This window comes from Eutrigla gurnardus (genome assembly GCF_963514095.1).
Source record: "Eutrigla gurnardus genome assembly, chromosome: 3".
NCBI classification, from domain to species: Eukaryota; Metazoa; Chordata; class Actinopteri; order Perciformes; family Triglidae; genus Eutrigla; species Eutrigla gurnardus.
The window spans coordinates 30,824,591-30,891,228 of NC_139917.1; the positions used below are offsets into that span (position 1 = coordinate 30,824,591).

A 66,638-nucleotide genomic window follows, 5' to 3' on the forward strand; every position below is an offset into this window, starting at 1 on the left:
TAGCCGCCAGAAAGCGTGTTGAGATGCCCTGAACGTCTGAGTGACGGCGCTTTGATGCAGACGACAATATTCATCTAAACGAGCCGATTAAGTCTCGTAAGTCTTCAAAGGAGACGAAAGTTACGTAATTCCACTTTCGCCCTTTCAGTCAGCGTGTTGAACAAGAGCGTGGACGAGAGATCACTTCCCTGATCGGACCATAACGACAAAATAAGTAGATTGATATCAGGAGGAGGGTTTTTAGAGACCTGTGGGTTGGTTTTTTAAAATATTTTGTAAAAACTGCTGCAATGGCTGAACTGAATTACAGACGTACGTACATATTTTCTTAATTCGAGGACCATTATGAGCTCAGCTCCCGCCGCTGCTCCCCTCGGCGGCGTTTGGCTTTGTCCGAAAACGCCATGACGGATTTGAGGGTCTTTAGAGGAAAAACAAAGCACTCGAGGTTTCTTCAAGGGCTCCGTGGACTCCAAAGCAGAGCTCACCTGATGGATCCCTGAGAGGTGTTTTCATCCCCCCTTTCTAACAGCGTAGACCCCCGCCCCCCCGGCGTGGTGGATTCTAGTGTCTTGTGCTCAACGGGCAACCGGTGACAACGGAGCCCTTAATCATCTCATGACAAAAGCCAAAAAGGCATCATCCTATTAAGCAGTGTGCTCCGCCGCTAATATGAGCTACTGCCCGGGAACCTTTCACAGGGCGGCGCCACCACCACGCTATTAAAGTGCTTCTGAACCAGCCAGCGGGAACCCGGGCCCATTCACCTTTCATCTGGGGAGGCCTGTTGTCTGGCGGGCCGGCTCAAGATGTTAGTGATCTCATTACAGCGGTTGTGAGGAAAAAACAGCCTCTGAATTTGAGCATCTTCTCTTTTCTCTTCCTTCCTTTTCAATTTCCACAACCCGGGCGATCCTTCTCCCCCCAGCGTCAAAGGCTTTCGCCCTTGCGTGGCCATAAATTGATTATTACTTCAGGTTCGCTCCCATTTTTTTTTTTCCTGAAAAGTTTTACTCATCCGCACCCCCTGCAGCACACTCTTTCTTATCTTTTCTTTTGGGGGGGGGGAGGGGTGTTCGGATGAATGGGGCGGCCAGGTTGAAAAGCGAAGAGGCCCTCCCGGCGTCACAAAAAAAAAAAAAACGTTCAGATTTCTCATTTAGTTGTCTTTATGCCGTGAGCGCCATGTGGTCCTTGAAGGTGTTGAAAACATGGGAAGCACCGGAGGGATCAGAGCAACCTCATTAGCATTCGCTCAGGATTGTGTTAGCGGCTGTATGAACGAGGCCGAAGTCCTCCGTCGAGGCTCCGAGAGACCGGCCGCCCTCCGCCCGCTGCGTCCCTCCGCCTCTTTGTGCCTTTTGTGTTCTTTCAAGATTTTTTTTTTTGTCGTGTCGGCGCTGCTTTTCCTTAGCGGGACGTTGCCGGTGGGATCATGGGAAAAGACAATATATGGTGGCTGTCCGGGAGTTTGACAGCAGCCGGAAGAAGTTTGAGTCAAAACAAAAGCGACAATGGAACTCAATGTTGTTATTTGTATGTTCTTAAAAAATTTTAAATATCTCCAATTTAGCCACGTAGACACGCTAAAATGCAAAGAACATCGCAATCGAGAAACGGATGAAATAAAGTAAAAATGAAAAGAAAGTCTAGGATCAGGTCTGGATCTCAGATTTGCAGCTTCAATGTGGTTTTTAATGTTGGAAAAAATGACCAGGTGTGTCTTGGCGTCAAACTCAGGTGTAACTAGTTCACATGGGTTAGTTACAGATCGACGTGGAGGCATCTATGCTAACCAGCTAAACTTTCAGACACCTCAATCCTCGTTCTGTCATTTCTGCATTTTATTTCACCAACTTGGTGTTTATTTTTTCTCCAGTTTAATAACACAAAGTTATAGCTAACCTATAGCTAACATGTGTTTACAGTGCATCAAGCAATGAAATCAGCTTCCAAAATAAAAGCTTCACCGCTAAGTGGCGTGCCCAAATAAATATCACTCGCCTGCACATGCTATACATCGAAGGCTTTTACTGTGAAAGGTAAAAGTGGAAGTGGACACCGTCTTTGTCATGGTGGAAGGTAGAAAGGTTTTTTTGGTCTTGGTTCTGACTGCTGAACCCCCATGTTGTTACTGTTGTTATTATTATTGTTAGAAATATATGCGCAACACAAGCTCAGAAAATTCAACTTTTCTGTGTGAAAGTATTCATGGAAAATAAACGAAATATTCATGTCGCCCTGGTCTGTCAAGGCCTTTATTATGAAATGTTACAGTTCTTTGGACTGAAAACATCTAATATTTATATAATTTAGCTGTTTTTTCCAAGAAATTATCAAACTACAATAAGGCGTTTCCTGCATATGAATGTTACATTATTTTAAACCAGAGCTTTTATTCTTGTGAATCCTCCAGGAGAGGCGGTGCCCGGTCGGCGCTGAAGGCCGGTGTTCACCTTGGACCCGCCCAGAAAAACCACCACCGTCAAGGTCACCTCCACGGAGAGCTGCTGCCATCGCTCAACAGACGGACAACGCAGGGATCTTTTTATTCTGTTATATTACCAACAAACGTGACAAAGCTCCTCCCGGCTCGCTTCGACGGTGAAATGTGTGATGATGGAGGCCGTTGGCTCGCTTCTATGCTGGACGATGTGTTGAAATAGCTGGGGTTGTGTGTGTGTGTGTGTGTGTGTGTGTGTGTGTGTGTGTGTGTGTCGGGGTGGATGCAGGTTGATGAAGGCGGTTTAAAAATGCTGAGTCGGCATAGTTCGATCCTATGGCGACACTTTGACTCGCTGTTTCATTTATGTTGATTTATGTTTTAACATTTATGTTTATATTTCTTTTCCTAAAAATGAATTACCAAAAAAGAAGAAATCAGTTTCTTTCACACCTCCACTGACAGATTGTGTTTATATTTCATTTTAAAAAAAAGAAACTGAATAACGTTAAAATAAAACATCTTATTTGTCATATTTTTCTAGATTTATCTTTTTTGTTGTTCCTAAGATATTTAAATAAGTTGGGAGTGTTTAAGTTTAAAGTACCATCAAACTGGAATAATTTCACTGAGATCATCTTCTTTACAAACCTTCAAGATGTATTTGCTTGTTTTTCAAAAATCACTGCACTGCTTTTGAATGCTTCATTTTTATTTTTATTTTTTAAGGTTTTATTGAGTGCATGTCATTTTGCATGTTGTTTTTAAGGACCCACTCGAAAACGAGACGCTGCCTCTCAAGGGGTTATCCTCCAATAAAGAAATTTGAATTTGACGCTGCATGTAGCTTGATGCTAATTTCCCTCAGACAGAAATGCAAACACTAAAAATTATGAAATCCAGTAGAGAATTGACGGAAAATGAATGTATTGATTGATTTTTAAAGATTGATTTTGAGATAAAGCCAAAACATTTGATGACTGCGGATGTTTTGTTTCTCTTTTCTGTCTCACGTGATCGTAAACCGAACATCGTGGAACTTCGGATTTGTTTTCGAACATTTTTAATTCAACAAATCTTTAATTGATTGTGAAAACAATCGATCGATTCACATGTCGGTTAAAAAGCTTCTCTGATGCGTTTATTTCCACGTTGGCGTATCGCTTCCGTCAATGAAAGAGACTTAACGGAGACCATCGGCAACTTCTTGCTAACGTGGTTAAAAGCCGGTCCTCGGCGCCAAGATTAAGGTCAGGCATCGGAGGGGGAGCACCGGCCGAGGACACGAGGCTGAGCAAATCCAAAAACACTTCAAAATTTAGTCATTAGCGCGGCGCTACATTCTTTCATTACCGGGTTTATCGGAGCAACCAGCCATACGGCGCAGGTTCATGCACCCTTGAGCACAAAGACTCAAGTTGTTCTACATTTACGGAATCATTTAACTTCTTTAATTATTCTTTAAATTACAATTGCAAATAAAGGCAGCCGGCCCGCGCTGCTGGTTATGCATGGCCTGCAAAAAAAAAAAAAGAGCAACATTTTTAATGATTACTTTTTTCACATCGCAGCAAACTAATCTCCCACGGACAAGAAATGAATGAAAAAAAAGAGGGGGGAAGATTTTCTCCGCTCATTCTACTTTAATGGGAGGGAGCATCAGTCATCGGGCAACGCGGCTGTTCTGGACCAGATGTTGCAGAACTAACCAACAATTGGGCTGAAAATAGAAAAAGGAGCCGGGGCGGGGAGGTTGGAATAAATTAATTGCTAATTTCTCAGTCTTTGATGGAATTAGGCTCACTTCTTTTCCCCCTATGTGCTGTGTGAATGTCCATGTGTTAAACGTTTTTTCTTCTCTTGCCCCCCCCTCTTTGCTTTGCTTTCCCGACGGTTAAGGGCCACCCAGAGGAGAGTGAGTGATGCAAAACCGACGGAGTAATCCCTCTGTTTATCTCGGCTTCGAGGCTCGGCCCCAACCTCTGCCTCCATTATCCTCGAGGATTTAAGGCAAACTTTCATTTATTGGCCCCCGGCCTCCGTTCTCTATCCCCGGCTCCTGAGCTCAGGATGCCCCCTCCCCGAGCCTCTGTCCTCAGTGTGGAGCGGGATTTGCATAGAGCAACAATGCATGTTGCCGGGGCAGTGGCCAGTCGGCGGTGGGACGGGGCAGTTTGCTCAGGCAGCACATGGCTATAGAAGAATGTGGCCTTCGGGGGAGGCGGGGGGGGGGAGGGGGGTAGCACCTGCGTGGTGCATCGGGGCCGGGGCCCAGACCTCGCCACGCCGCCGAAAAACAGCAGATGCACCGCAATCTGGACACCGACTCCCCCCCTCCACTTCCCCCATCCCTCCTTCACACAAATGAGCAAACGGAGAAGGAAATGTTTGGCCAAAATAAAAAAGAAGAAATTCACAAATGGGCTTTTTTTTGAGCAGCGTGGAGGCCCCCGAGATCCGGGTCCACCTGCTGAACTGGTTTACCGGCTGCACTTAGAGGCTCTGAAAAAAGACGCCTCCTGCCTGATGCAGACTAATATTCTCACAACAAAAAGGTTTCCAGGAGCCGATGTGTTTCAAATAGCACTGAGAATGTTAATCAACCAGAAAAACAATCAATAACTCTGATAATCGATTCATAATTCAAGTGAATATTTTTAAAAATCGCCGGGGAAATCTGCTTTCCCCCCCCTTCTGTAAATATAATATCTTTAAACAAAATAAGTCATCCATATTACAGATAATACATAATCATCATCTAATAATCTAATATCTTTCTGTGAAAGCCATGCTTGCTCTGATTCAACCACAATAATACGCACACAGCAGAAATAATAATAATAACTATTGTGACAGTAAATGAGACACGGGGTTCACTGGGATGGATTATCTGATTTCAAAGCCCTTAAAATGTGATTTTCATAGTAAAAACAAATTAATATCTAATATGGTTGATGGTCATTTAAACTGAGGTTGTTGGGCTCATTGTTTTCCCCTTTTTGACAATTCAGATTTTCCTCCAGTAAAAGAACCCGAGGAGGAAAATGAGAAGAAGCCGAAACAATAAATAAATCAAAGTGTTGTGGAAAATAGAAAAATACGTTCAATTCTGAATTGATTTGTGAACAAATGCATTCAACTACACAACAGGATTTTAATTATTTAACACAGACACTGTGTTGAATAAATAAAATAACCACACACACACACACACACACAGTCCTGCTGCCACAAACACTAGAGCAACAAATGTTCCGCCGCTGAAAATAGTCCCCAACGTAAGCTCTACTTCCTCCTGTTTGTTTGATAGTATCTTGAACTGACTCCCAGTTTCAGACACGAAACCCGCATTTAAAAGCAGGTTTAAGATTTTCCTTGTTTTGATAATGCTAAACACTTAGGGCTGGCTCAGGCTTGCCTTGGACCAGCCCTCAGTTAACCTGTTATAGGCCGAGGCTTCCTCTGATCATATTTAATCATATTTCTATTATTGCAATAGTACTCTTTCTGCTTTATTATTATTATTACATTATATTATATCCACGGCTGCAGTTATCATTAGCGCTAATCATTTACTCCACCTTCGCTGCGTTCATTACTCATTTAATCATGAATCCTTTCAGTCATATGGATTGACTATGTTGTAAATATTTGGTTGTTTATTCTATACTATAGACGTGGGGCGATATGAATATTTTGTGTTATTATCCTGCCAAAATAATTGCGATTAACGATAATCATCATCATATGCTTAAAAGTCTTAAAATGCCAGCAAAACTAACTAGAACCACGTTACCTCACACATTGAGCAAACTAATTGATATTGCATTGCAGAAACACATTTTTTTCAGTTTCAAGGGAAAAACTAAATCAAAATGTTATATAGGAACATTGTGTGATCATTCCCAAAGACAATTTTCTTTTCTTTTTTTAAGTCTGACAATTTTTCAGTTTTCGCTAGACAACTTTCTCAAGTCGCTCATGTGACGATATTCCCGATTTTCGGAAATTCACCACAATCAGCTTATTGTGATTATTGCGATCAACGATCAAATCTGTAAACATGACATCTGTTATACTCATCCCTGAGAAAGGAATCACCCTCAGTGTCTCCTGGAGGTTTCATCCTTTTTTCTCCTTTTAAAGGGTTTTTAGGGAAGTTTCCATTCGACACACAAAAAACGGAAAACAAGGCAAATTTGTGATTTTGGGCGATTTAACTAAAATCCAATAACCACCAGATTTCAAGCTCATTTCGCCGCATTTTGACAACTGTGTCATTGTTTGTGTGGGAGCGTGCACGTGGACCATATGTCACCCCAGGTCCTCGTGCATGAGGCCCGATGACCCCCCTCCCCCCAACATCCACGACAACAGGCCTTATCTCCGAGAGAAGAGGGGGAATAAATAAAGAGACAATCTGTGGTTTGAAGGGGTTTCTTCACATAAATGACCCTCTTCTCCCTCAAAGTAGACAGCAACACTCAATATCTGTAGCCTAGCCTTATTCAGATATTTGTTAAAAAAAATCATCTCTTTTCCAGTCACTTGATGGGAAATGACCAGCAGCATCTCTTCACCCGAGGCTGGAAACCTAAACCCACCGATTACAAACTGGGATTCTGTCAGATATGTAGGAGGGAAGTAAGTACGAAATACATCACAAAAACATCACATCACCTCGCCGCCATCACAATGATGACATCACACAACCTCACACCATCAGGAAGTGATGACATCAGATTGTCGTCAGCAAAGAGGAGTTTATTTTTAGTATTAGTTTAGTACAAATACTTTGTTACCGTACTCACAGAATTTTCGGGTATCTGTACATTTTACTTTTCCTTCACTACATGATTACTTTCCACTCCTCACTTTTTCAAAACAGGCTCGTTTCTTTAGTTTTAATGCATTTGAGGGGAATAATTGATTATTTATTTTCTTATAAATATGACGAGAGATTCTTGTAAAAAACAGCCAGTAGAAATGTCCTTCATAGGAAAACTTTTTACTTTATACTACTTTGAGTCCATTTCAGAGCTCGTACTTTTACACATTTACTCGAGTAAAGAGGTTGAATCAGTACTTCTACTTCTACCAGTTTTTTCAACACAAATATGTTGTACTTTTACTTGAGTACAGAACGTCTGAACTATCGGCATGAATCAACAGAGAAATAATTGACTTCCATGAAATCATATTTCTTTTTTGCAACCAGAGGAGTCGCCCCCTGATGGCCAGCAGAGAGAATGCAAGTTTAAGGCGCCTCAGCGCCAGCTTCACTTTTCAGAAAGCAGATAAATACTTGAGTAAACTACCTTAAAGTACTTTAAAATAGTATTTAAATCGGCCACATTCCACCACGGATCATTTCAGAGACAGAATAGTTGAAATTAAGAGACACTGAATTATGAGATTAAAGCTGTTCAGCTGGGAAACATCTCGTCCTGCACTGGTTTCTTCTCTCGGCACACTGAGCCGGCCGTGTTTGAGGAGGCGGCAGCCTTGATAGCACACAGAGCAGATATTGTCCTAATATCTGTTGACAGTCAGCTCCTCTCTGCATAATTGGCTCCACCTCCCCCATTAGCGGCGGCTCTGTTTGGCTCCCCAGGGCATGTGTTAGAACAAATTTGAGGAGTGTCATATTGCACGCATTTCAACGGGGGCCAACGGGGTTAGACTCACATTAGCGTAATGAATCAATCTGCTCGGCTAATGGCTGAACTAACTCCATTAGGACGCACAGGCATCTGAGGCAAAGGATTCCTGCAGGGGGGGGAGATAATACATCTGCATCATTCTGGTGAAAAATTAGAGACGCAATGAAAGGAATTTGACTTGTGATTACGCAAAAAAACCAGCAAAAAAATAGCAATTTCTTGCATTTTTTAATGTTAAATTTACACCAGTCTTTCTTGAAAACTGTGGATTTTTAGGAGTTTATTTATGCAAAGCCAAGCTGTAAATGTGAAGATATTATCCCAATAATATACAACATGCAACCTCACTTAATTATGGTGAAATAAGTTAATCTTTTGGAGACTTCTGAATCCAGACTAGCAAAGCTCAGCATTGCGAGATTAGTTTAAATGGGATATTCATTGCAGAGGAAGATGCCCCGACTTAAAACTTTAAAGAAATGAAAGCGATATGTGAAAACACATTTAACCAACGATATCTTGCGACAAGTAACGACCAAACCCGGGGTTTCGACTAAGACACTAAATGCTCTTCCTGTTTAACTGAAGAGTTTGTTAGATGCATCACAATTCCTGGCATGTGGATGTTGTGCAACCGCGGGGCATTAAAGACAAAAGGAAATCACAACTACTTAAGTAAAGGGCCGGCCACTTTAGCACGTGAATGGAGGCAGATTATTGGGAGGGATTGAGTCGGTGCTAATTAACTGATATGAGCATCTGAATGGAGCCTGAAAACAGGCTGCTGACGAGCAGCTGATAACCACCTGCTGATCCGTCAGGCTGAAAAAACACAACGCTCATGGGTGGGGGAGGGGGGAGGGGGAGAGCATGTTGTTGGTCATCATCGAAAATAAAAAATACTCGCCATATTATTGAAAAATGTGTCCGGGTCGCTATCATGATGGAGAAGAAAAAAATATAGCTTGTTTAAAAAAAGAAAAGCATCGCGGAATTATCAGAATGAACTCACACAATGTTATACCGGTATATATATATATATATATATATATATATATAGCCTATATATATATATATATATATATATATATATATATATATATATATATATATATATATATATTTTACAAAAAAGCTGTGTTCTCTAGTTTCTTGACAAAATGTGAGGTAAAGTAATTCCAATGTGTTTCGCTGCCCGTTTTAAGAGTTTTATGCATATCTGTAGAAAAAACCATCCGGTCAAGCAACTTGTTTACTTCCTCTATGACAACAAGTGAAAGCTACCGCTAGCATGTTAGCCCAACCGCCCCGATCAATAAACACCTATAAGATGACAGTTTGTCCTCATATAAATAAAACAATAAGCATCAACATCATCACCCTAAGGACCTTAACGAAGCGTTGTCACATGTTGGGATGGATTCATTAGGAACATAAATGTGTACATTCATGGGAAGTTAGCTAGCATAGATGCTGGTTGTTAGCATCATAAGAAAGTAGCAAATCTGCAACTTTATAAAGTCGCAAATTTGCCCCTTTTTTCTCTGAATATTGACCCCTCTCTTGGCTTTTTTTCCTTCTGTGGCCTTGAAACGCCGTCGTAATTATCGTGTAATGCAATGATTAAAACCAGGATAATAATGACGTTTACATATCTAATTACAGACAATCAGTTCGTGTGATGCTTAACACTGATCTGGACATGATCCGGCTCCTATCGGAACCTTCAATGAATATATAATATATATAATGCAGAGTATCATTCATTTTAATTTATTTTAATAGACAGAAATGTACGTTTTCGCCATTTCATGGTATTAGTTTAGTGCACATAGTTCTTCTTTTCTTGATTTAGGAAGGAAGGAAGGAAGGAAGGAAGGAAGTCTCCGGTCGCTGATCAATCAGTGCTTACCGTCCTTTACCTCCGATCAGTGTTAATAGGTTGATCAATACAAATCGACTGAGCTGTACATGAGTGGATCAATACGAGAGAGTCTTCTGAAGTTGACCCAGCTGGTAAACTTCCCTTTAACGAAACGTCCGAGACAACCACAAAATACACGTCACAGTGGTAAAGTCGTAAAGACTCCAGCGCTCCTTTTCCCGACTTTTTATTTAGTCGCATGAAGGGAATCGTCTTTGCGTGAAATACTTAAAAAACACATCAGCTGAAATCACGGTACATTAGTGATGAAACGTAGCTGTATTCCATTGGAGGCCGTGTTGGTGACGTACGTTGAAGAGAGACGTCGTACGCTGAGTGGTTTCACGCTAAACTAAATGACGACAGTTGATGACGTTGTATCAACGTCTTTTAAATTGAAAAACGTATCTGCTAATTCACGGTTACAACTCAAACAGGATCAATGTGTTATTTGTCTCATCGCCGTTGACAACCACACCTATTTTTTTTTTACAAAATAAGGTCCCATGGGAGACTCGGGAAGAGGCGGGACTTAGCTTCTCTTCTGAAGCGTCTCGTGTGGCAGATTAAATTTGTTTTCTGCAGAGACAAAGTTCTCCGTTTGCGATTTAAAGTTCAGTGTTAAAGCTACAGTACGAGTGTCGCCATGGCAACGCCATGTGGCTACACAGCTGAGAATAAACGTGCATGCTTTTAATGCGCTGCATTTATGTGAGGGGCTGCATTAGTGAGAGTTTAGTGGCGTGGCCCTTTAAGAAAGAGAACTTCACATCTACAGGGAATGATGCTGAATGAGTAACGTTTGGATTCACGTAGTCAGAAAATCATCAAAATTAAAGTACAAAAATCCATCCTCTTTTAAGCGGTGGGATTAAAAATCCTGTATTTGAGTATCTGTGACAGCGATCTGGATCAGGGATTCTACTTTTGGGACAATAAATAAAAACAAAGAAACTAAACTCTAACTAAACAACAAACAGGAAGCGGAGAGCTGCTGCGTCTCCTCCGTCCATCACATCAAATATCCAGATCCTTTTATTCTGAAACCCTAAACAGCAGCAGCAGCCACCAATAACAACACCCCCCCCCCCCCCCCCCCCTCGAATCTGCTGACTCCTCCCCTCCCGCCTCCCTGCCCCCTCCATCCCACCAAATCAAAACCAAAGCAATGCTTTTTTTTTTTATCTGCAGATTCTCAGACAATGCCTGGAGGATCCCGTAGCCTAATCTCCCCAATCCCCCGTCCCCTTTATCCCACTGTTCAAGAATGTTTGAAAGGGCGACACCGAAAACTCAAAAAAAGGGAGAGACCAAAGGGGGTGGGGGGGTGGTCACATCTGGGACGGTATATGGAGTAAGGGGGGGGGGGGGGGCGACACAAAAAAAGTGGGAAAAGGAATAAATTGCGTCAACACACATCCCTCTTATCCATTTTAAAACAAGACTATTAAACACGACAATTAAATATACAAAATCAAAAAAAGTGATGTTTATGGATGTGAATAAAAATCTTATAATTAAAAAGAAATGTGATATATACACCAGCTTTACTTTAACCCTTTATTTAACATGAATAAGCAGCACATTACTATTCAGTAAGTGGTTTATAACACATTAGAATTATTGTATCTCCTATAAGACATTTTATATTACAAATGTGATTATACAGCAGCCAGTTATAGAAAACAAATTATATATATATTAAAGTGTGTTATGAACCATCTATTAAGTATTTTATAAATGCTCACTAGGACAACGATTTGTGTTTGCTGAAAGCTGCTTCATCATTTCACAGTCAAACCGAAGAATGTTCCATTCAATCCCTCAAAAACAGGAAATAAAATAATTAAAAAAAAAAAGTCAAGGTTGATAATGCGACAAAGTTGCTGTGTCAGCGTGGCACTTGAACGCCACACGGGCCCACTCAGAGTTGGGGAGGGTATTATGTTTGAGACACTTTATTCCTCCCGTCCCTGTGAAAGATTATACTAGTTATCCCATCAAAGTTGAGTAAAAAAAAAAAAAAACGCCATTCTTGTGTCTTTAAGCTCTCGCATCGGAGGTCAATAAGACTCTGCCTCCGCTCACAAGGCTGTAATCTCGCTGAAGTTACATTAATTAAATGGTAAGCTCCTTTAGCAATACGTTCCCTAAAAAAAAAGAACTTGGCTGATAATATACTTAAAGAGCGGAGGGTTTTTTTCTTTTTTCAGGGCCTGTTTGTTTCAAAGCCAGCAGACGTTTAGCCATGCGGCTCACGTACGCCGGCTTAAAAACCGGCGGCTGGAGCCACAATGAGCGAGGAGGAGCGGCGGCCGCTGGCAGCACGAGTGAAACGCAACTTATCAAAGTAAAACATATTTGTCTCAGTTTGATTTACACATTAAGAGCGTCTGTTCGAGGAAATGTGCAAAAACAACAAAAAATACGGGAGGTTCTGGGAGAAGATGTGGAGCTGCAGAGGAAGATTTTTATATCCAGATTATTTAAAAAGTCGGGATCTGTGAGGAAATCCAGAAGCGGGAAGTATAAAAAACTTTAGTAGAATTTTCAGGTATCTTGTACTTAACTTGAGTATTTATGTTTCTGACGATTTTTTTTACTTTTACTTACAGGCTCGTTACTTTAGATTTAATGCATTTGAGGAGAATTATAGATTTCTTTTTAATTATTAATATGAGGAGAGATTCAATTAGACTAGTAAAACAACAACCAGAAATGTACTTCATAAGGATACTTATGGATACTTTACTCAAGTAAAAGTGTAAAAGAACAGCTCTGAAATCTACTTAAAGTAGAAAGTGTAACGAAGTTGAATCAGTACTTCTACTTTTACCAGAGTCTCTTAGAACACAAGTATGTGTACTTCTACTTTTATCAGAGTTTTTGAGAACACAAGTATGTGTACTTCTACTTTAACCAGAGTTTTTGAGAACACAAGTGTGTGTACTTCTATTTTGACCAGTCTTTTAGGACACAAGTATGTGTACTTCTACTTTTACTAGAGTTTTTGAGAACACAAGTGTACTTCTATTTTGACCAGTCTTTTAGAACACAAGTATTGTACTTTTACCAGAGTCTTTTTACAAGTATGCGTACTTCTACTTGAGTACTTGAGGACGTTTCACTAAAAAGTGTTCAACTGATCTGAGACGAGTCGACTTTCTGTCCCAATAATATCTGGAGGATGTCAGTGTTTTTATACATCGAGGGTTAAATTATATAATAACTCTCCCGCTTGATCACTTTTATTCTTATATTTCTATTATTATTTAATTGTTTAAGTCATTCATCTTTCCTTTATGTTGCAGTGTTTCTTTTTTGTCATTTTTAAGTGGTAAAACTCTTTGAATCACTTTCATTTACTGCAAGTAAAGCAGATCGCTGCCTCACTATGTGAATATGTGAAACACAGTTTTGCATGTTTTTAAAAACCTCGATGAGCCTTTTTAAACCTTTTTTGTAATAAAATCAACAGCTTTATTCTTTCTACTGACTATGACTGGGTTTTTTTTTTACAGTAATTAGCTAAATTTTGTTTGGGGAATTCTCTCACCGTCAATCAGCAAATTTAATAACTAACCGTTACTAATTCATACAAGTAAGAACAATAACCTTTAAATAGTGGAATTAGACAATTAATCCCTCAAACTTACATGAAAATCCTTCTTCTTTGCTTCGTTTCATGCACGTTATAATAATAAAAGCTTTGATTCCACAGTGACACTGCAGGAGGAGAAGTTAGTGGATCCAGACCCCCCTAGACCGCCCCCCCCCCCCTCCCCCGCCGTCCATCAAATATCAACCCTCACAAATCAATTTTACACATGATCGCAACCCCACGCCCTCCCGCCCGCTGGCCCCTCCCCTCCAATTAAGCCCCCTCATTAGCATATATATGATATCAGTGGTAAACATCAGTCGGCCGGTAATTCACCAACGCTCCTGGATAATAGGAGGGTTGAACACCTATTAACCCCCGGGGGCCGGCAGCACTGAGGCAGGCTGGGAAAAAAACTCCCTCAGCCGTTCGAGGCGGGTGGAGACTTGCTGGAGGAAGTGACATGCATGAGGGTTTGAGAGCTGAACCGTGATTGGCTGAGACTCTCAATCGATCGATCACCAAAGATCTCACGTCTTTTCTGGAAGATTTGTGCTTTTGGTTTGCATCCTGATGTTAAACCCTCAGACGTCTCAGGTGGAGCACGTCTGACTGAATAAACTAATTATGGGATGGAATCGGATAAATGACCTCTTCAGGACTTGTATCACAGACCTAATTTTTCATCCACGCTTTGCTTTTAGGCTTCAAATTGATTCTATTATTTATTTATGTTGAAAAAACTTGATATTTTGTAGATAAACCAAACTGGTGTTCACGAGATGAAGGAGGTGAAAGAGCTAAATGAAACGCTGCAGGTCGACCGGTGACCTGCTTTTCATTATTTGTTTTGTTTTTCTCAGCTGATGCAGCTGATGGATGATGCTATCCGGCTGCTAATGAGCGGCGAGGCAGCGAGTTGACCCGTCACCTCGGTAACCTCCCCCCATTGTCCCGCAGTGACGCTGCTCGTTAACTTCCGTTCTCTCTTTGTGTTGTCGGGCTCTTCACGGCGTCGTTACACTCCGGTTGTGAAAGTGAAGAAACACAAACAACAGTAAGAGAGCGGAAGAAAGGATTCCACTCCAGTACGCTGACTTTTCCCTCTCAGAAGTCAAAGTGGACTCAACCAAACACAACAACCCAGTTATCAGGTTTTACATTAGAGTGAGCTGAACAGCCGGTCTCATCATACAGACGCTGAATGGATTATTATTTATTATAGTCTATAAAAGATAGATAGATAGATAGATAGATAGATAGATAGATAGATAGATAGATAGATAGATAGATAGATAGATAGATAGATAGATAGATAGATAGATAGATAGATAGATAGATAGATAATCTAAACACAAATATTACATGAAAAGAAAGTGAAAGTACATCTGTACGCAAACCAGGCGGCAACCTCCAATTCTGGAAAGTGAAGCCAAAACTGAAGTGCCTTAAAGTTGCATTCTCTCTACTGACCACCAGGGGGCGACTCCTCTCTGGTTGTATAGAAGTCTATGAGAAAATGGTCCTACTTCTCTCTGCTGGCCACCAGGGGGCGACTCCTCTCTGGTTGTATAGAAGTCTATGAGAAAATGGTCCTACTTCTCTCTTGATGTATTATCTCAGTAAACATTGTAAACATGAGTTTATGGTCTCAATCTCTAGTTCCAAGTCTTCTTCAATCCAGCATGATGTTCATTTAGTACATTATGGTCCATTTAGAGTCCACCAGACCAGAAAGCAGGGGATGCTTTAGGGGGCGGGGCTTACCTGCTGATTGACAGGTCGCTACAACGCTACCAATGCTAGTTAGCTACTAAGATGACTTTGTACTGTAAATGTGTGATGTCACGATGACTACATCCATACAAATATATTTTATATTAAAATAATTTATAAATTGTGACTTCTACACTATTTATATAGTTCAAGATTGTCTTTGATTTTTTTCAATTGGTTCCGTTTTATGTGATTTTCTTTTTACGCATAATTAATGAGCGTTGTTGGCGGGAGCCACGTTATCATCTCACTGCGCAGCAATTAAAGCGTAATGTTCATGTCAGCTGCATTTCTGTGCTCATGCAGATTTAATTACATATATCAAACCAAAGGGTCGTGACTCGTGAGCGTCTGGTTTCATATTAAGGAGGCTTCATATCTGTGTGGTCACTTCATAGTCCCACCGTTAAAGCACCGCCGGGCCCCGGGGGACTTAAAACATACAGCTTTTGTTTGAGTGGCCTCTGACACTGAAGTGTTTGTGCGATGGTTTTATCTTATGTTGCAACGAGCGACAGCCAGTGAAGGTGCGGTCTATATTATGGTTTTGGATTAAAGATTAAAGCCCAGTAAAGCTCATGAACAGGCCTAATCCTGCTCTTCAGTGCGGCTCAACAGCCGGCGCCCGGAGGCGCTGATCCACGATCAGCTTAGTTCCTAACGTTCAGCATAAAAAAAAAAGAAGCCTGTTGCACCTGAGACTTAACTCCACATGGACGTAAAACATCTGGGAAATGTAATATAACAGAGCGTAACTGTTACAGAGTTAGGGTTTGGTGTCTGGGCTCCCGCCTCATCATCACCATGGTAACATAGAGATGATGGGTGGTGAAGGGTAAATATAAAAAAAAAAAAACTAAAAAAAAACACTGGAGCCTGCAGGTGGATGCTGGAGTGGTCCAGAGACCAGACCAGATGACGTGGAGAAACCAGAGACTGTCTGTGGTCCCCCAGAGGTCTACGATAGAACCTCACATGAGTCCAGAGACCAGAACCAGACTATGTGGAGGAACCAGAGACTGTCTGTGGTCCCCCAGAGGTCTACGATAGAACCTCACATGAGTCCAGAGACCAGAACCAGACTATGTGGAGGAACCAGAGACTGTCTGTGGTCCCCCAGAGGTCTACGATAGAACCTCACATGAGTCCAGAGACCAGAACCAGACTATGTGGAGGAACCAGAGACTGTCTGTGGTCCCCCAGAGGTCTACGATAGAACCTCACATGAGTCCAGAGACCAGAACCAGACTATGTGGAGGAACCAGAGACTGTCTGTGGTCCCCCAGAGGTCTAGATAGTAGCTCACATTAGTCCAGAGACCAGACCAGACTATGTGGAGGAACCAGAGACTGTCTGTGGTCCCCCAGAGGTCTAGATAGTAGCTCACATTAGTCCAGAGACCAGACCAGACTATGTGGAGGAACCAGAGACTGTCTGTGGTCCAAACAACAAGGTCTCTGCTGTATTTATGTCTAGATGACCTTATTTGGAGTGTTGATGGAGCAGCTACAATGTTAGCGTAGCCTAGCACCATCAACCAGACTCCATTCAGAAAACCAGCGTTTTAACACTAGTTATCTTGTGGTCTTACAGACAGACCTAATAAAGCATGACTCAGCACTTTTTACTGATCACCATCTTGATTGAGTTATTTCAGCATCATTGTTAATCGGTTTACTGCTATTACAGTTAAATAATATTTTTTATCAACCTTGTTAACACTTATTTACTGTCATTAACTCCTTATTCAGGGGTCTTGAGACCCTGTGCTTGGATTGGCTCGTGTTGTCGATTCCTCAATTGAGATGTCAACACGGACACCGAATTCCCAGAATCCACTGCTGCCTCTGTGCTCCCGCAGGCGGATCCCTGAAGCAATTTAACTCCAGTCTTTATTCTGCTAAACAATACCAGTGGAGAAAACTAATTAGGTACATTTCACCCATTTCCATGTTAATGTTTTGTTTGTTGCCATTGTTTGAGGAGACAATGGGCAGAGATGCTAATGAGGGAGTCCCGATAACAGTGTTCTAATGGGAGTCCATTCACAGCCGTTAGGCCAGAGGCCGCGATGACTCACCCCCCCTCCCCCTCACCTCCCTCCCCCCCTCAGGGATGGAGGTATTCTCAGGCAGGTTACAACACATGAAGCCTCAGAGAGAGAGAGAGAGAGAGAGAGAGAGAGCTCCGGGTAAACACAGCTCGAGTCTCACAGGGATGAATGACAGAAGATCTGGCTGATCCCAGATCAGATAGGACTTGAATGTGCATCTCTGTTTCCGTGAACTAAATTCACACTTGAGATAATAACAGCACACACACACACACACACACACACACACACACACACGGTTCAGGTCTGGATTTATAGTTCGGCATCACATTTTTGAGACCAGTTTTAGAAAATGCCAAAAGGACAAACGTGAGTAAATATGTTTGGGTAACATCAAAAATTAACTGATTTCTTTGATCCATAATCACTTGCTAACTTTAAGTAGTGGTTGTTATTGTTAGCTTGCCCATGTACAGTCTTTTCAAAATAAACTTCCATCTTCACAGGAAACAACTTGGTTAGGTTTAAACTAACTACAAAAAGTGAAATCACTCCAGAGTGGAAGTTATGTGATAAAATTGGTCGATGTTTGCATTAAAATAGCAACAGAAGTGACGTTACTGAGGTATTGAAGTTACGTGATAAATAAGTCAATGTTTGCGTTAAAATAACTACGTTAGTGACGTTAGTAAAGTACGGAATTTACGCTGTAAATAAATTGTGTGGGTTAAAATAGTTCATATGGAATTTATGCAACAAAGAGGTTTATGTTGATTTCTGCTTTCACGTGTTTCCTCTTCACATCTCATTATAACCCTGGATTGTGAAGGAAGGGATTTATATCCTGTTATACATCCACTGGACCGTCTCTTTCTTTATCTTCCCATTTAAAAGTAGAGCCATTAACATACGTACATACTGTGTACAAACAGCCAGACGCCCACAGGTCTGGGTTTGTATTTACATTTACAAGTGCTGTTTGCTTTTGTTATTTGGATTAAGTTTAAGCGGCAGGTTAGCGGCAGGGTCCCACGGTTAGCGGTGACGCGCTGCAACGTGGACTACGTTACCCAAGCTTCAAGTTCGGCATTTTTCATTTAATTGTTTTTTTTTTACATCTTTTTTAAACCACAAAGGGGTGGAGCTAAGTCCAACAGAACCGCCGAACAAGACATTTTCAAGCAGCCAATTTTTTTTCATTCATGGACTGTGATGCACACTGTGAAAGGGTTAAAGTTAAAGCAACCAGGCCGGACAACGCCATGGTAACGACCCGTCAATCACAAGGTGGCCGCTGCGAGGGCCCACCATCAGCTCTTCTTTTGGGGGTATTTGTTGGGTTTTAAGCCCGTCAGGCATCGAGGTGTCAGCCTTGTTAGAAGAGGCCGAGGCTGCGGAGCTAATAAGGTGCTAATCCTGAGCTGCTGCTGCTGCTAACACACACACACACACACATACACACACACACACACACACACACACACACACACACACACACACACAATGTAGCTTATCGCTGCTCTCCAGACAGCCGCCCCCAGATCAGTCGACGCACCGCGCGATCGATGCATCCGATAAGGAATTAAGACAGAAAATAAACTGTACGCGTTATCGGGGCGCGCGGTACATGGCCTAATTATGATGCGGCGTGTGTGTGAGAGGATGATACGGCGGCGCTGGAGTGGTGCGAGGCTGCAGGAGGGCCGGGACAAAGGGAAGAGTGGGGGGTGTTCGCCTCGAAGCCGAGCGAGGGGACGGTTTGCATCCCGTTTGGAACCCAAATAGCAACAGCAAAATGTGAACTACAATACCCAGAATTCTTGAATTACAGGAAAACCTGCACCCATGCATGATGATGTTTGAGTGGCGTTTTATAACAAAGGGAAACAGAGATGAGAACAAAGAAAGCTGTGTTGTTGGTGCTGGAGAGGTTGGTTTTTTTAGGCTCAGCTTTCTAAGGTCAGATCCAAGTCTCAAGTCATAAAAGACAAGTTCAAATCCACTTTTTAAATTGTTAAAGTCCAAGTGTTAATTACAGTAACCACCAGGGCAAAAGGGCCCCCGAGCATTACCGTTCAGAGAATCTGCTGCAGCTTCCAAACACTTAAACATGATGCGACTTAAACATGATGCAAATACAGAAACGATGCTAAGTCAAAGATACACAAACCCTGAAACAAAACAAAAAACCCGCTGGGTATCCGGTCAACGCCGTGAAAGATGTCCAAGCCTCCGGGGGAACGAAAACAAAGAACCTTGCAAAAATAAGTATGACGTGATCTCTGTTACGACGGCGTGTTAGGGCCACAGAAGGGAAAAAAACGGAGCCGAGAGAGGGGGGCAATATTCCTAGAAAAAAGTCGCCGATTTGCTACTTTATTACGATGCTAACAACCGGCATCTGTGCTAGCTAACTTCCCATGAATGTACGTTTATGTTTCTAATTAATCCATCACGTGTGACAACGCCTCGTTAAGGTCCTTAGGGTGATGATGTTGATGGTTATCGTTGGTTTTATTTATACGAGGCCACATTGTCATCTTATGGGTGTTTATTGTTCGGGTGGTTGGGCTAAGATGCTAGCGGTAACTAGCGGGCTAAGATGCTCACAAATTTGCGACTTTAAAAAGTTGCAAAGATTTCGTGAATTTTCCGGTTTTTATTTGTTGTGTTGCTCAGCACGACTTTCAAACGAACGTTACAGTTTAGGCAACAAAACCACAAAAACAATGAAAACACTTTGGGACACGAAGATCGGTCTCCTGGTTGACAGTCCTGTGTTTGTTTGCCCTATCCACCCACCATAAATGGTCTGACGGTTTTAGCGCTATGGATCCTAACCGACTCTCCGCTTGCCTTGTTTGCATAGTTCAATGTGCGTTTAACGATTTGTGGCCATGGCGCGTGTTTCTTACAACTTACTTTTTACGTTTGACTCTCAACCTGTTGTTTTGTTTTTTGTCCGCAGAACAAATGTAAAGTCTTGTACAGAACCCTGTCGGCATCTCGAAGGGGTTTTCTCCTGCGAACAATATAATTTGTTCATGTGTGTTGTGTCCAGCTACGCACGCCGTGAGGAAAAGGTCAAACTGAGAAATGTCCGAGTCCAGCAGTTATCCCTGCGGTGTAGCGGACAGACAGGACGCTCGGCTCCGCCTGGCCCTTCGATCGTCAGCTGAGGCGAAGGAGCTCCAACCGAACGGAGTCCAGCTCCGGGAGAGAAACCCCTTTGATCTGCCTTCAAACCGTTGCTGGAGGGGGGCACGGAACACGGCCTGATGCCCGACCTCCCCCCAAGGTCCACAGCTCAACTATGTGATGTCGCTCAGGACGGATTCCACAACACACACACACAGAGAAAGGGGGTGGGGGTGGGGGGGTCGACATAACTGTGTCTCTCTCTGGTTTCCTGCTTGGTATTGTGTCCACTTGTGAGCTAACAACTTTAAAAATGCTTGTTTTCTGAATGGACTCTGGTTGATGGGTGCTAGGCTACGCTAACATTGTAGCTGCTCAATCAACACTCCAAATAAGGTCATCTAGACATAAATACAGCAGAGACCTTGTTGTTTGGACCACAGACAGTCTCTGGTTCCTCCACATAGTCTGGTCTGGTCTCTGGACTAATGTGGACTACTATCTAGACCTCTGGGGGACCACAGACAGTCTCTGGTTTCTCCACATAGTCTGGTCTTGTGTCTGGACTAATATGAGGGTCTATCGTAGAGCTTTTTTTGAAGAAAAAAAATTGCCTCATTTGCATCATGATGCAAATATATATATTGGTATATATTGGGCATATCCGCATAAAAATTGTACCTTAACTTTTTATCGTATACGTAAGTAACACAGTCTAACAAACGCACTTATTTCACGTGCAGAAAGATTTATTTCACTCCAAATCATAATATTTTCCTACAACTTGCCGAGTGTTTGAGTTGCACCTGAACCTTTTTTTCTGGGAACCCACTTTTAAGAATAAGTTGAACTTCGCAAGAAAAGCAAATTTTTCGTGAATTATCATTCATGAAATTTCACCGTCATTTCCACATCACTGCAATGAGATAAACTTATTTTAATTTCTTATCAACGGTTAAACAAACGGGATGTACGCTAGCCTTTCTTAGTCGAGTCAATGTTATCAGCTGGCTACAATATAATATATAATTAAAAAAAAAACATTCAGGCTCTCCCATGTGGCTAAAATGTGTACTGCAGATATAAACATCAAATAAAAACTATGGAAGGAATTATGCTAGTTGGATTTGCGGAACCCAAATAAAAGCTTCTTCCTGACCGACAAGACCAGAGAGTTCACAGTTGTTGACACGACATAAGAGGTGGATTTTGCAAAAAATAAATTGTCACTGCAGTGGATTATATGGCAAGAAAGTTCCTATTGACATCTTTATATTTCTCCAGAGTGAAAACTCCAAACCGGCAAGCCTTTTATCCCTTTCAAGTGTTTGACGCTCAACGGGTAGATTTTGGGTGGAGTATCACTTTAAGAAAAGAAATTGCTTGACTGCCTTTGGAGAGAGGATAATAGGGTCCTGGGTGTGTTTGTTTGTGCCCTCGACCCAATCGGCATGTGATGAGCGGAGGAGGTCTGCTGGCCCTAATTGGCCTCTTTAAATGGAAAAATGCCCAGCGAGCATGACGCGTCGATGAGCTGGTCGCTCCCCACCAAAATAAAAAACTTCCTGCCCCCTTTTTTTTTTATCATCACTTTATGGAAACAAACCACTCCAATTAGCAGCGGAGCAGCCATGGAAATAATAATGACCGTAAATTGGATGGTCATTCGGATTTAAGAAGTTGGTCTCGAAGTATGTGATGTGCTTGAAAAGTAATTTACATCCTGTGGAGCGCTGCACTTTGTTGCCATGGTGTTTCTAATAAAATAGTAATAATAATAATGATAAGGAAAATCTTTGTACAATAGGGATGGAAAGACTGACAGATATGAATTTCAGTTAGACTTTACAAAGTAGATGAATCATAGACGTTGTCATGGTGACGTCACCTGTTGGTTTGTACAGTTTTGACGGCATGGCTAGCGACCTGTCAATCAGCAAGTAAGCCCCGCCCCCTAAAGCATCCCCTGCTTTCTGGTCTGGTGGACTCTAAATGGACCATAATGTACTAAATGAACATCATGCTGGATTGAAGAAGACTTGAAACTAGAGATTGAGACCATAAACTCATGTTTACAATGTTTACTGAGATAATACATCAAGAGAGAAGTAGGACCATTTTCTCATAGACTTCTATACAACCAGAGAGGAGTCGCCCCCTGGTGACCAGCAGAGAGAAGTAGGACCATTTTCTCATAGACTTCTATACAGCCAGAGAGGAGTCGCCCCCTGGTGGCCAGCAGAGAGAAGTAGGACAATTTTCTCATAGACTTCTATACAACCAGAGAGGAGTCGCCCCCTGGTGGCCAGCAGAGAGAATGCAGGTTTAAGGCACTTCGACTTTGGCTTCACTTTTCAGAACCGGAGGTTACCAACTGACTTGAGGACAATTTTGAGGTACTTGTATACTTCTACTTCACTACATATATTTTTTAAACTTTAGTTACGCTGCAGATTTAAAAATGAATGCAATAATGAACAAATAAAATGTATGTATGTACATAATTCTTAAATTCTGCATAAAGACTCCTTTTACTTTTAGTAACTTTAAGTATGTTTTGATTACGCTTAAGTAACATTTTTAATGCAGAGTATTTCTACACTGCAGTACAATAATTTTTAATTAAATCAAATATTCCAAGTGTTGCTGAAGTCTGAGAGGCTCCGACCGACAAGCAGCTAAACTGATCTCTTGAAAACAAAGCAGGAAAAAGCAGTCGGAGAATGAACACGTTCCAGTTCTCTAAAGAGAGAGAGTAATAATCCCATTGAAGGCAGCGGAAAAAGCACCTTGTGGTGTTTAAAGCAGAGCGAGGCCTGCAGGTGTCAATCTGTTTTGAAGTCGCTCGTCCAGAAAGACAAAAATGTGGCTCTTTAAAAAGAAGCAGACCGAAGGGGAGTCGCTGACACTTCAAAGGGGCTTCTGAGCCTTCGCCTCCCCTCCGATGGCGAGGTCACGTCAACTCTGACGAGTCACCGCACTGCCATTAGGTTCGGATGGGGGAGGGGGGGGGGTGTTTGGAGGCGGTGGAGGGGCGCCGTGGCTGTCGTCGGGGAAAATCAAACAGAGCCCAATTAAACTGATTCTAACATGCCAGTGATCACGAGGAGGAGGAGGAGGAGGCGGCTCACCTGGACAAGGACGCTCCTCCGCCTCCGTGACTCCTGCGACGCTAATCGCCTCGACCAGAAGGAATCTGTGCCGACCTAATGGAATTCCAATGGAAAAATCATTGTCCGGGGTAACCAGGGCGATGCTGACTTCCTGTGTTGGCCAACAGAAACGTGTCATCCCTGCACCACTCCAGTTTACCACAAATCAAGAGTCAGCAGAAAGTCGTCCCGGAGAAGAACTAGCATGACAAGTGGAAAAAGAAACTACATCATGAGACAGAGCAGAAAAAATAATGTAATTTTCATCATTTTGCTCCAAACAGTCAGTTCCCCCTAATTACCAATTTTCTGGGGGGGCCTTGACATCACACAGGAGTCCATCTCTGGTGTCGGTATAGATTATGGAGCCCACCTACGGGGAGTGGCCCCGCCAAACGGTACAAAACAATTAACGCCACCGCGCCCGGCTATCAAAGGCCTTTGGCGGAGGAAAAACAGCGAGCCACGCTTGGCTGGAGCGGCGGCTCGGCGGCGAGGGAGGGAATGAGTGTAGTCACATCAAAAAGGCGGCGGAGCAGGAGTCTGATTTAGGACAAAAGGCTGCAATTAGCACGGCACGTCAGGAGCACATGGCGGGGCGACTCCCTCACTGCGCCTGTTTGGGGGCAACACAAGACCCAGAGTCCACGTGACGCTGGACGGCGTATTTACTGGTCATCAACTGTCTCAGTGTGCTCCCATTATTAATTACAACCAACACCATGAGAACCATGAATTAATGAATCATTCATAAATAAATACAAAACAATATGACAGAATAACAAGCTGCAGTAACACTAGAATAATAAAGCAGGCCTAAAATATGTCTTCAGTAGAGAGAGAGTATGTTTGATGATTAACCAACAAATTACAAATATGCGATGCACATAAAAAATATGTGATATCAGTTCCTCCAAAGCAGAGGGAGGAAGAAAAGTATTACAGTCTCTCTGACCCACGTGTTGCATTCATAAATGTGGGAACTATTTCACAAGGTTTTAGGAGTTTTCCCTGCTGTGCTGGAATAAGAGTAAAAAAAAATCTGAAAATAGTAAATAAATACTGCAATTAAAATGCAGGGGACACGGAGATACAAACTGGGGACACGGAGATGCAAACTGGGGACAAGGAGATGCAAACTGGGGACACGGAGATGCAAACTGGGGACACGGAGATGCAAACTGGGGACACGGAGATACAAACTGGGGACACGGAGATGTAAACTGGGGACACAGAGATACAAACTGGGGACACAGAGATGTAAACTGGGGACATGGAGATACAAACTGGGGACATGGAGAAGCAAACTGGGGACACGGAGATGTAAACTGGGGACACGGAGATACAAACTGGGGACACGGAGATACAAACTGGGGACACGGAGATGCAAACTGGGGACACGGAGATGCAAACTGGGGACACGGAGATGTAAACTGGGGACACGGAGATACAAACTGGGGACACGGAGATACAAACTGGGGACACGGAGATGCAAACTGGGGACACGGAGATGCAAACTGGGGACACGGAGATACAAACTGGGGACACGGAGATACAAACTGGGGACACGGAGATGTAAACTGGGGACACAGAGATACAAACTGGGGACACAGAGATGTAAACTGGGGACATGGAGATACAAACTGGGGACATGGAGAAGCAAACTGGGGACACGGAGATGCAAACACTAACTAGAATTTTAAAGGAATGTACAATAAATAACCTAATGATATATATATATATTTATATATATATATAAAATAGCATAACTGTCACTATTAATACATTGACAGTCATTTACTGAAGGAACATTTTTGAAGCAGGATGTCACTTGTTCCACTTCCTCCATCACTGAGAGGAACACAGCTGAATCCTGAGCTAACTTTGACTGTGAGAAAGTGAACTAGGGGTGAAAGCGGTTTGCAGATGCACATTAAGCTGCCGGCTGATGCCCCCTGTTGGTCGTCCTCAAAGCAGGTTTTTTTTTTTTAACTGTGGCTGTGATGAGCAGGGAAATCCAGCTTTGCCCAAAAATGGTGCAAAAGAAGCTTTGAGTCCAAAAAAGGGTGAGCCTTTTTTTTTTTTAAATCAACAGTGAGGTGTTAACGATGCTGATACGCCCCCCCCCCCTCTACTTGACAGGAAGTGATGCGTGGTAGTTTTAGCTCCTTCTGCGTGAAAAGAAAAAAAGGGAAAACTGAAGGTTGTGTGACTCCACAGGGGAGAGTGACCGCGGGGCCGAGGGGCCACAATCTCCCCCGCAGGACAATAAAACCATGAAGCATGTTATTTGAAGAATGATGGTAGCAATTGTAGAAATGTAGGGTTTGGACACATCATGAAGGGGTGGGGGGAGGCTGTGGGCACCCAAAGGTGTGAAAATGGGGAAAACATCTCAGTGGCCTTGGGACTAAACGCTGAACGTCCACTGAAGGTCTTTGATCCAGAAACATCCAACATGTTAATCTGAAAATCCAAATCATTTTTGTGTCATTACTAGCAGCCGGCTGATGATGATGATGATGCCAGCATGCGGGGGGGGGGGGGGGGGGGGGGGGGGTTGTGTGTGGGTGGGGGGGTGACCTCATCATCGTAGTGTTTATGGATCACTGGGCCGCTGGCTTTGATTTCTGTTATTGAATTATGGGAAATTCATTCTTTTTATTGAAGGAGTGGCTTCTAAATCCAATAAGACAGTCAGCAGTCCTCGTCGTCCGAGAGCCGTCACCATTCAGAAGCAGCAGCAATGTCATCCTCCGCCAACGCGTCCGTCAGAAACATGGAGGGGGAGGGGTTTCATTGCTAGAAACGAAACCCCCCCAAAATAACCCAAAATGTTTAAAACTTCAGGGATTAGAAACCGATGCGTCACAAGGTTCTAAATCTACTGTGGTCAAGTTATAACTATATCTCAAATATTAAACATTAGTTTTCATTGACGTTCCCCCTTTTTACGTTTTCCTCATCAGATTTGAGCCTGTGGCGAGTAGCCTCGAAGCTGCGTCATTTAAAAAATACAAAGGTTTTCCCATGTGAAGTCCCAACTGGCAAGACAGCATTGTTTAGATGTGTAATATGACCAAATCATTCAGATTAGAGTCTTCTGGTTGAGATTTGGTTTTCTATCACACAAATACGTGAACTGACCGAGAGCCGAGAGAGAGGGGCAATATTCCAAAAAAAGAAGTTGCAAATTTATGAGTTTATAAATATATATATAGCCGATATAAACATGTTGCTTGGTTCCGCTAACGCCATGTTTGCCGTTGCTATGACAACAAGTCAATATACTCAAAGTAAAAATGTAAAAGTACTCTTTAACAATTTCACAATGATGTATGTTATTTGGATGCATTGGATGATAATTATTAATGTGTCCAGTATATAAGGTTGCTGCTCGGATCCGCTGCTTGTGTTTGTTAGATCCACCCGTCGCTCCTCCGCAGTCCAAATATGGTCACTTCCTTTCACTGGTTGCAAAAATTAAAAGATGGCGAAGATGGCCAAAACGACAAAACTTTGAGGCAACCCAACGGGTGACGTCACCATGATGACATCAGCTTCTTGTACAACGTGAGCCACCGAGTGCGTAACCATGGTAACACCTTCGTGGACTATCCTGAACATAACACAGTCGGCCCTCGTTTTCAGGTGATTAAGAATATTATATTCTGATAACAGCTTTCCCCCGACATGCTACACAGTGGAACTCTAATGTCAGTTGACATATTCGTCCACATGTTGGGAATAAATCAGTAGAACCGAAAGGATTCAGAGGCTTTTGGGGTGAAACTAAAATCCCCCCCAGATGAATAAATGCAACTCAACCTGACTCAATGACTCTCGCTCCATGAAACGTAAAACTTGGTCCTGGCGGAGAAAAAGGTTGTTCCGTATCGTAGGGAGCGGACGGACGGAAGGGGAGCGCTCGCTTAATTAAAATGTGATAATAGGCGGTTCAGTTCACGAGGAGGCCAAAGCCTCGTGGGTTTAAAAAAAAAAAAAAAAAAAGTGCAGTGTGCGTTCCTCCTGGACGTCTTCGGGGCCCCCTGGAGCAGCATTGATCTTTGGCTCGCACACAGGAGAGCCCCCCGAACCCTCCTCCCGGGCTTAAGGGCCACACACCTGTGCATGCATCGGGGCCGGATAAGCCCAGATTAAGCTAAAGTTACCAGCTCTCTCCCCGCAATGTCATTCAAAACCTCAACGGCAACCGCGCAGCGGACAAAGCGCCTTTTGGGCCGTCCTAATAAACGCCATTAGCTTTGAGACATCAAACATGGAGGATTATGGGATTTTCTGGCCCTGAAAAAAAAAAAAAAAAAGATGGAGGGACCTGGGGACTCCCTCGCCCTTTCTCTGCAGAGATTACGCTACAATTTGTTTTCCTTTTTACGCCATTTTGTGCGTCCCTCCTCCTTTTGCAGATTCCACCCAGAAGGAAAGTGGTACAGTAATCCCCCGCAGAGCCGAGTACGACACCGCAGAGAGGCGAGATTACACAGGGCTTTGTAAAGTGTTTCTATACACATGTGCATGGCTATTTGGGAGATCTGTAGGGACTTAAAAAACACACACACACACACACACACTTATGAAGTCCAGCTGAAAACTAGAGGTGTTAGGTCGTCTGCATACAGCATGTTTTTCAGAAATATAATTATTTATTTATTGTCATATACGCAATGGAAATTCATCCAACTTTGCCGTTTATGTAGAAAAATGTAGAAAATGAAAAGTTATATAACATTTATATAATAAAGTATATTGTAGTATATACTACAATATACTTTATACAATATACTAAATGTTATATAACTTTTCATTTATATATATATATAGAAAGAGAGATGTAAACAGGTAGAAGTAAAACAGTAAATTAAAGTATATACACACTTAGCTTAGCTTAGCACAAAGACTGGAAGCGGAGGGAAACAGCTAGCCTCTCTCTGTCCAAATGTAATAAAATCTGCCCACCTGCACCTCCGAAGTTTTAACACGTTATATCTCATCTGTTTGATCAGTACGACATTGTATTACGGAGCTGCTTTATAAAGGTGCAGATTTGCTACTTTATTACAATGCTAACAACCGGCATTTATGCTAGCTAACGTCCCATGAACGTACATTTATGTTTCTAATGAATCATCCCAACGTGTGACAACGCCTCGTTAAGGTCCTTAGGGTGATGATGTTGATGCTTATTGTGGTTTTATTTATATGAGGACAAATCTTATCTTATGGGTGTTTATTGATCGGAGTGGTTGGGCTAAGATGCTAGCGGTAGCTTTCACTTGTTGTCATAGCAACGGCAAACATCCTGTGTTAGCGGAATCAAGCAACTTGTTTATATTAGCTATATGTACACGTGAATATATGACAAAAGAAAACAGGCGAGAGAGGGGGGCAAGATTCTTTATTATATACTTTATAAAAGTAGCAAATTTGCGTCTTTTTTTCTCTGAATATTGCCCCCCCTCTCGGCTCTGTTTTTTTTTTCCTTCTTTTTTTGCTACAGTGGCCCTAAAACATCGTAGATGAGACAAAAACCAAAGTGTAGAAAATGTGCCAGATCACCAGGAAGTTAGAAATACATCAGGAGATATAGTATATTTATTATATATATAGCTTTCATGGGACAGTGGATATAGCGTCAGGTGTGGCAGCTGTATAAGGTCACCTGTAGTTTATTCTCCTGTGTATATACTATAATAATGAGGGGGGGGGGAGTCAAGTCGTCCCTAACAGGAGTCAAAGGTTGGGCCGCTGCTAATCCGTGTAACACTAGGAGAATAATCCTCGGGGGGCTGTGCTCCGCCCGGCTATACCGTTTTCAACCCCCCCACCCCCCTTTTTTGTTTTTCTGGTAAGTGATCTTGGAAAAATGTTTCAGCACCGGCCCCCGGTCTGCAGAGAGATGGGGGGGGGGGGGGGGGGGGCAAGACGAGAAACCACAGAGAGCTACGCTAGTTAGCTCGGCTCTGGTGATTTGTAGCAATATCTTATTTTGAAAAAACGGTAAACACACGAGTCCATCGCACCACAAACAGAGTTTTTATAATAAAAAGGACAACTTGGAAAAGATTAATATGTATTAATAAAATACATTTTGGACGTTTTCTTCCTTCAGATTTTTGGATAATAGTTTTTATTTTGAAAGGTAGTAGAGATGCTGATGTCATTTCCTGCTATTGCTAATCAATCTTTTCAGTTATGGGAATAGGTTTTGTAGTGTGCATTCAATTTTGTTTTGGTTAATGATTTCATTTATTTGTTTTTTCATGTCTGAAACACATTTTCATCCATTCATTCAAGTGTTTTTGTCTTTTCTCGTATCAACATGATCCGTTTCTGATCTTTACGAAGTTAAATGATTATTAATTTGTCATCTTATAGAGAAACCTATCATGCATCATCGCAGCCGCTTCTCTCTCGTATAATGTCATATTTACAACCTGTATTTCTGCTGTCGTCGTGAAATTAGCCATTTTTAGTTTAAGAGTGATGCAGGAATGAGTCAGCACTTTTTCCACTTCCAGTTCCCTGGTGTTGTTTCAGTTTGATGCCTAAAATAAGATAAGATTATTATTTTTCTCTCTTTTTTCTCCATATTAATATTGTTGTCTGTATGTTGCGAAAACTATAAAAATAAAGTATAAAAAAATAAAATACTTCAACCCTGAACCTCTCTGGCGGCTTCATTTCCTGAAATACAGATTCTTTAGCTTAATTTTTCCCGCCGGTTTCTAACTTCGTATCTCCTGGAATGATTCTCTAACAGCGGCATCGTCGTCTTTTTTTTAATGTTTTTTTTTTATTTAATCTCCACATTTCCACTTCTGCTTTAAATGTGTACATTCCTCAGCCGACTGGCAGGTATTACACCGGCCGTAATGACAAAATAGGATTCCATTAATCCTGACGGACGCCGAACGCAGCCGACATCACCGGAGCGGCGGCGGAGAGAGAAAAGGCGGCTAATCTAAATCGTCGTAATCCCGGCAGCGTGATGGACACTTAAGCAAATAGATTCTGTGTTTGTACATCTTGTAACGTATTGGATTATGTCGCCCCACAATATAAATCAGATAAGAATATTAACCGGAGATATCATCACCTCCGGACTTTGACAGTTAAACGTTTACCGTCAGAATGTGATTACAAACATTCCTCGTTTACGTTTCCTAAATAGGAGTGTTTTCATTTGTATTTCTGCAAAAGCAACACACACACACACACACACACACACACACACACACACGGCCTTCAGGCGTGAGCGGTGACATCGACACTCAAGCCACGTTCAAGAGGAGGATGCACCCGCGTCTCCCCTCGGCCGACATTGCGAAGGTCTCTTCTGCCTTTAATCCTCTTTGACTTTATTCATGCAAAGGTCATCTCTGATTCTGGGAAATGGAAGAGGCGATGGTTGTGGAGGGTCTCCCAGTGTGTGTGTGTGTGTGTGTTACTCGCCAATGAATCGTGAAGCTATGTGGCTTTAAGAAGAAAAGGGTCACTTCCACATTTTGCCGATCGGTTCATTCACAACAGATTGATCGTTAATCCATTAAAGCGTCACTAACATTCAACACATTCTCCCCCGACTCTTCAAATATGGCCGCTTGGTCAGGCCCCCAATGGCATCGGAGATCAAGATTAAACACGTTGAGACGTCAAGATGAGCTCATTACACGCACGGTGTCCTTTCAAAATAAACTTCCATCTTCACAGGAAGTTAGGTTTCGGCAACAAAACCACTTCAGGAAGAGGAAGTGGTTAACCATAACTTTACTTTCTAGCAAGTCATGAGGTCACGAGGTCAGGCAGGGCCGGCCCGAGGCATAAGCGAACTTAGGGGCTGCCTAACCCAAGGTGCTTGGGTTGGGGCCCCCATGCTGTCCAGATACATATGGGCAGAACTACAACATGGCAAACAGAGTAATGAACAAAATCCTGACAAAACAAAATAGTATTTTTCCCCCTCCTATAGACAGACACACTGTTTACTACTGCAATTTATTGTTTTGTTATGTTTATACATTTTATATTTATAGATTTCTTTTATTTACTTATTTTTTTAGTTCTTCGTGCTACTTTAGTATTACTACTCATTTATTTATCGTATTTATTTTTGTATTTTTGACTTAAATGTCTTTGCTGTATGGATTGTATGACTGCATAGTGAAAGATTAATAAAAATAATAATAGAAAAACAAACGACACTGCTGATCGGTCAACACTTAAAAAGATTTAATAAAATAGATCCCCGACATCCGCTCGCTGATACATCCGCTGAAGTAGGTGAGGTGCTGCCGTGTAAACCCGAGGAAACAGGAAGAGGAAAAAGGTCACTTGTGAGCAGAGACAGTGTGCTAATTAGGAGGAGCCAGTCCACTGCCTCCACACAGAGGCGCCGGAAAAGTCTTCATCTGTCATCAACGCCTCGGCGTTGGGACGCCGGCGGCCCACTGGACCGGAACGCCGCGGAAACCGGAGCGGACCGGGGCGAGAGGCGCCAAATTTATTCATGAGCCTTTTCTCTGGCCTTTTATAATATTTAGCTAATGTGGCGAGTTAATTAGGTAACTTTCTTCCCAGACGAACAAAAAGATATTGTAACTGTGGAGCTTCAGCTAATCACTGACCTCGAGTCTGTTCGAGAGGAGAAACGTAACCCGGGTCCCACTTTCCCAGCAGAAGGACCGCCAGGGAACATAAATATAATAAGAACACGTTTCTCCTTATTTTATACGACAAACTGACTTATTTTAACCCCATAGCACGACATTTTCCTGAACCTCACCAAGTACTTTTGTTGTCTTAGTAACCATAGCAACTAAATTAACGTTATGTTGGAAGGAACCCCCTATGAAAGGGTTACAGGTGACATAAGAAGTAAAAACGCCAGATTATAGCCATTAGTGGACCATCGTGAAGTCACAGTGACCTTTGACCTTTGATCACCAAAATCTAAACATCGGGACAGACCATCGGGCCCCTTACAGACCCGCTTACAGAAGGTTATTTGCTTTATAAATGACAAATATCAGACCTATTATTATTTCTGTAGAATAATTTTTCAGGTGGAATTCTTTATTTTATTATTAACCTTATTACAAACTTTGACAACTAAGTAACTAGTAACTCAAGCAGCTAACAAATCATATATATATTCATATCACGTTCATCTTAATCCCACATTCACACGCTCGTATGTAAAAATGATGTGAAATCGTTGGTGTTTTTGTTGCTGCAGTAATTCCTCACCTTCTCAGTGGTTTGATCCTAACATCTGTCCTCCCACTTAGCTCTGCTGGTGGAAAGTCAACGAGACAACGAAAGGCAGGTGGGGATGATTGAGGCAGCAGGTGGAGGTGGAAGTCAGGTGATTGGAGGTGGAAGGTCGGAGGCCATCCGGTGGGCAGGTGGAGAAGTGCAGGTCTGCCAGGTGAAATGACATGTACACGTCACTCTCCTCACTCTGAATGTTGTGGAAAGCAACAGAAAGTAGCTCATGAATGATTCTTTGTTCTTGTATTTTATACCATGTCTTATTCAATTTCAGCTTATTTTAATTTTCTGTTCTCTTGGCTCTTAAATACGGTGGCGTTTTAGGGCCACTGCAGGAAAAACAACGGAGCTGAGAGAGGAGGGCAATATTCAGAGAAAAAAAGTCACAAAAGTAAACGTGTTGCTCAACTGGATGTTTGCCGTTGCTATGACAACAAGTGAAAGCTACCGCTAGCATCTTAGCCCCACTGCCCCGATCAATAAACACCCATAAGATGACAATTTGTCCTCATATAAATAAAACAATAAGCATCAACATCATCACCCTAAGGACCTTAATGAGGCGTTGTCACACGTTGGGATGATTCATTAGAAACATAAATGTATACATTCATGGGACGTTAGCTAGCATCGATGCCGGTTGTTAGCATCGTAATCGCAAATTTGCAACTTTTTTTTCGTGGAATATTGTCCACCTCTTTCGCCTCCGTTTTTTCCTACAGTGGCCTTAATACGCCGTCAATGCTCAGTGTGAATTATGTTTCTACTGTGTGTGTGTGTCTGTGTGTGTGTGTGTGTGTGTGTGTGTGTGTGTGTGTGTGTGTGTGTGTGAGACAATCAGGGCGAGTTTCGCTCTGATCCCGGTTTCCCCGTCTCACACCGTGAAATCGAACGGTGTCATTTAGTTCCCGACCAAACTTCTCCTTTGATGCATCCGGATCTGGCACTCGGTGTAATTTGCCCTCGCCGGGTTCTTCTCACAAACACACTGCGTTCCCTGTTTGCCTATTTTATTTGTTTTCATTGTGTTGTGTGTGTGTGTGTGTTCTTCTTCTTCTCATCTCTGCAGATTTGATTGTTTTTCGGTTTAATCGCAGCTTACTCCCGGGCCTCGTTTCCTTCCTCGTGTTGTCATTTCATCCTCCTCCTCCTCGTCTCGGAGGGCTTGTTTTCTGTTCGTGCCGTGGCTCTTTTCATGTGTCCCTCGTCGGCAGAAATTGACGCTTAAACACACAGGAGGGAAGAAGAAAACAAACAGACAAACAGCAGCCGGAGAACAGATGCACAGCGGCTGCAGGATTCTCTCTGAACTGTGTGACATCGGGAAAGAAAAGTGATGTCGCAACGATCACACGAGAGCTTTACATGAACCACTTTATACTCTATTTCATACAATATATATACACAGCTTGTCTGTACATGCGATGTATTTGCAAAAACATACTATCAATGCATTTCAATGTCTAAAGGGACGACAAAGAAACGAGTCCTCGCTGCTACAAGCGAGAAGACGTTAACATGCGTTATTCATTTCAACAGAAAACAACAGAAAAAAACGTAGATTCACTCAGACATCGAGCTCTTGCTGTTGGATCAAAACAGGAAGGAAGTCGTAAAAGCCCACCTCTTGATCGATATGATTGGCCGGCTGACATCGTGGTGCGACTCCGCCCTGCAGCTGAAAAGCTACTTTAATACTTTAACTTTTAAAAAGATATAGAGCTATCTCAGTGACCATCTGATACACACCTGCATCCTTTAGCCAGCAGATTAGGTCACTAAAAAAAGCCTAAAAACTTGACCTGCCTGGTTAAGGTCACAATTAGAAGAAACCAGTGTTGACAGCTGGTAGAGACGGGATGTTCACGATGGTCTCCGGGGTCAAAGTCAGACACCCGACCACTCGCCTCACCCTCCTCCTTACGGACTTTTGCATCTTTAAAACAACTTCGGGAAAACCTCAACATAAGTGTGCTTAAGAATATTAAGAATATTTAGTATTTAAACAATTTACAAATGTTGTCATTTTGCTTGTCAGGATATTAGACACTTGTTAATCATTGATAATGATAATGATTTGGTGGAAATATCCATCTCAGTCCAAAGATAAATTCATTATATTTTCTCCCAAAGTTCGAGGTTTGGAGAAAACAACCATTTTTGAGGCTTCTTACCGCGTTTCAGTCACAAAATCAAACCCAGTCCGTTTTATTGTGACCACCGTGCAAACGGAGACACATTTTAGCCGTGATCTAGTTTTTCTTTTCTTTTCCTACTTTTTGTACAACTTGCGACAACATAAAAAGGCAATGCTGTATGAGAGGCAGACATCTCGGAGAGCTAAAGGTTTGACTGAAATTCACCGTCGCTCCTCCATCTTCCATCTGCACATCTCGAGCCGACAATCTTATCAGAGGTTTTGCAGAAGGGGGACTCCGGAGAGAAAAGAGGGCCTGCAGAGGAAGTGAACGTGTGAACCACACTGTGCCGAAACGCCGCCGAGATAACAAACAGTTTCATCGGGCGAGCCGGAAGAAAAACCCTGTTGGAAGCAGGGGGAAGCCAACCTGCTATAATCAAGAGGATGGAGGGGGAGGGAATGGAAGAAAGAGGAAGTCAGAGGTATATAACCGTCTTTACTACAACACCAGACCCATTAGACGGCGGAGGCCTGAGACCAGCCGGGAGGTGAATATGAGGGAATCAGGCGGGTGATGAAAACGATAAAAGAAGAAAAAAGAAAAAGGCATCCCATATCCGACCACTGCAGAGCCACTTGACATTTTCCGATGACATTTGAGCCCGTTTGAATCTGCTTGAAATTGCTGCGTTTCATCCCGACGTAATGCTACACTTTAGAAAAAAGAAGAAGAAAAAACCTCCTTATCTGCAAAAGATTATGCCGGCGTATTATATGTGGGTATTATGCGGCGCTAATAGTGCGTGTAGATACTTCACAAATGATACTAAAAAAATGCCTCGCATCACACACATAAGGAGGATTTGTCCCCCTTCAGTTAAAAGAATACTTCCGAGTATGCAAATGCCCCACAAAAGAATTAGGGCTTAACAGATTTGACTCACTCAAACAATGGCATGCGGCTCTTTTTTTTCCCAGGATGCAACTGTCCGTCAGTTTGCAGGATTAAGGCTCTGGGTTGTGACAATGTGTTGAATGGAAGAAGAAGAAAAAAGAGGGGGGGGGGGGACAAAGAGACACCTCCTTTATTACAGGGATATGACTATAAATGCTCCTCTTATTATGCCTAACGAATGATTAAAGCCTGAGGACGGAGGCTACACACTGCCCCCTGTAGGACGATCCCGCTCACTGCAGCTCCGGCTGGTCATTTGTTTTTGGCACCGTTGTCCGAGTCGCGGCGTCGCTTGAGCTAATGAGGTTATTGTCATGGCAACTGTGATGAAACCAACGACCGCCAAGTTTACACACGGATTTATCGTCACGGATAAATGTTCCGGTTGTTCCGCTAAAAAAGAAATGTTTATATATTTTATGGTATTTTTTAGCTGCACAGTTTATTTAAATATGTGATGCCACGAAATAATAAAACAACAACAACAAAAAAGCCAAGCAAGATAGTGATACATCCAATGAATCCTTTATCAACTTTATCAAAAATATGTACACGTTGGTAACGGAAGTGGCGTTTTGCCGCAGCCATCCAGACGAGTTAGCATGCTTTAAACATCGGATTAAAACTGTTACCTTAACGTCGTTTCTAAACGTCTTTGTTTTCACGTTCGGTTCGTCACCACCGATATTCCAACAGTGACTCGTTTGTCAGAATCTCCACAGGATCGCCGTTTCAGAGGTGTTTTAGGTCAAAGGGTGACCGTGTTAGCTGGTGACTTTAGACCGGATGCGTCCGCGGTTGCTTACTTAAATTATTGTGCTTTGTCAAATAGACAATAAATAAACAATAAATGACGATGCTAACAACAATGCTAGCGTAACTTCGGTCGACGCAATTTTTTTCTAATTAATATACTTGTGACAACACCTTTCATAACATCCCTATAGTTGATTTTATTTATATGTACCAAATTGTACATCTTATGGGTGTTTATTGATCGGGCGGTTGGGCTAAGATGCTAGCGTCAGTTTCCACTTGTTGTCATAGCAACGGGAAAACATCCAGTGTTAGCGGAACCAAGCAATGTTGAATTGACACATTGTATTAAACTTGTTAATAGATTGTTTAAAGATCATTTATTTTATTTATATTATTATTATTATTATTATTATTATTATTATTATGCTGAAGGGAAGTGGAACACTACGTCTTATTTCTTTGTTTCCTGCAGGAAAAACCCTGGAGGGCGCGACGAGGTGGTGAACAGATGTCGTCTTATTGATCCACAGCTGCTCACGGGAGGTGAAAGAGAGGAGGGTGATTGGATGTTGAGGTGGAGACCGGGTGAAGGGTCGATCCCCCCCACCACCACATCGTCCTGAAACATCTGTCCCCAATCTGAAGCCTGGAGACTTTGAGCAAAAAGTCGTCTAATGGTTTTTAATTAAGAAACCATTCAAAAGCATAAGCTAATTGCTAGCATTCACATATCCCAGCCTTGCCTATAAACTCAAATTCACAAAAAAGTTTTAAACTGCATTTTGTCCGACCTTCGCAGCACCTAGCTAACCCTGATCATAACCAGAGCCAGCATGCTATCAATTAGCATTAGCACTAGCAATTAGCATGCGCTAATTAAAAAGGGCCACAGGGTGAATGTCTTTAGCAGCTGTTCTTTACATTCACATGTTTGTTTTGTTTTTTTCATTTCCAGGGTAGAAACACACAGCTGAATACTCCGGGGTTGAGTTACTCTTCGGATGATATTCTCGTTGTGTCAGCTGGTCAGTCAGGCTTCGTATCTTCAGCCAATCAGAACGGCTCCCGTGTGCGGGATCTCTAACCGTCTCCTGTTATCGGGCCCAGCAGCTCCTCCACCGCCCCGCCGCCCAATCACACTTCACACGGCTCTGCTAATAGAAAAATAAATTGACGGGGAGGCAATTCCAACACGGCGAAGCCACGAGAAGAAAAAGAAACCCGGAGCCCGATTCCTCTGATATAATGAAGCCCATAACACTCGGATCGCTTATTAAACACTGAAAGGATTACTGACCAGTTCATCCAGATGGGAGATGCAAGGTCAGCGTTCCTCGGCTGTTTGGCCAGAACAGGCAGAATGTAGACACACACACACACACACACACATGCTGTGACCCTTCTGTAAATAGCCAGGTCATTTTCTCTGAGATTAACACATTAAAATGCTCAATTACATATAATTGAAATAGAACTGAAGAAATTAAATAGAACACCGGCGATGGCTGCAGCATGATTACACACAATTCCTCATAAAAGTACAACAAAATTGATGATCGTGCAATTATTTAACATTCATCCAATGTTAAATTTCATCTCACCTCTTAGACCGTGTCACATGTAGGCCTACAGTTATTGTTTTTAATGTTTTGGCCTTTTCGTCCACACCAGGCGGCAACCTCCGCTTCTGAAAAGTGAAGCCGACGCTGAAGTGCCTTAAACATGCATTATCTCTGCTGGCCACCAGGGGGTGACTGCTCTCTGATTGTACAGATAGATAGATAGATAGATAGATAGATAGATAGATAGATAGATAGATAGATAGATAGATAGATAGATAGATAGATAGACATATCTCATAATAACTAACAGAATTATAAAAAAGACAATCTAAAAACAAACATTAAGTTAAAGAAATTGAAAGTGTTTAGATTAGATTACATTCATTATAGCTAATATATTTTCTAGGGATATGCTATCAAATTATGCAAACCAGGCGGCATCCTCAGATTCTGAAAAGTGAAGCCAACACTGAAGTGCCTTAAAGTTGCATTCTCTCTGCTGGCCAACAGGGGGCGACTCCTCTCTGGTTGTATAGAAGTCTATGAGAAAATGGTCCTACTTCTCTCTGCTGGCCACCAGGGGGCGACTCCTCTCTGGTTGTATAGAAGTCTATGAGAAAATGGTCCTACTTCTCTCTGCTGGCCACCAGGGGGCGACTCCTCTCTGGTTGTATAGAAGTCTATGAGAAAATGGTCCTACTTCTCTCTGCTGGCCACCAGGGGGCGACTCCTCTCTGGTTGTATAGAAGTCTATGTGAAAATGGTCCTACTTCTCTCTGCTGGCCACCAGGGGGCGACTCCTCTCTGGTTGTATAGAAGTCTATGAGAAAATGGTCCTACTTCTCTCTGCTGGCCACCAGGGGGCGACTCCTCTCTGGTTGTATAGAAGTCTATGAGAAAATGGTCCTACTTCTCTCTTGATGTATTATCTCAGTAAACATTGTAAACATGAGTTTATGATCTCAATCTCTAGTTTCAAGTCTTCTTCAATCCAGCATGATGTTCATTTAGTACATTATGGTCCAAATCCCTTTGTTCGGATCCTTTTGAGGATTTTGATAGACATATCTTCACACCTTTTGATCGTTTCAACGCTTAACCTTCAAATGTTGAGACTTCACCGTCTGACTAGTTCCAGGGAATGCTGTGTAAAAACTTAAACCCAGAACCTTCAGGGACTTAACTGTTTTATGGTCCATATATTATCTTGAATTTTTCTGTGTAAATGTCATATGTGCCGTCCTCTTTATTTACATTATTTTTTTAACCAGGTCTACTGGTTAACGCTATGAACTGTGGGTAATTCCCTCAGGCAATGTATGCATCGATGCTGATTTACGGAAAGTGGGCATAAAGGGCTCAAAATGTCCACAAGTGAGCCCTCGTGCACCTGCCGATGTGACAGTGGGACAGACCTGGACCCTCAGGGACAAAGTCTGTGAGTCGGTGAGGGGGGGACGTTGAGATCCGGGTCCATGTAGGACGGCACTTTTTTAATCTGAGGTTGGGATTATGCTCGGCTACGGAATATGTGGCCACCCAGCTGTTCCACCTCCTCGCCTGTGATGTTGGATTACTTGTTCATTTGAACACACTCAGTAAGTGGCTACCCTGGACCGGCCACCCAGGCTTTAGCAGGGCCTCATGAGGGTCTGGCATGAGGACCGGACCTTCAGGCTGCCTGGCCTTCATGTGGCTTTGACGGAGCTACCTTTCTGTCTCTGTGGTGCACAACACACTGCTGATTTACACATCCGGTCTCTGGGTCGGCAGTTTGGAAAAACAGCAGAACAAACCTGTGAAGCCTCACTAGCAGCCCCTAGAGGCCTGAATGTTCATTACACCCCACAAAGATTGCATTGACATGAGGAGGAAAGGCCACAATCTGGTGGTAGTGTTTAGCAACAGTTGCCTCACAGGAAAGAGGGGTTAGAGTCCGGGTCCGGGTGTTCCTACGGTGAGTAATTCTCTGAGCGATAGAAGTCCAGCGGGTGGAAGCACAGAAGAAAACAACAGAAGGTAAAGAAGTTTTAGGCAGAGGAAGAAGCCGGCGGTGATGAAGCAGAGTAAGGTCAGCAGACTCCCCATGTGACGGCACACCGCCCTGGATTAGCTGCTGTAAGCCTATTAAAGCGGTTTGGACTAGTAGGTGGGCCAAAGCACAGACTACACAGTCCACTCCCTGCACACAGGGATGCGGGGGGGTTCGAAGCTCAGCAGGGGTCACACGGGTCCACGACAGGCCCCCCTCGGGTCTCTTGCCGGAGGGTCCTTGAGCCAGAGAGTCGTAATCAGGATGATTCAGGGAACAATAGCTGAATTTAAACCGTAGCTTCATGGATCCAGACAGTGTTTACATGAAAGTTCAGCTTGGTCTCCTAAAAAAAGGAAATGGTGTTCCTACAACAACCAAACTGCATTGGGAATTACATTTGTAGGGAAGAGTATTTTGTTGTGGATTAACTTTGCTCTGGAGTCCTCATAGGGAGGAGGTCTGGGTGGTAATTCCCTTTGAATAACGTAGTTTTGTTTCGTTCATTTGGTCTGGAAATTATTTATTTTTAATAATTCTAAAATGATCCAGGTTCATCTTTTGTTTGGTGAAAACTGTTGGTGCAAAGTCGTTTGATCCACCGATCAGGGTTCCAAATAAGGGCATACATGAACTTTGTGATCCCAGAAAGCCTCATTTGAGAAATTTGCCGCATTTATGAAACCACATGACAAAAGTTGGCTTCATAATTCAAGATCAACTTTACAGCTAAGTGTTAAAGTCATCTTAGTAGCTAACTAGCATTGGTAGCAACATGTCAATCAGCAGGTAAGCGCCGCCCCCTAAAGCATCCCCTGCTTCCTGGTCTGGTGGACTCTAAATGGACCATAATGTACTAAATGAACATCATGCTGGATTGAAGAAGACTTGAAACTAGAGATTGAGACCATAAACTCATGTTTACAATGTTTACTGAGATAATACATCAAGAGAGAAGTAGGACCATTTTCTCATAGACTTCTATATAACCAGAGAGGAGTCGCCCCCTGGTGGCCAGCAGAGAGAAGTAGGACCATTTTCTCATAGACTTCTATACAACCAGAGAGGAGTCGCCCCCTGGTGGCCAGCAGAGAGAAGTAGGACCATTTTCTCATAGACTTCTATACAACCAGAGAGGAGTCGCCCCCTGGTGGCCAGCAGAGAGAAGTAGGACCATTTTCTCATAGACTTCTATACAACCAGAGAGGAGTCGCCCCCTGGTGGCCAGCAGAGAGAATGGCAGTTTAAGGCACTTGAAGATTTAGCTTCACTCCACCTGGTTTTTAAAGAGCCTGACTTTGTGACACATTCAACAGCGGCTCAGCTCATTTTCCAGCAGTGACGCATTATTATTAGCGGTAGGTACAGTAAATATCCCTTTATATTACATCTGTTCAGTAATGTGGCAAAAGAGAAGAAGACGCTTAAAAACACAGCAAGGAAGTGCTGTTTCTTAGTCACTTTAATCCAACAGATTACAAACAGTATCGGACAAAACAGAAAAAAAGAAGGGTATTTTACTGATACTGTGTCAAGTGTTCACATCTTGCCGCCGTCCTGCGGCTCCCTGTAGGCGTCCGGCGGCGGCAGCAGCGGGCTGAAGCGCAGCAGCTGCAGGTCCACCGGCGGGCAGAGCTCCTTCACCTGGGGCCAGGCCTCCCTGAAGCCCCGGGCCGGCGGGGGCGGGGCAGGCAGGTCGGCGTCGGGGGGGCCGGAGTAGCTCTCGTCACAGTGGTGGTGGTGGTGCTGGTTTTTGGGCTCGGTAGGAGAGATGCCGCCGCACCGCACCAGGAACGCCCCCCGGTGGTGGCGGTGGTACAGCAGGCCGGCGGCCGCCATCAGCATCAGGATGAGGGAGCTGAGCAGGAAGAAAAGCACGTAGACGCCTTTAGTCTCGGCAGAGAGGCCGGAGCTGCAACCTGCAGGCAAACAACGGGGAGGTCAGCTCGGGGGGTCGCTTACATAAAACAAACTAAAAGGTTCGGTTTTAACCTGCGGCCTTGAGGTCCACACAGATGGTTCCTCCAGACCCGAGCCGGGACTTGTCCTGGAAGCCCGGCCTGCAGCGGCACGAGTACGACGCAATCTGGTTCACGCAGTCGGCGTTCACGTCACACAGCACCAGCTGAGTCCCGCACTCGTCCACGTCTGAGACAGACAGACAGGCAGACAGACAGACAGACAGACAGGCAGGCAGACAGACAGGCAGGTAGACAGACAGACAGGCAGACAGACAGGCAGACACTCTTTTAATGAGATTGTTTCAGTTTAGATACATTTACAGTTAAAGTCAAATTTGAGGTGTCCGTTAACTTCTTTAGTATTTCCACTTCATTATACTTCATATTGTACTTTTTAACTTCACAATATTCATTTGAGAGCTAAAGTTACTTTACAAAATATTTCTGACCTACTCTGCCTTTAAATAATTGGTTTTGTTGCGTGTCAGAGACACATTTCCACCATGTTTTCCTGCTGCAGACTGGATGTACCTTCAATGTACATAGAGATGACGACTTTCTCGCGGTTCTCTCCGACGACGGAGACGAAGCCGTGCAGGCCGGAGTGTACGACCCTGTAGACCTGCAGACCAGGTCCAATCTGCAGCCAGATGATGTACAGCACTCCTGTACTCAGCCTACACACACACACACACACAGAGACACACACACACACACACACACAGAGACACACACACACACACAGACAGAGAAACACACAGAGACAGACACACACACACAGAGAAACACACAGAGACAGACACACACACACACAGAGACAGACACACACACACACAGAGACAGACACACAGAGACACACACACACAGAGACAGACACACAGAGACAGACACACACACACACACAGAGACACACACACACACACACACACACAGAGACACACACACACACACACACACACACACACACACACACACACACACACGCACACACGCACACACACACAGACAGTTCAGATTATTTTTCAGCAGAGCCTTTCTTTTGAACAGGGAGACACACCTTTTGATCCGTTTGGGCGACATGGTCAGCGGCATCCGCAGAGACTTCAGCTGCTCGGCGATCTACAGAAACACGACAACGTGGTCACCGTACGTTCAGGAGGCAGCAAACCAGAACCAGACCCAGAACCAGACCCAGACCCGCTACGTACCAAATCCTTCACGGACAGCAGCAGCGACCGGGTCACGGCGTCCCAGGGCTCCTTCAAATCCTGTCTGAAGTTCACCTCCACAGTCACTTCAAACAGGTGATCTGTCGGGACACACGGCGCAGTGTCAAAAACTACCAAAATAAAAGCATCAAACTGGACTATAATACAAAAGTAAACCTACACCATGTAAAAAGAGAACAATAATACCTTGAGATGTATATATTATTAATCCAAATACTCACCGCCAGGAAGATGAGAAGCAGAGTGATTTCTACTGTTGGCTACAAGAGAGAAACAACACTTTAACATTTAAAATCACTGTTTCACACAAAAAGGGGGCATCATATTCCAGACTTCTTTTCCCTCCCAGGTCCAGTTCTGCAGAAGGGGGTCTTGGTTTTCCTTTCCAAGCTAGGAGTCGGTAGTGATTCAGATCTAACATCGACATGACTGATAAACACAAATGCACTCACGGTTTCCTCTGTGGTCCGACAGCGGCTCCACCACGTTGGGGTGGGGGTGAGTCTGCTTGGCCTCCTTTGGTTCTGGTGCTTCAGAGGGGGCCGGAAGCTGGTCCGAGGTCCCCCCGACTTCCATCGAGTTCTCACGTTCTGCAGACGTCCCCTCCGCGTCTGGATCGGCTTCCTCCACCGTTGTTTGTATCGTTCCTGGGCTGCTCGTGGTGGGTTTGAGGTCCTGGTTCGGACCTTCATGTTGCTGCTGGGGAGACGCAGGGGGGGCGGTCGAGTCGGACCGGCCCAAAGTGGCCTGAACGGTACCTCTTCCGGATCGAGAGGTCCCCTTTGTGGATGCCGGCGCCGTGGGAGCGACGTTGGACGGGTAGCTGTAGTTCCCCGAGGCCGGACGGTGGTTTTGATCCCCCTGAACGAAGAAAGAGGACGGAATACACAACTCACAAAGTTTCAGGATGAACTTGCACTTTAACCTTCACAGGTGAACTGAATTTGACCTTCTGGAAACCTTTGAATGCACGTGTCCAACTGTACTGTACTTTTTGCGTGACTTGCTGTTCAACAAGAAGCTGAACGGCAAAATTCACAACAGCTGTTTGATCCTTGAATCGACCAATCAATGTGGTTCAATTAGAATTAGTATTTATAGTCTTCATCATGCTGTTCACATGTTGACATCATGAGATCACGACGACACCTAACAAGTGATCAACATCGCCATGCCAGGCTTCAAACAGGATGTTGTCAGAGGGAAGCGGCCAATGAGCTCAGAGCGTCACAGAGTGTCATCAGCAGGTTGCTATGGAGACACAGAGGGTGCAGTCGAATAGTCAAAAAATAAGGTCCTAACTCCTATTCCTAACTCCTATTCCTTGACCTCTGGGGAAAACGTCACAGGGTTAAGGAAAGGCGATAGGAGAACTCAAAAGGATTTAGGAAAAGACGGCCGCGGTGCTCAGAGAATCCGACCGGACTTTCACTAAGCTACGTCATTATAACGCGGCCGCTGATGATTGACAGCTGATGATCGGCACCGGCGATTGACGTGCGTCTGCACTGGAGAAACTACAATAATGGACTACAAAAAGCGCATCGTCCACTTCTCCACATGTTGGTTTTATCAACAGCTGGTTCACTGACCGGCTTCAGTTCCAGCAGCTCCTCCTTCCTGTTTGACCGTTGTTTTATTTACTTTTCATTTGTGGTTTTAGTTTCGTTTTTGTCAAACATTTGTAACATGATTTAAATAAATTAAAAAAAAACATTCAATTATTATCACTGTCCACACACATTTATCATCACTATTCCAATGACTATATGTCTGCATGAAAGTCATTGTTAAATATGTAAATGCACATATCGTTTGTTTTCATTAACGGCCGAGGTGTGCAGCACTTTAAATGTTGCTCTCGCAAAGAATTGTGGGTCGGCGTAATCTCCTTTCCTTTCGCATAGGAAGGTCCGTTGCATCCTATGCTAAAGGAGCTCTGAAAGGAAGCATTGGAGCTCCTTTCCTATGCATTTTGAGAATCCGAACGGCTCTTATCATGGCGGCCACTTGTTTACTTCCGGGTCACTTCTTCAGTTAGGAACCTTCCTAAGCAAAAAAGACTATTCGACCGCACCCAGAGAGACGGGAAGAGTCCCAGAAAGGCAGAGACATGGACGACCTTTGGTGACAAGTTATTGAGGCATTGACATGTTTGTTGTGGTGTACCCTCCGCTGCTGCTGGCTTTTGTTTCAATACGTTGTTTGAGATGAGGAAATCACCATGCTTCTACCTAAATGCTACTTTCTTGATATAATATGACTGTAGCATGAACTCTTTACTTTTCCATAAATTTCACCCGAAAGCCAAATACCATGAACTTTTTGTGAATAGTGTAAATACTCTAACAATGTGCCGATGTCGTCATCGTTTTAAATGTTGCAGCTGATTTTAATTCACATTTAGATTTACCCATAATAATACATCGTCATGCATTGCTGGTTTTAATGATTCTGTAAAGTAACTAGAAATTAATTTTGTCAAATGAATGTGGATGTATAAAGTAGGGGGGATGGAAATGCTCATAAAAGCAGCATTAGCAGTAGAATTTTACTTAAGGCTACTTTAATAAATGTACTCAGTTATATTCAGCACTGACTGTGTCTGTGTGTGTGTATATATATATATATATATATATATATATATATATATATATATATATATATATATATATATATATTTATATTTTTTATATATATATATATATATATATATATATATATATATATATATATATATATATATTTATATTTTATATATATATATATATATATATATATATATATATATATATATATATATATATATATATATATATATAAATAACTAAATAACTATGAATAAATTAATATATAAAAGGGAGCTAAGGGTATTTGTAGAGCTTCAGCACTGCTAGAGTTGAGGGTTTGATTCCCACCTCCGTGGTCTCCTCGGGCTCCAGCTCGGCCGTCCTGGCTGAAGGTCGACCATCGTCATCGAACACGAGACCGGCTTCGTTTGGCGACTCCGTCCGTTCACCATTCACAACAAGTGCATTGTGGTCCACGAGTCCAGAAGCCGGTTCTGACCTCGTGACGGTCTCCGGGAAGCCCTCCTGTGGGTGGTAGACCACCGGCGGTCCAAAGGCCTGGTAGCGGCCGTAGAAGCCCCTGTAGGGGGCGCTGGGCCAGCCCCCCACCAGCAGCACCACGAACAGGGTGTTGGAGGAGGAGGTGTACTTGGCCTCCCGCCAGCACCGCTGCAGGACCTTGTGACCGTGCGTACGCCCCACGGGGTCGTCCACGTGGACCTGGTCCTCTTTCAGGTTGCAGTCGTCGTCGGGGGTCAGGTCCTCCAGGTGGAGGTGGATCCTCTGTGCGGGACCCACCTGGATGGTCCAGTTGCACCACAGAGGCGGGTTGGAGCACAGGTAGTCCGGGGAGAAGAACTCGCCGGCGTCGCCGTGCAGCAGCTGGTGGCAGCTCCGCAGGGCGAAGAAGGCGCCGCCGTCACCCGCCGCCCCGTCTGAGGAAGAACCAGACCAGAGACCAGAGACCAGACCAACACTGGGAGTCAACAGAGTCCTACATCTGGAATCAGTTCAATTAATGCGTCAACATACAGACACGTGTTTGTCCAGTGGCCACTAGAGAGGCTAAGTCCCGCCCCCTTCTGGTGGACCACCATGGAACCTTATTTGGTTCTTATTTTTTAATAATAAGACACTTATACAGGGCCGGCCCAAGCCTTTTGGGGCCCCTAAGTATAATTTGATTTGGGGGTAGATGTGATTTCCTGTATTCTGGTGCTTGTTGGGGACGGTCAGCTGGCCCCTGGTGGCCAGGGGGCCCAAGCAGCCGCTTGGTTCGCAAATGCCTTGGGCCGGCCCTGCATTTATATATTTATAAAATAGTGCATTTAGTTGAAAAAGGGCTGTCAAAAGTACAGATGTCCTGTACTCAAGTAGTAGAGATACTTGTGTAAAAGAAGAAGTACTTATTTTCTCAAGTCAAGGCTCTGAGATGTACTCAAAGTATATAACTAAATCTCTCGTCATATTAATAAGGAAAATTATAATCAATAGGCTAATTCTCCTCAAATGCAAAAATACAAGATACCTAAAACTTCTACTTAAGTATACGGTAACAAAGTATTTGTACTTCTAATAGTGGAGCTCTGTACATCAGATTCATCAGCATTCAATACAAACATTCACTGCTTTTTGGTTGTTTTTTTTACCTTTTCATGAGATTTATTAATAATAAGAAAATTAGAATATCTTCAGATTTACTACATTCTTTAAACGCAAACATTAACAATCAATCATTTTAAAACAAAAGCAAAAAACAAGATTCTTCATGCGTTTTAAATGCGAACTAAGCTTTCTGAGAATAAATAAGGTTTATTTAGAAAGAGAATTATCATGTATTAAAGATTTTCACAAGATAGAAGTAAATACTGAAATTTGAAAAGGGGAGGGACCTTAATTTTAATTGATGCTTTACTAAAAAATGCAGCTTTATTCTGCTTCAGTCTGTTGATTTAAAATGAGTCACAGAGAAGAATGAATTGACTTTTAAAGCGTCTTCTTCTCACCTGGAGGTCTGCTGGCTTCTTCTCTGTTCACCTACAAACACAAGGAAGCACAATTATGTTCCAGCAGAACTTAAAAAAAGCAAAAAAAAGGCCCAAACGAGCTGCGTACCTGTGAGTCACAGCGTCTCCACAATATCCAAAACATCACCAGAAACACGAGCAGCACTCTTTCAGAGCTCAAGCTGTACTTTCGTGGCATTTTTACACCAAAAACTCTGTCCATTCAACTTAAACGAGAGAGAGAGCGAAACAGTGGAGGTCAAAGCGGAGGTCAGGCTGGGTTTCCTGTGTGAGCAGCTGAAAGCCATCAATTAGCTGATTGAGTTTCCTTTTCGCTGGATGCTGGCGTCACGTTTGTCCACCGGGGGTCGCTGTTGTGCTTCACACTTCAGGTCGAGCTTCTTTTTTTAAATAATTTAACCTTTTATTTATCCATAAACAGTGACAATAATCAAACAGCATGGTAAACATACAACATATACACAAAAAAACAAGCAGAAATACCAGGGGATCAGAATATATAGCCAGAAATCAGAAATTCGCTTGTAAATTATTGTTATTATATAGGGTACACATTCAGGGTTTTAATACCTATATTATTGTTTTTATTATTTTTTTATTGTTGTATAATATAGTATTGGTTTATATGTATATGGTTTCTGACACCATGTGTGTTGGTTTTATGATTTTATGTGTATACGTGCATATTTTTACCTTGTGCGGTCAGGGAATTTTATTTATTTTATTACTTTAACTTTCTATTATGTACTTCATCTTTTGATTGTGTTTCTAGTGTGTTATCTATTTATTGTGTTTTATCTTGTTTGTAAAAAGCGTGCTGTATCAATAAAGTGGATTGGTTTAATTTGGTAGAGGAATAAGAAAGAAAAGGAAAGAAAGAAAAAATGTGCATTTCACATCAATGTCCTTTTTATATTTCTGTTTTTCAGGTCGAGTTTAAATAGAGAGTTTCAGACACCGTGCCAAGCGTCCTCTGGTGGAGGAAACCTGTAACTGCATCTCTAAACAACACAAGGGTTTTAGGAAAGAATCCCAATGTCCCCCGAAGGTCTGAGGCCTGAACCCTCAGGGACTTCATTGACGTCACCTAGACCAGACGGACCTGTCAAACTATTTATTAACTTGTTTTAGTAAAACGGCTTCAATAAGCTAAATTAAAATAAGTGGTTGATGATTAAACCAGGTGTGTAGCCTATGATGACATTCCTAGTTTTATGTTTTATTAAGTGTTTTATGTGAAATATTGAATCTTTATGTTAATGTTTCTGTGTAAATGTAATGTTGCACACATGTGGCGTGCTCTTTGTTTACCTTCTTTATTTTTATTTCTCCGGGCTTCCCCTGGTAACCGCGTTTCACGTCGCAACGCTATGAACTGTGGGTAATTCCCTCAGGCAAAGTCAGCATCGATGCTGATACTTACGGAAAGGGGGCATCATAAAGACCTCCTGGACCCTCAGGCACATTAACGGGAACGCTGCATCAAAGACCGTGAGTCCGTGAGGGGGGAAAGTTGGGATTTGGACTCTAAACTGAGCAATTTAATCCACCCTTAGTAAATAAAAAAGCAAATATCAGTAATTTGAGACCAACTCTGAGAGTACCAGACAAGAAGACACAATAGAATGCTTTTCTTTAACACAAGTTTTAATCCACTTCCCGGAACAAAACAAACACAAGTCGCCTTGAAACACTTCAATAAATTATTTTTGATGACTTTAAAAAAAAGGGAACTCTTTTGAGTTTTGCTTGGACTTCAGGATTCAACACAATTGAAAAGCAGCAACTCGACAGTGCAAAAGACCAACGAAGGCAGCGTTCACTGGCAGTCCAGATCCGGACGGACGATCCAGGGCCAGATGGCCAGCATCTCCTGTGGCGTCCGGCTGTGGACCAGCATCAGGCTCCTGTAGACGCAGGGGTTGGACCGGTACTTCTCCTCAATGTCGAAAGTCTTGAAGCCGTTGTGCTTCTCGGGAACCAGGCCCAGTTTCCTCAGACACATCCCCGTGTAGACGTCGTCGATCGGATACAAGAGTACCCGCCGAGACGCGTTCCTGAGCCGCAGCGCCAACGCCCCGGAGTACAGATACCCCCCGCCCCCCGCGTACGGCGGGTACTGGCCCATAAACACGCTCTCGGGGACAAAATACTTGAGTTTCCGGTCTCGGTGTGGACCGGCGTCACTGATGACATCGCCCACGAAGAGATCCTTGGCCTTGACCTCGGACAGGCCTTCCAGGAGGTTGATGATCCCCAAGGTGTTGATGAAGACGTCGTCGTCCCCCTTGAGGACGAACCGGGCGTGGCGGCAGTTCTGGCCGAACCACTCCAGGAAGAGGACCTCCTTCAGGGTGAGGTTGTAGAAGGTGTCCCTGTAGTCCCACTGGAGGATGTCACCATGAAGCTTCGCCTCATGGGCCAGCATCGCCAGCAGGTCCGGGAGGTGGTCCTCCGGCGAGGCATTGCCGAGCAGGAACACCGTGGCCACGGTGCGGTTGGCTAAGACGCCGGCGCGACCCCACGTTTGGCGGATGGCCTGCCGCCGGTCGAAGTGTGGGATCAGCGACTTGACCGCCAGCAGCAGGAAGGGTCCTTCGCCGCAGACGCGGGGCTGGTCGATCAGCATCGGGTAGGCGCGGCACCGCATGTACAAGAGGAAGTCCTGGAAGCGCTGAGGCAGGGTGTTGTAGTCCGGGATCCGCGTGGGGACCCGGTGGTCTGAATGACACGGGTCCAAGGGCCCTGTGTCATTCAGCCAATCGGGCGGCGGCTCGAGGGCAGCGGACGGCGGCGCGGCTTTGAAGATGGGGTTGTGAACCAGGTCCAGGATCTGCTGCTCCCTGTTCCAGAAGGAGTCGCTCCACACCTGCTCGTGCCAAAACCTCTCGGACGGGATTCGAACTTGGTGGGTGCTTCGGTCACGCCCGAGGCTCCACGACACGCCCACCAGCACGCACACGAAGACGTTGAGCGCCATCACCACGCAGAGCGCCCTCGACTTCCTGCGGGCCACGGGCATGTTGCCCCCCCGCTGCATCTACACGAAGGGGACAAACACAAATTAAATGAAAATCAACAAGAAACCAGATCACATGCGGGATCGGGACTCACAACGAAGCCGTGGGACAAAGGAGCATTAGGAAACATGGAGGCGGCTCGGTGGACCCTGAAGGTTTCAGACTGGAGGACTATGCCTGATCCCTGATCCCCCCCCCCCTGCAAACAAGGCTGCATTTTATTTTTTATCTCTAATCCTGCTGAGAGAACGGAGCATGTTTCCCTCCTCCTCCTCTGACAGGAATCACACGTTTCCAATCAGCCGTTCACATGACGGCAGTTTACTGGCAGCAGTCACACTAGTGAGCTTGTTTCTTCAGCACGAGGCCGAGAATACAACGTTACTCAAACACACGTTGAAATCTTTCCAGACCTTTAAGATGATCCGTGGAGATGCATCAATCCGTTCCACTTGAAGAGGAAAACAGCCTATATTTGTGAAAACCTCTCAAATTCAATTTAAACATCTAAAGACCTGAACACGTTAAACCTACAGAAAATAACAAGAATAAAAGGTACAAACAATGAAGCAACTTTGTGTCAACAGATGCAGCATTTTCATCAAAGTCAGTTCATCCAATCATACCTGTCACAGATGTAAAAAACTAAATAAAACCTGCAGCTTGGTGGCCCCCTAGTGGCTGGCGGGCCCTAAGCACCCGCATAGTTCTGGAAGGACCACGTGATGTCACCGCTGGCTCCAGCAGGTAACAGAACTGTGATAAATTAACTGTTTATCTGTTTCCACGAAAGACAGACGTCGGTCACATTTTTAAAAAAATGTTCTTGTTCATGTTTAAAGGTGGAGTAGGTGATTCTATCCAGGAACACTTTCTGTTATATTACTTGTAACATACCCGATACCAATGAATACATTAAATGTTCTGACATAAAAACATAAAAAAAACGTCACCTGTGGCCGTGGCAGGACTGTAAAAACCCCGTCCAATCAGAAACGTCGGGCTGGAGAAAATAATTGGACGGCCTGCCTGTCTGTCAATGTTGGGCGGGGCTTAGAACAGATGTCTGAACAGAAGGGGGCGGGGCTTTGAACAGATATCTGAAGGGGGCGGGGCTTTATTGCTCCCTCAAGTGGGAACTCATAAACTAAAGTAAATAAAATGAACTCCATGTTTACCAGCTGCAACAATACAGTGATGATATATTAAAGCATGAATAATTATAATCCCATAATATAATAAAGCATAATGAGTACTTCTTTAGGTTCATTTTGATTCTAATACTTGGTACTAAGGTACTAAGGTTGTGTATTTCTACACTGTGGTATTACAGATCAGAGTACTTCTTCCACCTGGTAGTCCCATATTCATATAATGCACTTTACAAATCTTTTTTTTTAGGAGCTCACTTACATCAGGACGCCTGGCGTCAACGCCGTCACTCAGATCGGACCCGTGGAGCTGATTGGTCAGTGGGGTCTGGAGGAGTCCCAGACCTCTGCTGGCCTCATGTGGATCGGCTGCAGGGGGGAGAAGGACGTCTGCAAGAAGAGCCAGGTTGCTGTTTCTGGATCCATCTGGAGTTTAAACACAAAAAGGACCAAACAAAGTGCTGGGATTAGGTCTGCATCTTCGGTTGGAGCGGCACCTGAATGACAAAGGGAAAGTTCATTTCAGGGTGAATGTGGTTTACTGCCTTTGCAAAGCCGGACCCTGTGGACCGGCTGATACGGCGTCCTATAAAAAGCTATAAAATCAGGTCAGGTCTTGATCTGCAGAGCTGCTGTTGAAGCTTCACTGCTAACGCGGTACACATAAGGGGACTCGTTGACCCCCCTCAGGTGTTCAGGTCTGCTTCCTGTTCCCAGAGCTTTTTCTGTTTTTATGGTCCTCATGTTGGAATCCACTTCCAGAAAACCTGAGGTTTGGCCTCCAAGTATTAATATTTAAAATCTGCTCTTAAAACTTTTCTGTTCGACGGAGAATTTGAAAGAAAATCTAAGGAATTTACTCCATTTATCTGATTTCATATTTTCTTAACATTTTGATGTATTTTCAGCGTTCTCATCCCTTTTTATTCATTTTTTCAGTCAAATGTTTCGAAATTGGAGTACATTATACAGCACAACATAATATATACATCATTTTCTTTTTCTTTAAAAAATAAAGATACAAAATGAATGAATTAATAATAATAAAATAATAATAATTATATATACCTATACATACATACATACATACATAAACACACACACATTTGAAAAAACATTCTATTGCACTGTCATTGTTATTTGTTTTACCTTTACTGTATTAGTTTATTGTGAATCACTTTGAATTGCCTCAGAGTATGAAAGGTGAACTATAAATAAAGTTGCCTTTTGTTATATGGAAGTTTTTATTGGACTTTAATATCCACATAATACAATTCACAAATGTGGTAATAAAGATAATAAAGTCCAATAAAACCTTCCATATTGTTATTGTATGTTTACTGCCGTTGTAAAGTGAATTTCTACAATATTTTTCCAGAAAGGTTTCAAGTGAGAACGTATTTGACTGAGTTTCAATATAAAAACACACCTTTGAATGATGAATGTTTTGGTTAAAGGTGTGCCCGTTTAATGGAAGTGTAACCATGTTTAGCCATCAAATATGAGTCACTTTAAACTCCTTCTCATTTCCATTGTTTACCACACATTCCCGTGGAAACTTTCCACCTTGATTATCCCCAGTGAACTTGTGCAGAACGAATGTTTGCCGAAAGCTTTTGTTTTGCTGGAGTTTATTCTGGAATGAAAAGGTTTTGCAGCGTCAGCGTAGTTTACCTGTTCACCTAATCGGGTTCACTCAGGTGCGTTGGAACAGGTGACGTCATCGGCCGACAGAAACATTAAAGCGGAGACGGACTGAATCATCCCCCCCCCCCTACTTCCTGTGCCCTTGTCGGGACCACACCCACCTACGAACCTGACCTCCACTTCGATCTCACCGGTGCACCTGGAAAGTTTTGCATCTTGCACAGTTGCGATGCGATTGCGGTGACAAAGTCCTCCACAGACCGGAGATCGGATGCTACAAGATTTTATCTCGGATGAAAAAAAAAAAAAAAACTCACAATAAAAAATATAAAAAAATATTTATTTTATCGTTTATCTGTCTTTAGGAAGACATTATGATTTATTTTTGCTATAATTAAGATTGTTTTCCACTAATAGCAAGATGATAAAATATTTGTATCGTAACAAAATGTAAAGTGTTTCCAGGATGTTTTTTTAAGATCCAGTAAGTTTGCTGCTCTCCGCTGCTTTATGTTCGTCAGATCCACCCGTCGCTCCTCCACAGTCCAAATATGGTCACTTCCTTTCACTGGTTGCAAAAAAAAACCAAGATGGCTGAACTCAAATGCTTCAAATACATAGTCCATGACGACGTGATGATAAAAACACACAGTTTGCTTTAAATGATATTCTGCAGTACTATTCAGCGCATAGACCACAAAGTATCGGTAACCAGTCCACGTTGACAAACTACAACATTTAAATGCTCTCATATGTATTTGTTAGTAATAATTAAAAAAAGATACATAAATTCATATTTAAAAAAAATGTATCTATCCTCCATTTATGCAGGAGAGTTTTACCATCATCTTATAAATACAAAAACGTATGTTTAAGTGCCATTTCAGGGAGAATCTGAATACTTCTGTGTATTAGTAATATTCAGGAGGTGGGAATTACTACGTTACTGTACTGAAGTAGAATTTTCAGGTACCTTTACTTTACTTTAGTATTATTATTCCACAAACTTTTCACTTTTCCTCCCTGCAATTTCAAAACTCGTTACTTTAGACTAAAACGTCCAGTAGAAATGTACTTTATAGGAATACTTTTTAATTTCTACTTTAAGTACATTTCAGAGTACTTTTACACTTGTACTTGAGTAAATAAGTTGAATCAGTACTTCTACCAGTCTTTTAGAACACAATTATGTGTACTTCTACTTTTACCAGTCTTTTTTAACACAGGTATGTGTACTTCTACTTTTACCAGTCTTTTTTAACACAGGTATGTGTACTTCTACTTTTACCAGTCTTTTTGAACACAGGTATGTGTACTTCTACTTTTACCAGTCTTTTTGAACACAGGTATGTGTACTTCTACTTTTACCAGAGTCTTTTGAACACAGGTATGTGTACTTCTACTTTTACCAGTCTTTTTGAACACAGGTATGTGTACTTCTACTTTTACCAGAGTCTTTTGAACACAGGTATGTGTACTTCTACTTTTACCAGTCTTTTTGAACACAGGTATGTGTACTTCTACTTTTACCAGTCTTTTTGAACACAGGTATGTGTACTTCTACTTTTACCAGTCTTTTTGAACACAGGTATGTGTACTTCTACTTTTACCAGTCTTTTTGAACACAGGTATGTGTACTTCTACTCGAGTACACAACGTCTGTACTTCTGACCTCTGGTTACACTTTGAATGAGAGTACTGTGGTACTTGTACTGCAGTACCGGGTCCGTGGACTAACGTGGTTCTTTCACGTCGTGACTCGCGAAGGTCATTTGAAACACGAGTCCCGCTGACGCGTAACTACTTCGTACATCTGCTCCATACTCGTTCCTCCCGTCACGTGTCTCCCAGTTACAGTTTTCACAGGATAAGGAGGAACTAACGATCCATTCTAACAGGACATCTGCTGTCTCCGAGCACAAAAGTCAAACTGCGTCCGGTTTAGTGTTTTTTTTATTTCCCGGATTAGTTTCTCTCCCGTTTAACCCCCCGAACAAACCTTTCAGACCGGATCCTCCTCCTCTTCCTCCTCCTCCTCGCGTCCTCGCTGCGGAATGATACAAACGGGAAGTGCGGAGTGGATCAACAAGAGCACCTGAACGAGAGGCGCGTTCCTGGAGATCCGGACGCGCGCTTTGATGCGCGTGAAACCAGAGTCTGTGGAACCGACGTGAAGGCGGGAAGTCCTCCTGTCCGCCGGGGGGGGGGGGCGCGCGCACTGACTCCTCCCACCAGGTGGCACAGCTCACCTGTTAACACGCCTGGGCTGACCTCAGATCCGGTACTGTAGTACAAGTACTCATCATACCACACTGTGGAAATACTCCCAACACAGTTCAAACTCTTACTGACGAGTAAAAGTACACATACTTGTGTTCAAAAACACTGGTATAAGTAAAAGTAGCATCAACATCATCACCCAGGCCTCGTTAACACGTTGTGATGGATTCATTACAAACAGAAATGCGTACATTCATGGGAGGTTAGCTAGCATAGATGCCGGTTGTTAGCATCGTAATAAAGTAGCAAATCTGTGACTTTAAGAAGCTACTTTATTATAGAGGTCATAGAGGAAGTAAACATGTTTCTTAACAGGGTGTTTGCCGTTGCTATGACAACAAGTGAAAGCTACCACTAGCATAAAACGAAAAAAAAAAAAAAACATTCTTTCGGAATATTGCCCCCATCTCCCGGCTCTGTTTTTTCCCCTACAGTGGCCCTGATAGGCCTCCGTAGTAAATGTGGGTTTAGGTCTCTGTGAGCTGGAATGACCAAAATAAACTGCTATACTCAGCCATCACTGCCTGTAATCATTTAATGTATTCAGGGTTTCATATTTCCTCATAACAGCCGCAGACAGAGAGGAACCGTCCTCCTGTCAGAGGGGACTGTGCACCAGACTCCGTTGAAAGAAACAGGTGTTTTACTTTACAGAGGTTGCTGGTCGTTGCCTCCATCGGTTAGTTTGCTTATGAACTAAACAAACTTAACGTGTCTTAAACGACCAAGTTGTGCATCGAAGTGATCATGCAGCCACGTCGGGTCCGTTCTGGTGAACGCAGGTCTGCAAAGACAGGAAACAGTCGTTTGCAGGAGGAGACGGATGTCGTCTCTCGGTTTTCAGGAGCGATGAACGATTCCGTCGATGCTCTCCTGGATGTCGGACATCTTCTTCAGCACCTGGTTGACTTTAGTCTCATCGAGCTCCAGACACACAAACTCTGAGTCCTGCGAGGAGGGAGAGAGGGAGAGAGAGAGAGAGGGGGAGAGAGAGAGGGGGAGAGAGAGAGGGAGGGAGGGAGAGAGAGAGAGAGGGGGAGAGAGAAAGGGAGGGAGGGAGGGAGGGAGGGAGGGAGAGAGAGAGAGAGAGAGAGAGAGAGAGAGAGAGAGAGAGAGAGAGAGAGAGAGAGAGAGAGAGAGAGAGAGAGAGGATCATCAAGACGATGATTCGGTAAACTTCGGTGTATTGAGAAACTACCGTCAACTAGATCGGAGGAGGGAGACACGAGCGGAGACAACCGTGTGAGGTGAAAGGTCACTGGTGCCCCCGATAGCAAAACACAGGGTTCCTACACCTTTTCAAGTCAAATTCAAGCACTTTTCAAGCATTTCCAGGTGCATTTCCATGCTTTTCCAGCCCCTTCCAGCTGTGGTAAACTCCATATTTGTACCAATCCAATGGTCAGTATTCAGTCTACTTATTATGTCACTTGTTCATCACATTAAATGAGATGTTATTGTCCTACAACCAACATGATGTTTGGAGACAGCTTTTTACAGAAGGACCACAAATGAAAGGAAAACTAATTCCACTAACAGATCCACAGAAATATAATCACCAACTATTTTCATCATCTGTTCATCATCAAAAGGCATTTTTCATAAAGAAATGTCACAAAATGCTGTTTTCAGTCCCTCAGATATGGAGATCTTCTTTCCTCTGTTCTATCATAGATGTCATCACATACAACACACATTTCAACACCTTTTCAAACCCTTGAAAACACCACACTAAATTTCAAGCATCTTCAAGGATTTCCAGAACCTGTACCAACCCTGAAAACAGGAAGTGAGTTACTGTTTGATCTGTTGATTTCGCCCACTTATCAGTTGGAACTGCAGCTACTTTAAAACAAACAAACACAATTTAAATCTGAACGAACAGAACAGGAACGTCATCAAACCTTTGGAGGAAAAAAAAAAAAGATGCTTCTTATAACTGCAGAACTCCCCTGAGAATTCTCACGTTTTTACGTTTTAAAGAAATCCCCACGACGCAAACGGGGAACAGCCAAAAGCCGATTCAGCTCCACCTTTAATGGTTGCTATGGGAACGGTGGTTACACAACAACAACAACAACAACAACTGCAGCCGCAAAGTGAACTCTCCTCTCAGCTCGGTGTTCATTACACTTAAAAATGCATGAAGTCGGCTTCGGACGCGGAGGTATGATCCCTCTGGTGGTTTCCATGGATACGACTATTGGTGCTCCGTTAGAGCCATGAGACATTCGAGCGATGATCGTTGCTAACATTATGAGAGTGTTAGGTGAAGAAGACAGAGCTTTTCTTACTTTGTGTTTAATATTTAATATATTATTAAGGTTATTATTAGTGTTGAAGCTTGGGAAGCAGCCTGGATGGAGCTCCGTATCGCCGTATAATAATGGTCTCATATTGTTTATTGCCTCTGATTGGTCGGACTGTATGAGGTGAAGTCATCAGTATGGATTTATTTTAGATTAATGGAACAACTAATATTTGAAAGGTTTGTGTTTTGAAGGATGGAAAAAGAAAACACGGGAAGATGGATAAGAAATGAGATGCTTACTCTGGAGGACGCCTCTCATTTCTAGCACACCCCGTCAGAACCGGCACTTCCAGTATAATCAGCTGACATTAAAAGGGGCGGGGCTAAACGGTCGTACAGAACGCTCAGTTTTTCACCACGTCACTTCAGAGTGATTTTTAACGGGTCAGACTCAAACCTCTGCACTATAAAGCTCTGAGACGTTTGTTTTTAAACTCAGATTCTCATGGGGTCTCATGGGGTCTCATGGGGATCAGATGCCTGAACCACCTGAACTGGGCCCTTTTTGGCGTAAGTTTCCCGATCCTGAAGTCCGTCTCACCTGTCCGGCTCTGCCCAGCTCCAGCTCCATCAGGGCGACGGGACCGCCGAGGGCCGCGTCCCCCCGGCCGGCCGCGGTCTGGAGGTCCACCCTCCAGGAGAGGCCCCTGAGGCCGGGCTCCCAGCGGCTCTGAGCCAGCAGGCTCTCCCTCACCCGGAGCCGCTGGCTCTTCCAGAAGCGAGAGAGGGCCGCGGCCTGCTCGGGGGTGACCCCGCCGCCGCCATGCCTCCTGGTCTGGGCCGTGAGGAAGGCCTCCAGCTGGGCGTGGTCCATGTCAGCCGTGGCGATGGACTGAGACAAGGAGGGGAAGAGGAGGCGTTATTATTTTTCTCTCTCTCTGTTGACTACCATACATATTTTTTTGTGAAAGGAAAACATTACTTGAGTAAACGTACTTAAGTTCCACAACTGAGAGTTGATGAATGTTATTTTTACCAAATCCCATACAAATACATAGAAAACAATAACTGATATCATTATATTGTTGTTGTGCCGTTTTATTCCACAATTTATTAAAGACAAAAAACAAACTGTTTCCTTTTCTTTTTTTACTATCTGCTTATGTTATTTATTAATTGTTGTAAAACAAATAAATACAAAGAAAGAATAAAGGAAAGGAGTGAAGGTGAATCTTATTCTGTGATTGAGTGAACAACACTGCCCCCTGCTGGCGACAGGACACACACACACACACACACACACACACACACACACACACACACACACACACACACACACACACACACACACACACACACACACATATATATATAAGAAGTATCTTCTCAACACACAATCCTTCACAAACATTCAACATCAACATATTTGGACAGGGAGGGGAAGAAAAATACCAAACTCCACTAAAAAGTACAATAGTTTACTCTAAAGGTGTAGCAGTACAAGTACACGGAGGCAAAAACCTCAAAATACTCGAGTAACAGTACAGGTACATTAAAGACTAGTACTCATCAGAGCTGTAAAGAATCCTAAATGACACATGGACATATTGTGTATATATTCTGTCTGTTTCTTGCAGGATGCAGGTGTGTTTCTACCTTCAGGAGGCCTTTCATTCTCTCGTGCAGAACCCGGAAGTCCTCCTGCGACATCTCGCGGTACAACTCGTCCTTCAGCAGCTCCTCCGTGATCTCGCCGTTGTTGTAATAGACTTTCTGGGCGATTCCGTTCAACAGTCCGCTCAGACATCTCGTCGCTTCTGCGTCCGCCATGTCTTTCCTGCTCAACGTTGGTCACATGATCAGGTGTCACGTGTTGGCCCTCATGAATGAGGCATTGTGGGAGCTGAAGTTCTTCTTATTATTATTATTATTTTGAGAAAGTAGCTCGTTATTTTCATACAAGACGTTTTTTAGATACCTCACGTTATTGTTACGCTACTCTTTCTTCTACATCCGGTTTTCAGTGTGTCAAAATAAAGGTCCTGCTAGCAGCAGTAGCATTTCAAAATTAAACGAAGTCGGAAAGTTCCTTTTTTGCCTGACTGTGGCGGAACTTTTGTCCAAAGCGACTTACAATAAGTACATTTGTCAAAAGAAAGAAACAAAAAAACCACAACATATTGCCAGGGGGGGGGGGGGGGGGTGTTAGTGGGTCATGCTATGTAGAGTCGAGGTGAAGTCTGAACAGGTGAGTCTTGAGCCTTTTCAGAAGATCCATCCATCCATCCATTTTCTACCGCTTATCCTGTATTCAGGGTCGCGGGGGGGCTGGAGCCGATCCCAGGTGTCATTGGGCGAAGGCAGGGTTCACCTGGACAGGTAACCAGTCTATCACAGGGAGACATGTAGAGACAGACAACCATTCACGCTCACATTCACACCTACGGGCAATTTAGAGTCATCAATGAACCTATCCCCATCCTGCATGTCTTTGGACTGTGGGAGGAAGCCGGAGAACCTGGAGAGAACCCACGCTTACACGGGGAGAACATGCAAACTCCACACAGAAGGAGCCCGGGCCGACCCGGGAATCGAACCCAGGACCCTCTTGCTGTGAGGCGAGAGTGCTACCCACTACACCACCGTGCAGCCCCTTTTCAGAAGATGCGACCCGAAATTGTTTTTAACCCCCAGGCTTAGGAGGTAAATATTGTACTTTATTTTTTTACTGCACTACACATTATGATCGGCCCGGTTTAATAAGCAACAGTTTTATAGGATATGTAATCGGGGTCCCTGCACCCGGTCTCTGAAGGGCCAGGGGGAAAGTTGAAGACCTCTAGAGGATGCTGTAGATCTATTGTATCAGCGCTGTGATCAAATCATACACCCTATACAATATTCACACAATGAAAGAAGGACAGCAAATAAAATACATTTTAGAATAATTGGTGCGTTGTAAATATTTAAATATTGCTCTTAAAGACTGAACCAGAAAACCAATGTGCACATGCATCTGCTGGCATACAATAAAGATTACATACATGTTTTTTGTGAAATATGGCCTCTAAGGAAAACGTTACTTGAGTTCTTACTTAAGTACAGAGATTTGATGGTCGGAAACCAGGAAACCAGGAAACCAGGAAACCAGGAGAACACGGAGTGAGAAAGGCTCTGAAATGATTGAGGCACAGAAAACCAAAAGTCGATGCTGAGCAAAGCTTTAATGCAGGAATAAAACATGTTTGTGGATTTGTCAATACTTTACAGAGGTATGGAATACAATGACATGAGTACTGTAAATCCTGACCTACGTATTCCCCACATACACTCATTATGTATTAGTTTGCGTTTTAATTTTAAAACAACCTGGACGTGGGAGTCTTGCAAAAGCACCGCTGCCATATTTGCTGCCAATGGAAAAAGCCGATGGCATGTTTACATGGGATTTAGGATTATTGCAGAAAAAAGCATAAACATCAGGCTCTAAGTGAAGAAGGCCACGGTGGCATGAACGTGAACGTACACAACGAGCCTGGAACTCGTTAGCAACCACATTCAACATTATTATTAAGTAAATGTAAAATATTACTCAGTAACTAAACCCACGTTAACACTATCCACCAAATGTTCCCATTTTAATTTAGTAAAACAACTTGTTTATATTGGCAAAACTCTAATTTAATAGAGGTAATCGTTTTATTGTGTTGCCGTTTAAAGTCTGAAAGTCCTGCTACTGTGTACTGTTGGTTAGTTTGGTTATTAATTTAGACAGTGAACATAAACAACATCAGTAATATGTGTGAAATAAGCTTGTAGATTAAAAGAGAAAGCATTGGGAAGCATGAAGAAGCTGTTTTTAATGACATGATCCGGTTGTGACTCACTGCCAGAACTCCACGACAACTCTATCCTAGTTTCACATTCATGCCTAGTTTGAAAGACATCGATCTGAAAGGACTTTTTTTTTTTTTGAAGTGGAAAACGTGAAGCATGGGATGCATTTGACATCTCCGTCGAGGAAACAGCGGAATATGTTGTCTTGACCAAACTCAGTTCCGGCAAGCTCTGTAAAGGTCTTGCGAATTGCTGTCACGTCAATTGTTTGGTAGTTACCGTCATAGTCATGGTAACTATCAAAGACTTTAGTAAACACAAAGGCTTTTTGCACCCATGCACCCATTTCATTGTTAATCTTGTTTATGATATTATATTCATGTTTTCTGTTCATGCACTTGGCACCACATGGAGAGTTGTAAGTATAGAAGACCAGAATCTTATTCGCTGCCTCAACTAAACCTCCTATATTGTCCAGTACGAGTTCCTCTGCATGCCAAGTATAGTCCTCCTCTCGTCTGGGCATTGCTGCAACCACATTGGTGCCTATGAACAATTGATTATGTTCAAGATCAGCTTTCACGGCGGCAGAAGCTGCTCCTTGAAAGGCCGCAGCAAGTCCCCCTTCTCCCGTCGGGACGTTTACAGCCACACTGAACTGTTGATTTCCCATTAAGTAGCTGTTAAAGAAAACAGACACACACAATGTTAACCTTGATTCAGGGTATAAGTATGTATACAGAGCTTGATGCATGGAGACGGATACATAGAAGAGTAAATAGATGGCTTAATGGATGGCTTGACACTATATATACAGTCTGTATATATACTGTATATATATATATATATATATATATATATATACAGTATATATATATATATATATATATATATATATATATATATATATATATATTCATATATATATTCCAACATTGACATTGGCGGTCTAAACAACAAGCAATACTGAACTTTTTGTACAACTAGAATAAAATTGACTCACTTGTCCCTGATGCCTTGCACAATGTTTTTAAGGAACTCCACATCCACAGCCAAACTGGTCCCAGTAAAGAGGCTGCATGCCAGCAACACGGTCATCCAACACAGGCCAGACATCTGCACACAAATCAAGTTATTGAAGATATTCTAAACAATACCATCAGACTTCTTTTTTTTTACAATTAGACGAGTCGCCCCCTGATGGCCAGCAAGTTTGATGCGCTTTAGCCTCGGCTTCACTTTTCAGAATCTGAGGCCAACTAGAGAAGCACTGATATGGAATTTCAAGGCCGAACAATAGCTGATAACTATGTTTGTTGTGGCCACTACCGATACAATAACTAATAATAATAATCTTAAAAAAAGCAGCAATATTTAGAGAGCCTTCACTGCACCAGTGTATTCTTTAAACGTGGGCTCATTAATACCTGATCTTAGCTCCTTTTGTCAAGCATGTGTCTGCAGCAAAAACTACTAGAATAACTCTACACTCTATTGAATGAACGGTTCATAACAATTCAATGAAAGGATCAAATGTTTGTGATAATTTGGGATAATTATTGCAGAGTGCTCACCTTCACCGTTGCTGCTCACCGAGTCCGTCAGTCCACAGAATAACTGAATAACAGAAAAGAAGAATTGCTTCATTCACATCACATCGATATCTGCAAAATATAGGTCCTCTGTTATTATATCATTTACAAAGAGAATAACAGTAGATACTGGTAGAGAACAACGTAATACTAGCTGAGGAACGTTAATATCTAAAATATTCACACTTCAAGTGTTTGTTCTCCTCGTTTCTGTTACCTGTTTGTTGGAGAGAGATGTCTGATGGATGCTTTAAAGCCGCCTTCGTCTTCTTCTGTCTTCGTCTTCTTCTGTCTTCTGCTGTCTTCGTCTTCTTCTTCTGTCTTCGTCTTCTTCTGTCTTCGTCTTCTTCGTCTTCTTCTTCTTCTGCTTCTTCTCTTCGGGGAAGTTTGCAAGTTGCCGTGAATACAGTCAGAAGTGACATTCTTATAGGAGATGGAGAACACGGCCACACCCAGAGGAACCTTATCTACACATTTGAATTCCCCTGGATTTATATCAAAAATGAAAACGAGGAATGAGATAAACCAAAGAAGAAGTCCTAAACTGTGTCAGCTGGGTTCCCCGGGTTCTCCGGGTTCCAGGCCGAAGACATGCAGTGTGAGCATGATGATGGGCTCCAGCTCCTGAACGGGATCAACGGCTACAGATAATGATTTGAATATGAGATGGAGGCGAGTCAAATGAGAAGAATTGTCACAGCTCCTGCATTGTGTCAGAGTTTGATGAGTCAGCCGAGCATTTCCATGAGATAGTGCTTTATTCTTCTACTCTACTGTTCAGAGGGAATACAGTACTTTTTCCCAGTTAGGACTACTAGCACAGATGAAGGCCTCTGTTTCTCTCAAAGACCCAGAGCTATCCACCAGCTTGTACACAATGCAGCTGCTCGTCTCCTTACTGTGTCACAGAGGTTTGTTAGAAATTCAAATTTTAAAGTGGGCGCCAGACAGGGGAATAATATGTATAAATTAAACTTGTTTGAAAGATAATAACCCGGATAGCTGTTGCCATAGCTACAAAAGCTGTTTCCTTGTTTTGGCCTCAGCATTGATTTTAAACGTTTGTTTGATTTTGAAGTTTTGAATGAGCTGAACTTTTATATCCTCAAACTCCACGACGAGACTAAAAACCAGAGGTCTCGGCGGTGACGTCGTCATCGTTGAACCTTCCGTGAAATCTCACGGTTTCCCCGTGTTGCAGAGTCTCACGTCCTCCGGCTCTTGAAGGTCCTTCTCTCCTTCTGCCAGGCTTGGAGATGACAAGTCTTCATTCCGCTCCTCGTCTCTCCAAGGTCATCCATTCCTTGGCGGAGATCTTCTCCCTCAGTATGTCAGATTTCAGTACATTGAAAAAAGTCATAATATAACATGTCGAAAAAGTCATAAAAAAAAATCAGAATTGCATCTTTTAAGTAATGGATAAAGTCGTAGTATAGAATATCAAAAAAGTCACCGAAGTCTAGAACGTCGAACAAAGTCAGACATCATGTAGGTTTTTATAGAGGCATCAGCATGAAATTGAGAATGTTTCACGACCAGTTCAAATCTTTTTATCAACTTCTAAGAATTGAGTTATAACGTTTTACATGAAGTCTCCTGGTTGTCCCGTCAGACTAAGTAAGGCTCAGTTCTGTGGAGGATTCAGACCCTGATGTCGGTGTCTGGGGTCAGCTGGTCTACACTCAGTCTCAGCTGGTCTGTGCAGCTGCAGTAATAACGTGTAATAACGGGTCAGCTGCAGTATTAACATGTAATAACGGGTCAGCTGCAGTAATAACATGTCAGCTGAAGTAATAACATGTCAGTTGAAGTAATAACGGGTCAGCTGCAGTAATAACGTGTCAGCTGCAGTAATAACGTGTCAGCTGCAGTAATAACATGTCAGCTGCAGTAATAACATGTCAGCTGCAGTAATAACATGTCAGCTGCAGTAATAACGTGTAATAACGCGTCAGCTGCAGTAATAACATGTCAGCTGCAGTAATAATGTGTAATAACGGGTCAGCTGCAGTAATAACATGTCAGCTGCGGTAATAACGCGTATAGCTGCAGTAATAACGTGTAATAACGGGTCAGCTGCAGTAATAACGTGTCAGCTGCAGTAATAACATGTCAGCTGCAGTAATAACATGTCAGCTGCACTAATAACGTGTAATAACGCGTCAGCTGCAGTAATAACATGTCAGCTGCAGTAATAATGTGTAATAATGGGTCAGCTGCAGTAATAACATGTCAGCTGAAGTAATAACATCAGCTGCAGTAATAACATGTCAGCTGCAGTAATAATGTGTAATAACAGGTAAGCTGCAGTAATAACATGTCAGCTGCGGTAATAACGCGTATAGCTGCAGTAATAACGTGTCAGCTGCAGTAATAACGTGTAATAACGGGTCAGCTGCAGTAATAACATGTCAGCTGCAGTAACAACAGGTCAGCTGCAGTAATAACGTGTAATAACGGGTCAGCTGCAGTAACAACAGGTCAGCTGCAGTAACAACAGGTCAGCTGCAGTAACAACGGGTCAGCTGCAGTAACAACAGGTCAGCTGCAGTAACAACGGGTCAGCTGCGGTAATAACGGGTCA

General features: G+C 43.1%; 4 protein-coding genes across 9 annotated transcripts in view; all 4 read right to left on the minus strand.

The window, feature by feature from the left end:
- Nucleotides 1–42,028: 42,028 nt before the first annotated feature.
- On the minus strand, nucleotides 42,029–49,742 carry LOC311011580 (uncharacterized protein; the record flags this gene model as incomplete). The annotated part of the gene is made up of 10 exons (XM_084006614.1): nucleotides 42,029–42,408; nucleotides 42,482–42,637; nucleotides 42,982–43,127; nucleotides 43,508–43,569; nucleotides 43,659–43,759; nucleotides 43,901–43,939; nucleotides 44,132–44,540; nucleotides 46,598–47,249; nucleotides 48,256–48,286; nucleotides 49,700–49,742. The coding sequence occupies 10 exons, from the start codon at nucleotides 49,740–49,742 to the stop codon at nucleotides 42,029–42,031; spliced, it is 2,019 nt and encodes a 672-aa protein (XP_083862740.1).
- Nucleotides 49,743–49,911: 169 nt separating this feature from the next.
- b3gnt2a (UDP-GlcNAc:betaGal beta-1,3-N-acetylglucosaminyltransferase 2a) lies at nucleotides 49,912–56,246 on the minus strand. 2 transcript variants are annotated; one of them, XM_084003641.1, is made up of 3 exons: nucleotides 56,094–56,246; nucleotides 52,710–52,873; nucleotides 49,912–51,316 (listed from the first exon to the last, which is right to left on the minus strand). In XM_084003641.1, exon 3 carries the CDS (start codon nucleotides 51,314–51,316, stop codon nucleotides 50,096–50,098), a length of 1,221 nt encoding a protein of 406 aa, XP_083859767.1. In that variant the 5' UTR covers nucleotides 52,710–52,873; nucleotides 56,094–56,246; the 3' UTR covers nucleotides 49,912–50,095. The 2 variants fall into 2 exon arrangements, with proteins under 2 accessions (XP_083859767.1, XP_083859768.1); XM_084003642.1 differs by having other exon boundaries at nucleotides 52,710–52,944; nucleotides 56,094–56,236.
- A 382-nt stretch (nucleotides 56,247–56,628) lies between these two features.
- Nucleotides 56,629–60,497, minus strand: commd1 (copper metabolism (Murr1) domain containing 1). Its single transcript, XM_084005107.1, has 3 exons — nucleotides 60,282–60,497; nucleotides 59,227–59,517; nucleotides 56,629–57,322 (listed from the first exon to the last, which is right to left on the minus strand). Exons 1-3 carry the CDS (start codon nucleotides 60,453–60,455, stop codon nucleotides 57,215–57,217), a joined length of 573 nt encoding a protein of 190 aa, XP_083861233.1. The 5' UTR covers nucleotides 60,456–60,497; the 3' UTR covers nucleotides 56,629–57,214.
- Nucleotides 60,498–61,830: 1,333 nt separating this feature from the next.
- The window catches only part of LOC311008495 (ubiquitin carboxyl-terminal hydrolase 34-like), a 12,809-nt gene continuing 8,001 nt past the window's right edge, over nucleotides 61,831–66,638 (minus strand). For 3 of the 5 annotated variants that reach the window (XM_084002185.1, XM_084002184.1, XM_084002186.1), the window contains 4 exons: nucleotides 64,272–66,638; nucleotides 64,037–64,079; nucleotides 63,466–63,578; nucleotides 61,831–63,142 (listed from right to left, as the gene is read on the minus strand). The exon at nucleotides 64,272–66,638 is cut by the window's right edge. Coding sequence is in view for 2 of the 5 variants with exons in the window: in XM_084002188.1 (XP_083858314.1) it covers nucleotides 65,348–65,376 (29 nt within the window). In the remaining 3 variants the exon portion in view is untranslated. The remainder of the gene's footprint in view (nucleotides 63,143–63,465; nucleotides 63,579–64,036; nucleotides 64,080–64,271) is intronic. The other 2 variants (XM_084002188.1, XM_084002187.1) reach the window with 1 other exon arrangement.

What these genes read in the sequence shown, in the direction of transcription:
- commd1 (XM_084005107.1), bottom strand. Translation starts at nt 60,455, where the DNA reads ATGGCGGACGCAGAAGCGACGAGATGTCTGAGCGGACTGTTGAACGGA. An exon ending in GAATGAAAGGCCTCCTGAAG is followed by an intron (nt 59,518 to 60,281) that starts GTAGAAACACAC and finishes TCCTTGTCTCAG; the next exon opens with TCCATCGCCACGGCTGACAT. An exon ending in AGCTGGGCAGAGCCGGACAG is followed by an intron (nt 57,323 to 59,226) that starts GTGAGACGGACT and finishes CCCTCCTCGCAG; the next exon opens with GACTCAGAGTTTGTGTGTCT.
- b3gnt2a (XM_084003641.1), bottom strand. Translation starts at nt 51,316, where the DNA reads ATGCAGCGGGGGGGCAACATGCCCGTGGCCCGCAGGAAGTCGAGGGCG.